This window comes from Podarcis vaucheri (genome assembly GCF_965113315.1).
Source record: "Podarcis vaucheri genome assembly, chromosome: 13".
NCBI lineage: Eukaryota > Metazoa > Chordata > Lepidosauria > Squamata > Lacertidae > Podarcis > Podarcis vaucheri.
In genome coordinates, this window is record NC_138751.1 from 7,686,288 (window position 1) to 7,746,490 (window position 60,203).

Below are 60,203 nucleotides of genomic sequence, written 5' to 3' on the forward strand. Positions count from 1 at the left end.
GACTGAACAGGCTCTCCCAGAATCTACCTGCATTTTGCTTTCTGGTCAGGAAATATTTCTCCTCTCAATGACACATGTTCCCCAAGGAGTTGACCACAAACTTGACATGAGCCAACAGTGTGACGCGGCAGCTAAAAAAGCCAATGCAATTCTGGGCTGCATCAATAGGAGTATAGCATCTAGATCAAGGGAAGTAATAGTGCCACTGTATTCTGCTCTGGTCAGACCTCACCTGGAGTAATGTGTCCGGTTCTGGGCACCACGGTTCAAGAAGGACACTGACAGGGACTTCCGGAGGCGGCGCGAAACGAGTAATGGCGGTCCTCTTTGCGCAGCGAAGAGGGGCTCCGCAGAAAAGGGTCGTTCGCTACGGCAAAGCGACGACCCATTAAGTTAAACCACGAGCAGAGTGAGCTCGTGGCCGTGGGATCCGGCGGGCACCCAGAGCGACCCCCAAAACGAAGAAGGGACCCCGTAAGGGGCTCCGGAAGCGCGGAGGGGAAGCGGTGCTGTGGATTCATCGCTCTTTCTGCGGGAGTGAAGCCGCGCGGCTGTTACGGATGAGCGCCGACCTTTCTTCCTTTACATTGGATTACAAATTAACTACTCGTGAGTAAGATTTATTTGAGATTGGATTACAAATTCGTGAATTCGGCTGAAAGCGGGAGACGAGAAAAAGGAAGTCCGTCTCCCGGTGGTGCTTAGTGATCAAAGGCAAAGGAACTGACAAGCTGGAAGCAGTACAAAAGGGTTTTTAAATGAGAGACAGCATACGTCTGGAGAAGTTGGAAATTGAAGGGAAAGGCAAGTTGTCTTTATTTTCCTGCTATTGTGTTTACTCTGTTTGGGGTTTTTCTCCTCTGCTAGACTTTTAAAAACTTTTAAGACTTGGAAACCCCTAGTCCCGGACTTGCAGTGGGCAAAAGGCTGTTTTGCGGATACACTTACAAAACTGAAACGGATACTTAGAGGCATTACTGGTGGATACAATTAAGCAACTGTATTTTGCACCTTTTAAGAAACTATTGTGGCAAAATTGAGAGGGCTCTGCCAGAGGGAAAAGGTCTTCTCTAAAGACTATGGTTAATTTATTTAACTGCAGGAACTTTAATGGCGACTGAAACTTTGTTTCTTCTTCCATGAACTGAACAATACTCCCTCTAGTGGAGTTTGGGATTTACAATTTCCTGAGAACCGACTTTGTTTTGTCTCTCTGTGGTCTGGTTATTCACTCTGAGGCCTGTCTTTCCCATGGAACTTTTGACAGCTTGACCTTGAATCCAAAGACAGGTGTGGAATGAGCGACCGAGTAAAAACAAGAGCTGCGTCGAAAGCAGGGAAAGGCAAATTGGTACAAACAACTTTGGTTTCCCAGGCTCGCAGATCTTCAGTCCCTGCGGTTCTACAGGCTGTACCATCACCAACAACCCCAGCTGAAGAACCTGAACAGTTAACAAGTGAAGATATGGCAGCTGGGGGATCTAACACTCTCCTAGAGGAAATGTTACAACAATTTGCAATTTTGAATAAAAAAGTGGATGATCAAACTGCAAAAATTGACTTAGCCACATCTTCAATTACCAAACTCTCTGAACAGGTGGCTAAGCATTCACAAGATATTGGAAATCTAAAGGACGTTGTATCTGAAAATCGAAAATTGGCCGAGGCTGCGAATGAAAAAGCAGAAGCAGCAACTAAAGAAGTGGAGGAATTGAAAGGAGAGGTAAGGCCGCTCCATAAACATATTACTGACCAGCAGGCCTATCTGTCTTTGGTGGAACTGCGAAACAGGGAAAATAATTTGAGATTACGCTCTATCCCAGAGATTGAGAAAGAGGACTTGATTGGCTTCTTAACAGCAGAATTTTCTAAATTCTGGGGTATAAACGAAGATACAGACTTTAAAATAACAACTGCATTCAGATTGGGAAGGGCTGCTGGGAAGGACAGACCTAGAGACTGTTTGATTATCTTAAGGACTAAGCAGGAGAGAGACAAACTACTCGACCTACATTTTAACAAAGCACTTGAGATCCAGGACAGAAGAGCACAAATCTACAAGGATATTCCTAAACAATTACTGGATCTCAGATCTAACTACACTGACCTAGCTGGACTTTTGAGAGGTAACGGAATACCATACAGGTGGGAGTTTCCACAAGGCCTCTCATTCAAACACAAAGGAAAGAAGATAAAAATCAAAACGAAAGAGGACAGCCAGAAGTTCCTACACGACCACGGAGAAGACTTGCAGAAAGGAGTGGCAGCTATTTGGCCACCATCAGAGTCTGGAAAAGAGTTACCACCCTCGGATTTGGACAAAAAAGAAGACGCCCAATAAGAGTAACAACAGACTGATACAGGATGTCTCTGCAGCTGTATAGTTGGAACATTAATGGCGCGAACTCCCCAGAAAAACGCAAAAGGATCTTCCATATTCTAAAGAAAGAGAATTTGGACATAATTTGCTTGCAAGAAACCCATGTGACCAGGTTACACAGGAAGGTGTTAATAAATAAAAGATTAGGCCAAGAATTTATCTCATCAGATAGAGTCAAGAAGAGAGGCGTGGTGATCTACGCCAAGGAGAATTTATCACCAAAATTTTTGTTTAAAGATGAACAAGGAAGAATCCTGGCTATTGAAATTTCGACTCAAGGAGAGAAAGTTTTGATATTAGGAATTTATGCACCAAATGAGGGGAAATCAGAATTCTATAAGAAGCTGCATGAGACACTACTGGACTATCTGGACTATTCCAACATCATTATGATGGGAGATATGAATGGGGTCGTCTCTACTTTTATGGATAAGTCACAGAATCAGAATCTGACCAAAGATGGAAGACTACCAAAAACTTTCTTTGAACTAACTGACAATATGGACCTAATTGATTTATGGAGGACGAGAAACCCCCTAGGTAAAGAAGGAACTTTCTTTTCTGAGGCCCACCTGTCATGGACAAGAATCGACCAAATCTGGGCAACTAGAGGGCTGGCACCTAAGACTACAAAAATAGAAATCTGCCCAAAGACTTGCTCCGACCATAACGCTTTGAAAATGGAAATGAGATTTACTACTGCCGATTCCTTCAGATGGAAAATGAATGACAACCTGTTAAGAGATCAAGAGATTGTAAAGAAGGCCCAAAAAGCTTTAAAGGACTATTTTGAAATTAACTTGAATACCTCGGTGGAAAAAAGAATAATCTGGGACGCAAGCAAAGCTGTTATGAGAGGGTTTCTGATACAACAGAATACGATCAAGAAAAAACTTTGGAATGGTAAAAAAGACAAGATATTGGAGAAGATAAGAGTTGGAGAGAAAAAATTAAGATTGAATCCAAAATCAAAAGAGACTTTAAGAGAAATCAAATTTCACCAGTCACAATATGCGAAATTGATTAATCAAGAAGTGGAATGGAAAATCAAACAAATGAAACAAAGATCTTTTGAATCTGCGAACAAATGTGGGAAACTGCTAGCCTGGCAGTTGAAAAAGAGACAAAAATTAAATTATGTCACCAACTTAGAAGTTGAAGGGAAAAACATTCAGAAACCGGGAGAAATTAGAAAGTGTTTCCAGAAATATTTTAAAAAACTCTATACACAAGAACCCGAGGAAGCAACTGAGATAGAACAATTCTTGAAAGACAATGGCCTACCAAAACTATCTCAAGAGAAGAGATCAATCTTGAATTGTAAAATAACACAACAGGAAATCGAGGAGGCCATTCAGAATATGCAACTAGGCAAATCTCCAGGCCCTGATGGACTCACCTCCAAGTACTACAGGATGTTAAAAGACTATTTGACACAACCATTAATGGAGGTTTGCAACCAGATTATGGGGGGAGGGAGGGCACCAGATACGTGGAAAGAAGCATTCATCACACTGATACCTAAAGTGGAAACTGAAAAGACTCAACTTAAGAACTACCGCCCCATCTCACTCCTAAACGTGGATTACAAAATATTTGCGGATGTTTTGGCTAACAGATTTAAAAAAGTATTAAATGAAGTAATCCATAAGGACCAAGCAGGCTTTCTCCCAGGTAGACATTTGTTTGATAACACCAGGAATATTATCGATATTCTGGAACTTTTACAAACAAATATTAACACCAAAGCAGTGTTAATTTTTATTGATGCGGAGAAGGCCTTTGATAACATTTCTTGGAAATTTACGAAGAAAAACTTGGAAGGGATGGGAGTGGGAAGGGGGTTCGAGAATGGAATAGAGGCAATCTATTCAGAACAAAAAGCTAAGTTGATAGTGAACAATGTGGTGACAGAAGAACTTCATATTGAAAAAGGAACACGCCAGGGGTGCCCCCTATCCCCTTTGTTGTTTATTTCAGTCCTGGAGGTTTTGCTGAATATGATAAGGGAGGATCGGCAGGTACAAGGAATACGGGTCGGAGCGAAACAATATAAACTGAAAGCATTTGCAGATGACTTGGTTTTAACATTACAGGAGCCAGAACCTAGTACAAAAAGAGTTTTGGAATTGATTCAGAAATTTGGTCGGGTGGCGGGTTTTAAGCTGAACAAACAAAAAACTAAGGTATTAGGGAAAAACTTGACAGTTACTGAAACAGAGGGGTTTCAGAAGGAAACAGAACTAAACATTGTTAAAAAAGTGAAATACCTGGGGGTCAATCTGTCTTCTAAGAACTTGAATCTATTTAAAGATAACTATGAAAAATGTTGGTCAGAAGTTAAAAAAGATCTAGAAATTTGGTCAAGATTGAAACTATCCTTGTTAGGCCGAATCGCAGCTATAAAAATGAACGTTTTGCCAAAGATGTTGTTTTTGTTTCAAGCCTTGCAGATCGTGGACAGAGTGGAATGTTTTGGAAAGTGGCAGAGGGATATTTCTAGGTTTGTCTGGCAGGGCAAAAAGCCCCGAATAAAGTTTAAAATACTAACCGATGCAAAGGAGAGAGGGGGGTTTGCCCTGCCAGACTTAGGGTTATACTATGAAGCTGCGGCCTTTTGCTGGATGAAAGATTGGATTTTATTGGAAAACACTGATGTCCTAGATCTGGAAGGCTTCAATAATTCGTTAGGTTGGCATGCGTATTTGTGGTATGACAAGGGGAAAACACATGGAATGTTTAAAAACCATATTGTCAGAAAAGCAATATATATGGTCTGGAAAAAATACAAAGACTTATTGGAAAGTAAAACTCCGAGGTGGATTTCACCAATAGAGGCCAAAGCTCGGAAAACATCCAATATGGAGGCATATTGGCCGAAATATTGGGAAATAATAGAAAACATTGGAGGTAATTGGAGGTTGCAGAGCTTTGAAAAATTAAAGGATAAGGTGCAAAATTGGCTACATTATGCCCAAATTAATGAGGTTTTTAAGCTAGATAAAAAAATAGGATTCCAGGTGGAAAAATCGAAACTTGAGACAGAGTTGTTAGAACCAAAGACCAAGGTATTATCGAGAATGTACAACTTGCTGCTTAAATGGAAGACTCAGGATGAGACAGTTAAATCAGCCATGATAAAATGGGCTCAAGACATTGGTTATAATATTATGTCTGAGGACTGGGAAAGGTTATGGACCACCGGTATGAAGTTTACGGCATGTAATGCCTTGAAAGAAAACATTATGAAAATGGTATACAGGTGGTACATGACCCCAGTCAAGCTCGCTAAGATATACCATTTGTCTGATAATAAATGTTGGAAATGCAAGGAGGCTGAAGGGACATTCTTTCACCTCTGGTGGACTTGTCCAAGATTGAAGGCCTTTTGGGAAATGATCTATAACGAGTTAAAAAAGGTGTTCAAGTACACCTTCCCCAAGAAACCAGAGGCCTTCCTTCTGGGCATTGTCGGCCAGAAGGTGTTAAAAAAGGATAGAACCTTTTTCATGTACGCTACAACAGCAGCAAGAATCCTTATCGCTAAGCACTGGAAGACCCAAGATTTGCCCACACTGGAGGATTGGCAGACGCAATTGATGAACTACATGGAACTGGCCGAGATGACTGCAAGGATCCGAGACTTGGGAGAAGAGGCAATGGAGGACTGGAAAAAATTCAAAGACTATTTGCAAAAGTATTATAAGTTGTATGAAACATAAGACACCGTATGATTTGGAACGTTAGCCCCAGCAACGAAACTTAATTATTTATGAAATTGATAATATTCATGAAAGAATCAAAGTTTAAATGGGTAAAAATGACATTATGTTATATCTTTAGAGTAATTGGAGAATAAGAGATTTAAACTTAAATTACAACTGAAAATATAAAGAAACACACGAAATAAGGGTATAATTTGCTGATAACTTTATTATCAAGAATGCATTATGTGGGAGATGTGGGGAAGACCAATGGAAATTTGAAATAAGTTGTTGAAATGGTTATGATTTTCTGCTCTTTTTTCTTTTTTTTCTTCTATTCTGTCTATTCTTTCTTCTTTCTGTAATTTGGAAAAAATGCAATAAAAATTATTATAAAAAAAAAGAAGGACACTGACAAACTGGAACGTGTCCAGAGGAGGGCAACCAAAATGGTCAAAGGCCTGGGGCACAGGACATTGGTCACAACATTTTGTTTGCTGACTGGGAAAGGTTGTGGAACACCGGTATTAAATTTACGGCATGTAATGCCTTAAAGGAAAATATTATGAAAATGATTTACAGGTGGTACATGACCCCAGTCAAGCTAGCAAAAATTTACCATTTGCCCGATAACAAATGTTGGAAATGTAAAGGAACTGAAGGTACTTTTTATCATCTTTGGTGGACATGCCCGAAGATTAAGGCTTTCTGGGAAATGATATATAATGAAATGAAAAAGGTATTTAAGTATACTTTCCTTAAGAAACCAGAGGCCTTTCTCTTGGGCATTGTCGGCCAATTAGTGCCAAAGAAGGATAGAACTTTCTTTATGTATGCAACAACAGCAGCAAGAATATTGATTGCAAAGTATTGGAAGACACAAGACCTACCCACCTTGGAAGAGTGGCAGATGAAAGTGATTGACTATATGACATTGGCGGAGATGACCAGCAGAATTCGTGATCAGGGAAAGGAGACTGCGGAAGAAGAGTGGAAGAAATTCAAGATTTATCTTAAGGACTATTATAAACTTGATGAATGCTAGAATGTCGAGGTTTTCTAGAAAGAAAGGGTTGCAGTAATGTAAGATTTGATTAAGAAAGGACTAAGATGAATTAGAGTGGAAAAAACATTTACAAGTTGCTATAAAAATTTGGACATGAGGATGCAGAAAGGGGAGGTATGGGGGAGTCTGAGAAAAGAAGTTTAAGAAAAGATATTATGAAATTATGCGTGTTTGTTTGTCTTTTTATATGTTTGTTTGTTATAAAAAATTTCTGAAAAACTAATAAAAATTTTATATATAAAAAAAAACAAAATGGTCAAAGGCCTGGAAACAATGCCTTATGAGGAACGGCTAAGGGAGCTGGGCATGTTTAGCCTGGAGAAGAGGAGGTTAAGGGGTGATATGATAGCCATGTTCCAATATATAAAAGGATGTCACATAGAGGAGGGAGAAAGGTTGTTTTCTGCTGCTCCAGAGAAGCGGACACGGAGCAATGGATCCAAACTACAAGAAAGAAGATTCCACCTAAACATTAGGAAGAACTTCTTGACAGTAAGAGCTGTTTGACAGTGGAATTTGCTGCCAAGGAGTGTGGTGGAGTCTCCGACTTTGGAGGTCTTTAAGCAGAGGCTTGACAACCATATGTCAGGAGTGCTCTGATGGTGTTTCCTGCTTGGCAGGGGGTTGGACTCGATGGCCCTTGTGGTCTCTTCCAACTCTATGATTCTATGAGTAGAGGAGCCCCTGTCTTGTAACATTCACATTCATCAGTAGTGGTAGAAAAACTGCTTTAAAAATGAATCTGTAAGCCTCCTCAATAACTCTAACTCCTCTCTCTTTTATATCCAGGTTACAATCCTGCAAAGGTTTAAATGTCATGGTTTCTCCCCGGAGAATCATGGAGGCTTGCAGTTTGGTAGGAGTGATGATTATTATCTGTTAGATTCTCTGACATTTCAAATCTCTACAGAAGACCGAGGGTGGGGCGGTAAATACTCAGTAACTTTAAGGAGTTAAAAGTGCCTTCAGCTGAAGTCATTGTGCATGTGGCCCTGAGTAGGAAAATATGATTAGAGGTATCAGAGCCAAGTCCGCCAATGTAGCCATGAGCTTTTTGTGTCTGTCACACTGGTAGTTGGGAACTAATTCATCTGTTTTAAAGAGCACATCCAAAGTGGTATGATAAGTCATCCTTGCATTGTAGTAGCTGTCATAGATATGGAATCCAAGTGTGACATTGGGTAGGAACTTCGGATTCTCATTGATTTCGTTCACAGCAAATGCCAAAGGAAGGATGTGCTGGTAGAATTCTGTCACCATTCTGCATATAGAGGTAGAATTTGTTCATCCCTTTGTATAATGAGTATGTTTCCTGCTATCATATCACAATATTGATAATTTCTAATAGATTCTATGGGGGGGGTATTTGCCAAACCTACACACACACACAGAGGAAGACACACACACACACACACACACACACACACACACACACACACACACGCACACAGACATTCTAACATTTACAGGAAAAAAAATTGTGATCTGAGCAGCTACAAAAGATGCAGAGCAAACGAAGCCATTTCTTACTCTGGAACATCAAACTGGTTCTGAGAAGGATGCTCACTGAATGAAACTTCATGAGAATGGTAAACTAACTGAGAAGCAATTCCACCAATGAAGAGAGCTCCTGGCTGGAACCACTCATGTGGAACAGGGTGGGGATCATTTCTGGGACACTCCAGAGTATCTACTTTGTACCCCATAGGAAGCAACAAAGGTAGAGCTATCAGAAGCCACAACATCTAATCAGCAAAGCATCCCTCTAGATTGAGAATCTCCTCTGTACAGAAACAGAAACTACCAGACTTAACAGTCTACATAGGTTGGTGGCTAAGTCTGCTAACCCATCTCAAGAGAAATACATCAGCTATGTCTTTGACTGACACACCAATGCATGCCTTAAGTGCTAGCAAGGTTAGCTAATGTAAGGTGGAATAAAAGGGGAAACGTATGAAAGGAAAGTGACAGAGCCCTGCCCGCCTTTTCACCTACTCTCAGGTGTACATTGCTGGGGGGGGGGTATTTATATCAATTTTCAGGTTTACTGGTTGATCATTTTCTAGTATCCTCTGGCAAGTCTTTGGAGCTTTGGGCAGCTGGAACAAATTATAGGGGCTTCCATGATCCTAGGCCAGTGATTAGCCCTTTACCATTTAAGGGCTGTTCCTCAACCCCACCCCAAAAGCAAATCTATTAATTCCTTTTTCGAGAATCTGATAATGACTCTCCACTGTTCCTTGCAGCATTATAATAATAAGTAGCAGGTGGCTAAGAGATCCCCATAGGAACTACACTCCAGGAAGGAACAGAAATCAACATGTTCAATGGCGGCATTTTGCAACTATCGTTTTAATATTATATATGAATGGCCTAAGCTTTCTATCATACTATATCAGATACTATTCCATTTGCTAATCTAAAATGTGACAGGTGGCCCATGCCCCATTCACCAGAAATTTGCCCCTAGATGGGATAGATACAGTAGGATATGCTTCATCTAGTGTTGATTTGTATCCCACTGTTTCTCCAAAGAGCTGAAGTTAGCATGTGGGGGGGGGGGAGATTGGCCAAACCTACACACACACATGGACGGAGACACACACACACACACACACACACACACACACACACACACACACTCTTAACATTCTATCATTTACAGAAAAAAAATATTTGTGATCTGAGCAGCTACAAAAGATGCAGAGCAAATGAACCAATTTCTTACTCTGGAACATCAAACTGGTTCTGAGAAGGATGCTCACTTTATATCAATTTTCAGGTTTACTGGTTGATCATTTTCTAGTAACCTCTGGCAAGTCTTTGGAGCTTTGGGCAGCTGGAACAAATTACAGTGGTGCCTCGCAAGACGAAATTAATTTGTTCCGCAAGTTTTGTCGTCTAGCAAATTTTTCGTCTTGCGATGCACGGTTTCCCATAGGAAACAAAGTCGCGAAAAGTTTTCGTCTTGCGAAGCAAGCCCATAGGGAAATTCGTCTTGCGAGGCAAATCGAAAACGGAAAAACCTTTCGTCTAGCGAGTTTTTTGTCTTGCGAGGCATTCGTCTTGCGAGGTACCACTGTATAGGGGCTTCCATGATCCTAGGAGGCCAGTGCTTAGTCCTTTACCATTTGAGTGCTGTTCCTCAACCCCACCCCAAAAGCAAATCTCTTAATTCCTTTTTCGAGATCTGATAATGACTCTCCACTGTTCCTTGCAGCATTATAATAATAAGTGGCAGGTGGCTAAGAGATCCCCATAGGAACTGCACTCCAGGAAGGAACAGAAATCAACATGTTCAGTGGGGGCATTTTGCAACTACCCTTTTAATATCATATATGAATGGCCTAAGCTTTCTATCATACTATGTCAGAATAAGAAGAATACAGGACATTCCATTTGCTAATCTAAAATGTGACAGGTGGCCCATGCCCCATTCACCAGAAATTTGCCCCCAGATGGGATAGATACAGCAGGATATGCTTCATCTAGTGTTGATTTGTATCCCACTGTTTCTCCAAAGAGCTGAAGTTAGCATACACACTACTACGCCTCTCTATATAATCATTACAGAACCCCTGTGATGTACATTAAGCTGAGAGATATTGAGATGTTATTTATGTATAGATGAAGCATAGAAATCATTGAATCCAGGATAGGCTGAAGAGAAAGATGTAGTATAGGGTGGAGAGCTTGCGATGCTGAGGAAGGGGTGTGCATCATTTTTCACTCTGGGATTTCTCCTCAGGCCTCTTGGTGGGCTCCTCGATGCCTGCTGTGTGGGTAAACGTACAGGAGTATGAAGTGCTGTTGTTCCAGTCAGAGTAGGGGACAACCACCTGGCTGAAGGCCAAGAGGGAATCCTTGATGCTGCCCTTCAAGACTCGGGGATTCACATGGTGACCTTCAAGGAGGGCATTCTTCACCCACTGGACAGAAACTTCACTTGCATTGAGCCCTATGACCATGCCGGTGAGGATTGTCTGTGCTCGCTGAAGGCTGCCTTCTTTATGGTTGGCGCAATAGAGGTTGTCATGGAATCCGTTCCCTTTGTCTTTTTAAGTTTTGGGGTGGGGAAAGTATGAGAGAAAGAGAGAGGCAACAGCTATTAATTTTAGACATACTTGATGGACAACATTTATGACACCATTTAGTGCTGATTATTTTCTGCTGGATTCTCTGACAAACATTTTTAATCTGTAGATAGAGGGTTTAAATCCTTAATGAAAGCTTTAAGGAGCAAATGGGATTTAACTGAAGTTCTTGTGTGTGTGGACCTGAGTAGGAACATCTGTGGCACATACATGGGGCTTCCTCGACCTGGATGAGGACACGGTGGGATAGTGGAGATTCCAAGAATATTTACACAGCTCCTTTCCCCAAAATATTTAAAGAAAGTGCCCAGCACAAAAAGCATCCCAGCCTTCCCAGAGAAGGTATTGTTGTATAGGCTGGGTTTGAAAAAGAAGGATAGATTCCCATATCCAATGATACCATCTCTGCACAGTTGCTCCTGGAAACAATTATCCCGCTCCCAAACCATGCTTTTCAAAGGAAAACTAAGTCCCAACTGTGTCGAGAATTTTTACCTTCAGGTTCATTGACTTTTGTTTCAGACTCAGGGAGGGATACTCGACAGATGAAGAGGTGTAACTGCGAATTGCCTAGTGGTTTAAGGCTGAAATGTGCTGTGTTACCAGTCCTTGCACTTATGATGCTGGAGGTGTTATCTGATTGGCCACCTTCCTCCCAGGTAATTATCATGTCTGCGGGGACAAAGCCAGAGATAGTGCACACCAATATTGGACCTAAGGGAACAAAATAGACAGACAGACAGACAGACAGATGAAATTCCTGGTTTTTTAATGACTTTATATTGCTGTTTTTATGGTTCTTCTGATATTGCTTTACAGTTTTTATGTTGTTTAGTGCACTATTTAAGATTTAAGCAGCATAGAAACCTCTACTTTTCATCTCACTCCTTCCAGTCTTGCTTTTGTCTGCCATCTGTTCTTCTCTACACCCCTGTGATTTTCCTTCTCTCCGACCCTCTTTCCCATGCATATTCTCTTTTCGTGGAATCATAGAATTCCAGAATTGGAAGGGACCCCAGTGCTCATCTAGTCCAACTCCCTGTAATGCTTACTTACTTACTTCATCAAAACTTTTCTAGGCATTACAAATATAGGGCATCCTAAAACATTTAAAATATATACAAATAAACGGCCATGTAAAATATATAATGATGAGGAATTTCATTGGGATTTCTTCCTGCTAAATAATGCCATTTAGCACTCCAAGAGATACTATTAACAAAACCTCAGCCCCCCTTGCAGTTAATTCCAGGTTAATCGGATATTTTCATTGTGCCCAAAAAGGGGGAGTAGCATGCGTTTGCATAGCAGGTTGTAAAATGCACAGCAGAAAAGGATATGTTCTGTAGTGTCTGGCACATTCAAAGAACATCCATGTCTTTCATTTCTGGGGATGTTTAAAAATCTGCCCTTGACAAAAGCTGAAGGAAAAACATTCAGTCGGGCTAAGATAAAGGTCCTGAGTTGGACAGAAATTATTAATTTTGAGATATGTGACCCTGTTATCTTGGGGGAGCAAATTATATTTACACCTGGCTTGATTTTTTTTAAAAAAGATATTTATTGGGATTTTCAAAATATTACAAAAAGGGGAAAAAAATAGAGGCAGAAGAGCATACAAAGGATAAAAATAGTTTTTTTAAAAAAAGAAAAATTCCAAATGAGAGAAAAAAAACAGAAAAAAGAAGAATGCAAAAATCACAAAATTTTAAAAACATTTAAGAACAAATTCATTATTTTCAAATCCTTAACTGTCATTGCCTTCTTTCTTAGACCTCCTCCCTTTCTTTGTATCCTAGTTATTAATTATCCCAGCAAATCCTTGACCTTATCTTTCTATAATAAAATAAACCTTAACACTTAAAACTTAAATCTTATCCTTACCAACTTCTCATAATCATAATATTGTTTCATAATTCTTTAAACATCTTTACTAAAGCCAAGTATTTTCATTCCAACATTTCCCTATCATTCATCCATTTTATAAAACAGTTCTAATAGTAAGAAAAAGAGGCATCTTCATCCAGCGTCCCTTCCTCCTGGTTCCGGGTTTTGTCAGTCCTTATTCCCATCAGTCTAGCCCATTAACCTGACAACCTTATGTCCGAGGCCCTCAAGTCTCTTCCATGACCCTTCCGCGGCTCTTCTTCATATTTGTAACTGTATTTTCCCTTGTCTCTTGCTCGTGATAACTCCAGCTTGACAGTGTTTTTAATCCTTCTCACCAGATCAGCCCCTTTTCCATGTTCAACAATGAATTCCATGTAGTATTTAAGAGCATGTTTCAAAGGCCCTCCAAAATTGAGAGCCCCCACAGTCCCAAACATCTCATGGCCCATTGCCATATTTGAAAAGTCCAAACATCCCAGCATAGGGGGGTCGATCCAGCCCCCCATTTCCAAACCGAACCAAACTTTTCCTTTCCAGATATGGTTTTTTCCACATTCCTTTGTCAAATCCAAAAAATCATATTCCTGTTGGGCCTGTTCTGTCAAAACACACTCCTGATTTAATGTCAAAAACTCCTGTTCTGTCAAGACGCACTCCTGATTTAAATCCTGAGTGGGCTCCACATATACTGGCTTGATGTTGTTATCCCCCCTCCCATGTACCTTAATCTGTTTTGACTATTGCAATAAATATATTGCTCACTCGAATTATACAAGGGTTTCAAGATCTGATTTGAATACCAATAGATCTGATTTTCCTATGTAAGAGTTGGAACTTCTGGATTTATCAGAGTCCGTAAGTAGGTCAGAGAGTAGACTCAAAGGTTGGCAACAAAATGGAAATGCAACCCGTATATTATAGTGCTAGCCCACACCCAATATTCCATCGTGTATATTCCTAGTTCTGCACACATTGTCTCATACATGATTGAACTTGGGAGCCCCAGGAGACGTCTCAAGACAGATGTGAGGGTGATCCGACTGAGACATCTGTCACCCCATTGATCGCCAGGGCTGATCTGGCTGACCTGGCTGGCTAGGCAGGTGTCCCCCTGTTTCATGTGCGTCCCTCCCTAAGCTGCACACTCAGTGGAAGAGGAAGACTATCCCAGGTAGAAGGAGTGTACCGTTCTTAGGTCAAGGTTTGATGATAGCTGCGCTCCCTGTCTAGATAGAACCTCCCTGATAGATTCTCCCTCTGTAATGCAGGAATCTCAGCTAAATAATTTCAGCTGCATAGTTTGTGAGAGCCCTGCCTTCTTTGCCCCTATCAGAAGAATGTCTCTTCTGTCCCCTAAACCTACAAAGGTCTCAGCACACAGAAACAGGCACTTACAAATGTTAATAAAAGGGTATTTGTTTTGGAACCATGGGATCTGTCCCTTTGGAATGACTATCCGGTTTACTGCTGGCAAATAAGCAGAAAAGTTGGAGGAAGAGAATCCAAGGGTTGTTATTGCTCTGTTTCTATGGGTGGTTCCAGATGCCCAGATTTCAGGTACATGCATGAGAAGGCTGCAAAGAGGAAGGAAAGAGAAGCAGACTCACGTGTATCAGCCTGGGAAGAAGTCAGTGGCAGGCTGGCCCCGCAAAGGAGTCCCACAAATGGTAAGAAGATCTTGGCCCACATTTTAGGATTCAGTGTGAATGGCATGTGGGCCACCAGGCCTGCTTATATAGCATCCTGGGAGACTTTGTTTCCCATCAGTAGCTCCACCCAGACAATCCAAGAAGAGGCTATTCTGTGAGGTTCTCAGAAAGTCCTTCCGGAAACTTGAGTGTAATTGGGATTATTTAATTGTTGTTATTTAATTTGTATACCACCCTTCATTAGCAGATCACAGGTGAGGATGTTTCACCCCTCCCATTTCAAGAATCTGCTGACAATGTTTCAGAAAGGAGGGGGTGGATTTTGCTCAACCCTTCTTCTGCTCCAGCCTGTGGGCGTCTGAGTGTTATCTGTATATAGATAAGGTGATTGCTGAAGCAGCTGTAACACTCATGCAGTCCAGCGTCTCCGATTAGTCTTTAATTAGTTTATGCGGTAGCTGTAGAGAATAAAAGAAGTTATACTTCAGAGCTGTCGTTCGTGTGGTTCATACTCTGCTGTGTTCCGCTGACTTTTGGAACTGAGTTTGGTGCTCACAGCTCTAAGTTGTCAGTACACAGCACTTAGATCTGCTCCCTGCAGTGGAAGGTCTCTGGAAGTGCTTTCCCAGCTCGCCTGGCCCAGTCGGGGCTGAAGAGGTTGGGCCCAGTCGTTGGCACTGGCTCAAAGGCGAAGCTGACATCAGTTATGGGCCCAGTGGCTTCTGACACTGATGCCAGATGGCAGAACAGAAGCTGCATGTTGGATTTATTTGCAGTGCCTAGAAGCAGAGTTTCTGGAGCTGTTTTCCACGCTGCTACTGCTGCTTGATTTATGGAGGTATGTTGCTGGCTGCCAAGGAAAGAAGATAGCATCCCTGTTTGCCTGTTAATTGCGCTCTGAGTGGGAGAGAGAGTGGCTGAAGGAGTCCAAGGCTTTATTTTATGTTGCACGTAGGGAAGTGTCTTGCTTTAATTAATAGCAGACATGGCCTGTGCATGAGCCAGATGGCTCTATCATTTCTTCTCCTCATGCCCGAGACCTATCCAACGTGGCAGGTCAAAATGAAAGCGCTTTTACAGAGGGAAAAGCTATTCCACACCATAGAAGATGACCCTCCCCAGGAGGATGCAGATGAATGGCCTGAGTGGCATGTTGCAGACATGAGAGCCCGGGGGACAATTGTTTTGAGTGTTTCAGACCACTTGTTGGTAAACTTAGAGGGTCAAGAGACTGCACGAGCTGTTTGGCATAAACTGAGAGATATGCATTTGAGACAAAATGCCGGTTCCAGTGTGATTTTCTTCCAGAAGCTGTGCAGGCTGCAATTAAAGAAAGATGGTGATTTGCCCAGCCATTTGTCCCAATTAAAACGCCTCAGACAGGTCCTTGTTCAGCGAGACCTGAATATTTTAGAGCTGTGTTTGCAATGTTAATGATAAATAGCCTAGATGATTCTTTCGACAGCTTAGCTGCTCAAATTTTTCCATGCCTTCTGACCGGCTAACAGAAGATTGTCTAGCTCTTGAATGAGTGGGATCGCAGACAGGCTGTTAGAGAAAGCCAGGACAATGCTGTTGAAAATGTGCCTAAGTCTCCAGCAGGGGAAAGTGAAAGTGCTGCTAATGCTCTAAAATTGCGGCGTTGCTTTTCATGTGGAGCTCAAGGCCATATGAGTTTCCAGTGTAAGAAAACTTCAAAGAAGGAGGGCAACTTCAAAGGCAGAGGGGGAGGAGGACGAAATCCCCAAGGACTGGCTACATCAAAGGCTTTGATCTCATGCTGCTCCAATCAACGTGGGCGGAGTTCTTTTGTCTTAGACTCTGGCTGTACCAACTACGTATCTAAAGATCAGAATCTCCTTGTTCATCTTGAGAAGCAAGAGAAAGCAATTCATCAAGCAGATGGAACTGTTCTCAGAAGTTTGGCTCAAGGAACTGTGTTTTTAAAGAGCCTTAATGCAACAATTAAGAATGTCCTGTATGCTCCTCATCTTCAGGACAATCTTTTGAGTGTTTCTCAGCTTGATTATCAAGGGTTCAAGGTGGTTTTTGCTGGATCTGTTGTGAAATTCGTCGAGATGGCAAGCTCATTCTGTATGCCAAATGTGTTAATGGTTTATATCAATTGCCTTTTGTTACAGGTACAGCTGATGAAGCAATTGAGAAAACATGTTGCAACATTTCTGTAGATAAGAATGAGAAGCTGCATGATCAATGTATTCATGAGTACCACTGTCTTTATGGTCATTTACATTTTCAGGCAGTGGCTAAAATGCCAAGCATGGTTGAGGGCATGAAACTGAAAAAATGTCCTTACCATATGAAACATGTTTCTTGCGCTGAAAATAAGGCTAAGCAAGCTCCCAAAGGTGTAAAATCTGGGAGAGAAGCCAAGAAACCTTATGAAATCATACATGCTGACTTGGTGGGACCTCTAGCACTCTCTAGAGGCAACTCACATTTTTTCATGATAGATTCCCATTCAAGATATGTTTGGGTCTATATGCTGCAGAAGAAATCTGAAGCTTTACCTAAGTTTCGACAATTTTGTGCATGGCTCAGGAATGTACACAAGGAGAACTTACATTGTTTGTTTACTGACAGGGGTTGGAGAATTTTGTTCAGAAGAATTTGAGAGTTTTCTTACCGAACAGGGCATAGAGCACATGACTGCCACGCTCAGATCTCCATGGCAAAATGGTTTGTGTGAACGAGTGACCCAAACTTTGCAACAAGGTATAAGAACTCTGTTGTACGATTCAGGCCTACCCAATCCCTTTTGGGCCGAGGCTCTTTCCTGTTTTTCCTTATGTGTACAGTCGTAGATATCAGTCCGCTATTGATTGCACCCCATATGAAATGCTTCACAAAAGGAAACCATACGTAAAACATTTCAAAATTTTTGGTTCAGAGGTATGGGTGCACACTTTGCAGGACAACAAATTGAGCAAACGTGGTGAACATGGTATTTTTCTGGGATATGAAAAGGGTTCCTATTGTGTGTTGATCACTGACACAAAAGCGATTAGGTTGACCAGAAGCATGGATTGTAATCCAAAATGGGACAGAGTTGGCATTTTTCAATGTCATCCCATTTCAGATGATGATGGTACAAAAGCAGTTAAGAAAGAGGCAGATTCTGTTGTTGCTGATGATAATGCTGATGGCAACATAGATTCTGATGATGACACAGATTATCAAAGTCCAAAAGCCTCAGATGAGTCTGACACTGATTCAGACACAGCACCTTCATTTACTTTAGGTCATCATTCTCCCAAGGAGGAGACACCAGACCCAGAGGACCAGAGAGTTTTGCGTAGATCTAAAAGAACTACAAAGGTCATAACACCTAAACGGTTCTCCAAAGAGTTTGCTAAAGCTGCTGTTACTAGCAACTCTGGTGTGGTTTTTGAACCAGCCAACTACAAAGAGGTTCAAAATCTGTCCGCAAAGGATGCTGAACCTTGGCTGAACACCATGAAAGCCGAGTTGAATTCCCTAAAGCAGAATGATACTTGGGAATTGGTTCCAGCAGAACCAGGCATGAAGTGTGTTCATAGTAGGTGGGTCTACAAGACAAAAACTGATCAGAATGGAAAAATAGTCAGGTACAAAGCCAGACTAGTGGCACGAGGTTTTTCTCAAATACCTGATCAGGACTATCCTGAGACGTATTCACCAACAGTAAAGTTTGAGAGTGTTAGGCTGTTGATGAAAATTGCTGCTGGGGAAGGTATGACCATTTCTCATTATGATGTCAATACTGCATTTTTGTATGGAGTTCTCCCTGAGAATATCTACATGTCACTGCCAGATGGTGTGCAGATAAGACGGAATGGTTTGTAAGCTGAAAAAATCCTTGTATGGTTTAAAACAGAGTGCACGATGCTGGCACACCAAACTGACTGAAGTGCTGTTCTCCCTAGGTTTTCAGCAAGGGACGGCTGATTCTTGTGTTTTTGTGAAAGAGTCCAATCAGCACAAGCTCTACTGCATTTGCTCTGTAGATAATATATTATTTTTGTGGAAGAATGAGAATATCTACAAAATATCTACAAAAAAGCACTCTAGCAAAGCTGCAGAAGCATTTTGATATGAAAGATCTTGGAGAAGTCAGCAATTATCTCTCACTAGAGGTAGAGAGAAATGCACAAGGTGATGTTTTGCTGCATCAGACATGTAAAATCAGTGATGGCATTGAAAAGTTGAACCTGAGCGATGCCAATGCTGTAGACACCCCCATGGTCTCAGGTTATCAACATGATGCTGATGCTGATGTTTTTCCTGATACAACACTTTTCAGGAGTGTATTAGGCAAACTCAGTTTTATAGCAGGGTGCACAAGACCAGATATTGCTGTGCGTGTAAGTCTGATCAGCAGACATGCAAACCAACCCACAGTTCAAGATTGGAAAGCGCTGAAACGAATAGCGTTGAGACTTACTAGTCAAAAATCTGGAGGTCTTGAGATCTATGCCAACGCCAGTTTTGGCAGTGACACAATTGATGGCAAAAGAACATCAGGTGTGTGTTCTCTGTACAATCCATGCCTTTTTGATTGGTCTTGTAGAAAGCAGGCAACAGTAAGCTTGAGTTCTTGCGAGGCAGAACTCAACGCTTTAACTCTTTCCCTCATGGACATAGAGCGGTTACAGCAACTGTTTGATGATATAAAAGTAAAGGTCACTTGTCCTGTTCAAGTTTATCAGGACAATAAAGAGTGTATAACGTTGCTCCACTAAGAAGGATGTAAGCAGAGGACGAAGTAGCTTTCTGGTAAGGAAATATTGCTCCTCTCAATGACATGTGTTCCCCAAGGAGTAGAGGAACCCCTGTCTTGTAACATTCACATTCATCAGGAGTGGTAGAAAAACTGCTTTAAAAATGAATCTGTAAGCCTCCTCAATAACTCTTAACTCCTCTCTCTTTTATATCTAGGTTCCAATCCCTACAAAGGTTTAAATGTCATGGTTGCTCCCGAGAATCATGGAGGCTTGCAGTTTGGTAGGAGTGTTGATTATTATCTCTTAGATTCTCTGACATTTCAAATCTCTACAGAAGACCGGGGGCGGGGCGGTAAAAACTCACTAAGTTTAAGGAGTTAAAGTACATTCAGCTGAAGTCATTGTGCATGTGGCCCTGAGTAGGAAAATCTGATTAGAGGTATCAGAGCCAAGTCCGCCAATGATAGCCATGAGCTTTTTGTGTGTGTCACACTGGAGATTGGGAACAAATTTATCTGTTCTGAAGAGCACATCCAAAGTGGCACGATAAGTCATCCTTGCATCGTAGTAGCTGTTATAGATATGGAATCCAAGTGTGACATTGGGTAGGAACTTCGGATTCTCATTGATTTCGTTCACAGCAAATGCCAAAGCAAGGATGTGCTGGTAGAATTTTGTCACCATTCTGCATATAGAGGTAGAATTTGTTCATCCCTTTGTATGATGAGTATGTTTACTGCTATCATATCACAATATTGGTAATTTCTAATAGAATCTATTGTGGGGGGGGGGGGAAGATTGGCCAAACCTACACACACACATGGACGGAGACACACACACACACACACACACACACACACACACACTTAACATTCTATCATTTACAGAAAAAAAATATTTGTGATCTGAGCAGCTACAAAAGATGCAGAGCAAATGAACCAATTTCTTACTCTGGAACATCAAACTGGTTCTGAGAAGGGTGCTCACTGAATGAAACTTCATGAGAATGGTAAACTAACTGAGAAGCAATTTCACCAATGAAGAGAGCTTCTTGCTGGGACCACTCATGTGGAACAGGGTGGGGATCATTTCTGGGACACTCCAGAGTATCTACTTTGTACCCCATAGGAAGCAACAAAGGTGGAGCTATCAGAGGCCACAACATCTAATCAGCAAAGCATCCCTCTAGATTGAGAATCTCCTCTGTACAGAAACAGAAACTACCAGACTTAACAGTCTACATAGGTTGGTGGCTAAGTCTGCTAACCCATCTCAAGAGAAATACATCAGCTATGTCTTTGACTGACACACGAATGCATGCCTTAAGTGCTAGCAAGGTTAGCTAATGTAAGGTGGAATAAAAGGGGAAACGTATGAAAGGAAAGTGACAGAGCCCTGCCCGCCTTTTCACCTACTCTCAGGTGTACATTGCTGGGGGGGGGTATTTATATCAATTTTCAGGTTTACTGGTTGATCATTTTCTAGTATCCTCTGGCAAGTCTTTGGAGCTTTGGGCAGCTGGAACAAATTACAGTGGTGCCTCGCAAGACGAAATTAATTTGTTCCGCAAGTTTTGTCGTCTAGCGAATTTTTCGTCTTGCGATGCACGGTTTCCCATAGGAAACAAAGTCGCGAAAAGTTTTTGTCTTGCGAAGCAAGCCCATAGGGAAATTCGTCTTGCGAGGCAAATCGAAAACGGAAAAACCTTTCGTCTAGCGAGTTTTTTGTCTTGCGAGGCATTCGTCTTGCGAGGTACCACTGTATAGGGGCTTCCATGATCCTAGGAGGCCAGTGCTTAGTCCTTTACCATTTGAGTGCTGTTCCTCAACCCCACCCCAAAAGCAAATCTCTTAATTCCTTTTTCGAGATCTGATAATGACTCTCCACTGTTCCTTGCAGCATTATAATAATAAGTGGCAGGTGGCTAAGAGATCCCCATAGGAACTGCACTCCAGGAAGGAACAGAAATCAACATGTTCAATGGGGGCATTTTGCAACTACCCTTTTAATATCATATATGAATGGCCTAAGCTTTCTATCATACTATGTCAGAATAAGAAGAATACAGGACATTCCATTTGCTAATCTAAAATGTGACATGTGGCCCATGCCCCATTCACCAGAAATTTGCCCCCAGATGGGATAGATACAGCAGGATATGCTTCATCTAGTGTTGATTTGTATCCCACTGTTTCTCCAAAGAGCTGAAGTTAGCATACACACTACTACGCCTCTCTCTATAATCATTACAGAACCCCTGTGATGTACATTAAGCTGAGAGATATTGAGATGTTATTTATGTATAGATGAAGCATAGAAATCATTGAATCCAGGATAGGCTGAAGAGAAAGATGTAGTATAGGGTGGAGAGCTTGCGATGCTGAGGAAGGGGTGTGCATCATTTTTCACTCTGGGATTTCTCCTCAGGCCTCTGGGCGGGCTCCTCGATGCCTGCTGTGCGGGTAAACGTACAGGAGTATGAAGTGCTGTTGTTCCAGTCAGAGTAGGGGACAACCACCTGGCTGAAGGCCAAGAGGGAATCCTTGATGCTGCCCTTCAAGACTCGGGGATTCACATGGCGACCTTCAAGGAGGGCATTCTTCACCCACTGGACAGAAACTTCACTTGCATTGAGCCCTATGACCATGCCGGTGAGGATTGTCTGTGCTCGCTGAAGGCTGCTTTCTTTATGGTTGGCGCGATAGAGGTTCTCATGGAGACCGTTCCCTTTGTCTTTTTAAGTTTTGGGGTGGGGAAAGTATGAGAGAAAGGGAGAGGCAACAGCTATTAATTTTAGACATACTTGATGGACAACATTTATGACACCATTTAGTGCTGATTATTTTCTGCTGGATTCTCTGACAAACATTTTTAATCTGTAGATAGAGGGTTTAAATCCTTAATGAAAGCTTTAAGGAGCAAAGGGGCTTTAACTGAAGTTCTTGTGTGTGTGGACCTGAGTAGGAAGATCTGTGGCACATACATGGGGCTTCCTCGACCTGGATGAGGACACGGTGGGATAGTGGAGATTCCAAGAATATTTACACACCTCCTTTCCCCAACATATTTAAAGAAAGTGCCCAGCACAAAAAGCATCCCAGCCTTCCCAGAGAAGGTACTGGTGTATAGACTGGGTTTGAAAACCAAGGATAGATAAAAACGTCCCATATCAAATGATACCATCTCTGCACAGTTGCTCCTGGAAACAATCATCCCGCTCCCAAACCACGCTTTTCAAAGGAAAACTAAGTCCCAACTGTGTCGAGAGTTTTTACCTTCAGGTTCATTGACTTTTGTTTGGGATTCAGGGACTGATAAGAGATAAGAGGAGAATTACTGTTCAGACCTCCACCAGACTGATTGCAGTTTCAAGTTGTGTCTTTCGTCAATACTAGCACCGATATCATGGCAACTGGTGGGGAAAGTCTTATCTCAACAGGCCATAATGGGAAGCAGAAATAAATTTCTGAATTAAGGAGGAAGCAGTCTTAAAATGGTCAGTCCCTGAGAGGATCTTAAGCAATCAGGAAACAATTATCCCGCTCCCAAACCGTGCTTTTCAAAGGAAAACTAAGTCCCAACTGTGTCGAGAATTTTTACCTTCAGGTTCATTGACTTTTGTTTCAGACTCAGGGAGGGATACTCGACAGACGGTGTCCACCTCCAAATTGTCTAGTGGTTTAAGGCTGAAGTGTGCTGTGTTACCAGTGCTTGCACTTATGATGCCGGAGGTGTTATCTGATTGGCCACCTGCCTCCCACGTAATTAGCATGTCTTCGGGGATAAAGCCAGAGATAGTGCACACTATTATTGTACCTAAGGGAACAAAATAGATAGACAGACAGATGAAATTCCTGGTTTTTTAATGACTTTATATTACTGTTTTTATGGTTCTTCTGATATTGCTTTACAGTTTTTATGTTGTTTAGTGCACTGTTTAAGATTTAAGCAGCTTAGAAACCTCTACTTTTCATCTCAGTCCTTCCAGTCGTGCTTTTGTCTGCCATCTGTTCTTCTCTACACCCCTGTGATTTTCCTTCTCTCTGACCCTCTTTCCCATGCATATTCTCTTTTCGTGGAATCATAGAATTCCAGAATTGGAAGGGACCCCAGTGCTCATCTAGTCCAACTCCCTGTAATGCTTACTTACTTACTTCATCAAAACTTTTCTAGGCATTACAAATATAGGGCATCCTAAAACATTTAAAATATAGGAAGTCATTAGGAAGTCATTAGTTTGCATCAGGCGTCCTACTGGGAAGACCCAGTTTTCTGAGTGCGTGTTCTGGAAGTTGGGCAATAGGGGCAGTACAGGATTCCTTTTGGTGTACCGACCTCCCCGCTGCACCAAGGATTCCCTGTCCGAGCTGCTTCAGGTCGTGGCGGATGTTCTCCTGGAGACACCTAGTTTGGTTGTCCTAGGGGATTTTAACATCCACGCCGACACGACCTTACAAGGGGCTGCTCAGGACTTCGTGGAAAGCATGGCCTCCATGGGGCTGTCCCTGAATAAGTTGGGCCCAACTCATAGTCATGGACATGCCTTAGACCTGGTATTCACCTCTAGTGACGTGGGTGATCTGACACTAAGTAAAAGTGAAACCAAAGAAGTGCCATGGTCAGATCACTTCCTGGTGCAACTGGACTTCTCCGCGACCCTTCCCCTCTGCAGGGAGGTGGGACCAATTCGGATGGTCCGCCCCCGCCACTTAATGGATCCAAATGGTTTCCAGAGAGTGGTAGGGGATGCTTTATCCCATGTTGATGGCCTTTCAGCTGATTCCCTGGTGGCCCGCTGGAATGCGGAGTTAACCAGGGCTATCGACTCTCTGGCTCCGAAGCGCCCTCTCCGATTGCATGGAGCCCGGACAGCCCCGTGGTTTTCTTCGGAGCTGAGGGCGATGAAACAATCGCTGAGACGGCTAGAGCGTCGGTGGCAGAAAACTCACTCCGAATCTGACCGGACACAGGTTAGAGCTGAACGTCGAGCCTACCAAGTGGCGATAGCGACGGCGAAGAAGACTTTCTTCACCGCCTCTATTGCATCTGCAGAAAATAGTAGCAGGAGACTCTTTCAGGTGGTCCGCAATTTAACGGAACCACCTTTACCACCGGGGCCTTGTAAAGACCCCAAGATCTCCTGCAACGATTTTGCAAAGTTTTTTGCAGATAAAATCACTCATATTCGGAAGGAGCTAGACACCACCGTGGGAGCAGGGCTGGGGCGGGAGAGTGCTAGAGCCCTGTCTGGTCAAGTTGCATGGAATCAATTTCAATCCGTTACCCCCGAGGATGTGGACAGGCTGCTTGGATGCGTGAAACCAACCACCTGTCTCCTTGATCCTTGCCCATCCTGGCTAATAAAAGCAAGCCGGGAAGGGCTGGGCGATGGGCTCTGCGGGGTGGTGAATGCTTCCCTCTGTGAGGGAACATTCCCAGATCCGCTGAAAGAGGCGGTCATTAAACCGCTTCTTAAAAAACCATCTTTAGACCCGGCCAGTATGGCCAACTATCGCCCAGTCTCAAATCTTCCATTCTTGGGCAAGGTGATTGAGCGTGTGGTTGCTGAACAACTCCAGGCACGCCTGGAGGATGCGGGCCATTTGGATCCCTTCCAATCAGGGTTCAGGCCTCATCATGGGACTGAAACTGCCTTGGTCGCACTGGTTGATGATCTCCGGCGAGCTAGGGACAAAGGTGAGAGTTGTTTCCTAGTTCTGCTGGATCTCTCAGCAGCCTTTGATACAATCGACCATAACATCCTTCTGGACCGTCTAGAGGGGTTGGGAGCTGGGGGCACTGTCATACAGTGGTTTTGCTCCTTCCTCCTGGGCCGTGTTCAGAAAGTGGTGGTGGGGGATGAGTGTTCAGACCCTTGGGCCCTCACTTGTGGGGTGCCTCAGGGTTCCGTCCTCTCCCCCATGCTTTTTAACATCTATATGAAGCCGCTGGGAGAGATCATCAGGGGGTTTGGACTGGGTGTCCATCAATATGCAGATGATACCCAGCTCTACCTTTCTTTCAAATCAGAACCAGTGAAGGCGGTGAAGGTCCTGTGTGAGTGCCTGGAGGTGGTTGGAGGATGGATGGCGGCTAATGGATTGAAGTTGAATCCTGACAAGACAGAAGTACTGTTTTTGGGGGACAGGGGGCGGGCTGGTGTGGAGGACTCCCTGGTCCTGAATAGGGTAACTGTGCCCCTGAAGGACCAGGTGTGTAGCCTGGGAGTCATTTTGGACTCACAGCTGTCCATGGAGGCGCAGGTCAATTCTGTATCCAGGGCAGCTGTCTACCAACTCCACCTGGTACGCAGGCTGAGACCCTACCTGCCCGCGGAATGTCTGGCCAGAGTGGTGCATGCTCTAGTTATCTCCCGCTTGGACTACTGGAATGCGCTCTACGTGGGGCTACCTTTGAAGGTGACTCGGAAACTACAGCTAATCCAGAATGTGGCAGCTAGATTGGTGACTGGGGGCGGCCGCCGAGACCACATAACACCGGTCTTGAAAGACCTACATTGGCTCCCAGTACGTTTCCGAGCACAATTCAAGGTGCTGGTGTTGACCTTTAAAGCTCTAAATGGCTTCGGCCCAGTATACCTGAAGGAGCGTCTCCACCCCCATTGTTCTGCCCGGACACTGAGGTCCAGTGCCGAGGGCCTTCTGGCGGTTCCCTCATTGCGAGAAGCGAAGCTACAGGGAACCAGACAGAGGGCCTTTTCTGTGGTGGTGCCCGCCCTGTGGAATGCCCTCCCATTGGATGTCAAGGTGATGGACAACTACCTGACATTCAGAAGACATCTTAAGGGAAACTTTTAATGTATGATATTTTAGTGTTTTTTGGTGTCTGTGGAAGCCGCCCAGAGTGGCTGGGGAAACCCAGCCAGATGGGCGGGGTACAAATAATAAATTATTATTATTATTATTATTATTATTATTATTATTATTATTATATATACAAATAAACAGCCATGTAAAATATATAATGATGACGAATTTCATTGGGATTTCTTCCTGCTAAATAGTGCCATTTAGCACTCCAAGAGATACTATTAACAAAACCTCAGCCCCCCCCTTGCAGTTAATTCCAGGTTAATCAAATATTTTCATTGTGCCCAAAAAGGGGGAGTAGCATGCGTTTGCATAGCAGGTTGTAAAATGGACTGTAGAAAAGGATATGTTCTACAGTGTCTGGCACATTCAAAGAACATCCATGTCTTTCATTTCTGGGGATGTTTAAAAATCTGCCCTTGACAAAAGTTGAAGGAAAAACATTCAGTCGGGCTAAGATAAAGGTCGTGAGTTGGACAGAAATTATTATTTTTGAGAAATGTGACCCTGTTATCTCGGGAGAGCAAATTATATTTACACCTGGCTTGATGTTGTTTTTCCCCAATGTACCTTAATCTGTTTTGACTATTGCAATAAATATAATGCTCACTCAAATTATACAAGGGTTTCAAAATCTGATTTGAATACCAATAGATCTGATTTTCCTATGTAAGAGTTGGAACCATGTAGATTTATGAGAGTCCGTAAGTAGGTCAGAGAGTAGACTCAAAGGTTGGCAACAAAATGGAAATGCAACCCGTATTTTATAGTGCTAGCCCACACCCAATATTCCATCGTGTGTATACCTAGTCCTGTACACATTGTCTCATACATGATTGAACTTGGGAGCCCCAGGAGACGTCTCAAGACAGATGTGAGGGTGATCCGACTGATACATCTGTCACCCCATTGATCGCCAGGGCTGATCTGGCTGACCTGGCTGGCTAGGCAGGTGTCCCCCTGTTTCATGTGCGTCCCTCCCTAAGCTGCACGCTCGGTGGAAGAAGAAGACCATACCAGGTAGAAGGAGTGTACCGTTCATCGGTCAAGGCTTGATGATAGCTGCGCTCCCTGTCTAGACAGAACCTCCCTGATAGAACCTTCCCCTGTAATGCAGGAATCTCAGCTAAATAATTTCAGCTACATAGTTTGTGAGAGCCCTGCCTTCTTTGCCCCTATCAGAAGAATGTCTCTTCTGTCCCCTAAACCTACAAAGACCTCAGCACACAGAAACAGGCACTTACAAATGTTAATAAAAGGGTATTTGTTTTGGAACCAATGGGATCTGTCTCTTTGGAATGACTATCCCGTTTACTGCTGGCAAATAAGCAGAAAAGTTGTAGGGCGAGAATCCAAGGGTTGTTATTGCTCTGTTTCTAAGGGTGGTTCCAGATGCCCAGATTTCAGGTACATGCATGAGAAGGCTGCAAAGAGGAAGGAAAGAGAAGCAGACTCACGTGTATCAGCCTGGGAAGAAGTCAGTGGCAGGCTGGCCCCGCAAAGGAGTCCCACAAATGGTAAGAAGATCTTGGCCCACATTTTAGGATTCAGTGTGAATGGCATGTGGGCCACCAGGCCTGCTTATATAGCATCCTGGGAGACTTTGTTTCTCATCAGTAGCTCCACCCAGACAATCCAAGAAGAGGCTTTCTGTGAGGTTCTCAGAAAGTCCTTCCAGACTTTGAGTGTAATTGGGATTTGTGGGACATCCTAATAGCTATGGGGAAGTTCTCCTTTCGTTATTATTTGTTAATTGTTATTGTTATTATTATTTGTATACCACCCTTCATTAGTAGATCACAGGCAGTTCAGAACATAAAAGTACAACATGAGAACACAATATATATAATCATCTTCTTTAGAGGACAAGATGCAGAATTAGCAAAATGGTGAAGGAACACTGTGACCTTAATTCTCTGCTGCCTTGTGACTATTCTCTTTAGTGAGAGGGGTTTTCACGGTAAACCTCAAGGAGTAACATACACCTCAACTGCCTTTAATTTTCTGGGACTGCCAGGGAAGCCATTAACCCACCACAGATTCTTCATATGTCTGGAAATTTCCAGATTTAAGCTGATGTTAAAGGGTCAATTGGCTTGCAGCTACCTTTCACTTTTAGCATAGCAGCAATATTGCCCATGTCCCTTGTAAAAGTCCCTTGGCTCCCCATCTTCCATATGCACCAACCAGTCATTGAGATGGGGGGGGGAGGGGGTCTGGCTTGCATCACGAGTCAATTGTGGTCACCCCTTGCCACCCTCAAGGGGAGCGAGGAGGTTCGGGCAGGGGAAAACCAGGATTTATGAGGCAAAGATTCTGGCAATGTTCCCCATTAGGGTCTGTGGAGTTCACTGCATCCCGCTGTGCCACTCAAGTCTATGTCTGCTAACTTGAAGGGCAGAATGTGTGTGTCCTGGGAGTGTGTCCCTGGCATGGACGTGTCTCAGTCTCTGGCATGATTTGTGCTGGGTTCCTCAATCTGTGTCAGGTTTCCGTGAATTCTGACCCTCCCTCCTCTGATAGGAGACAGCCAAGGTTGAATGGACTTTATTTCAAATTATTTTTGGACCAGACGAGGAGTGTGATGGAGCAATACAGAGCAAGAAGAATGAACGGCTGCCGAAGAGATCTGGCAAGAAGCTGAATTTGAGAAAAGACTTTGTGTGCCGAGGAAGAACTCCAGAGTGGAATTTTAATGGCGGAGACTGGACATGTACTCTGTGAGTTACTTATGGTTGCAGTTTGTACGCTAGTCAGTAAATAGTGGAAGGAATGGAATGTGACCTTGTACCATCCAGATAAACACTGCAAAGAACTGAACAATGGAAGATAGCTATGAAATGCAATACATGTGAAATGCAACAGAGACGCTGTTTGTAAGGAGGAAACGTGGTCAGCTGCAAGAATGATGTAATGACTCAGTGGATTTGTAACTGGCTGACTGACCGAACCCAAAGGGTGCTCATCAATGGTTCCTCTTCATTCTGGAGAAGAGTGACTAGTGGGGTGCCACAGGGTTCTGTCTTGGGCCCGGTCTTATTCAACATATTTATCAACGATAAAGATGGCCCTTGTGGTCTCTTCCAACTCTATGATTCTATGATTCTAACCAAATGTCTGGTTAAAGAGGGACATTTTTGCCAGGCGCATAAATGTGTATTATGATGACGCCAGGCGAACCTCTCTGGGGAGAGCATCCCTCAAACAGGAAGCTGCTGCAGAAAAGGCCCGTTCTGATGTTGCCACAAAGAAGTGCCTCAAAAGATGATTTCAGGGTCCATGTAGTTTCATATGGAAAGAGGTGGTGCTTGAGATCCTGGTCCTGAGCAATTTGAGGCTTTATAGGTCAAAACCAACAGTTTGAATTGGGCCCAGAAACTAATTGGTAGCCAGTGCCGTCAAACCAGGTCCACTGTAATATGCTCAAATTGTCGTGCCCTGGTGAGCAACCTGGCCTCTGAATTCTGCTCTAGCTGAAGTTTCTGAACCATCTTCAGAGGCAACCCTACATGTAATGTATTGCAGTAATCTAACCTTGAAGTTACCAGAGCATAGGCAACAGTAGTTAGGCTATCCCTGTCCCGCTAAGCACGTAGCTGGTACATCAGCCGAAGCTTGATGGAAGGCACTTTGCGCCACTGAGGCCACCTGAGTAACAGGCACACATTTCCCCTATCTCTCCTGACAGAGGTCATCGTACAGGGCGACCAAAGCAGTTTCTGTGCCAAAATCGGACCTAAACCCTGACTGAAATGGATCTAGAAAAACAGTTTCCTCCAAGAGTGCCTGGATCAGGTCTGCGACCACCTGCTCCACAACGTTGCTCAGGAAAGGGAGATTAACAACTGGCTGGAAGTTGGTTAGATTTTCTTCAGCCTCTTGGAGTTGTCACCCATGGCAGAGGTGAAGACCAGGAGTGTTTTCCGAGGCTGCAGAACCTGGCAGGACAGGAGAGGGGAGAGAGCACTTTCAAAATATGACTCTACCCTGCTGTGAGGCTGGAAGTGGTGTGGCTCTCTGCCCTTCCCTTCATCTTCCCTCTCCAAATTCCTCCCCATACTGCATTTTTGTACCTCCTGGCAAACGGGGAATATCCCCTCATGGATGCAGTTTAGGACATTCCATGCCTTTGCTCAGCAGAGTTTCTTTTTCAATGAGAAAAAAACAAGTGGCTCACGTAAACAACAACAACAACTTAACAACAACAACATATTATTTATACCCCCCCCCCCAATCTGGCTGGGCTTCTGCCCTCGCCTCTCTGTCCTGCATTTCCGACTTTACTTTTTCTGCCTCTTCTGCTGGTGCAGATTTTTCAATTGTTGCTCACAAATCCTTTTTCACCAGCTCATTCTTCATCGAAATCTCCATAAAGGATAGTTGCTTGAAGTGAGTGTCATGAGACAAAGGTTCCTGAGAGCAGAAGCAGGCAAGGCCTAGGCAGTGCGGCCTACGAGGCCTACACAAGCCTAACTGTTAGCAGTAAAATGCTGTGTCGCTGTGACTCATGACTCATTTCCCCTATAAATGTAACCAGCCATCTCTGTGGGCCGCAGGGTAGTGTGTGTGTGTCTCAGGCAGTATGTTGTGTTGTTGCAGACAGAGTGGCTCCAGGACTACAGTTAATCAGTAATCAAGATCTGTTCCTCTTTGAAGACTAAGCTAGCTTTTATGAGCACTCTGTGTATGCTTTTTGACTATGCTGTTTATGAGCAAGTTTATTTTCTTCAGTAAAGTTTTATTCTGCTTATGAAGCAGGCTCAAGGGCTTTCACAGCTTTTATATACGTGGCCATAATTTTCTCTCTCTCTATGTCAGACTGTGCTCATAACCCAATTGTTTTGGAGGTGGGGGATGTTTTACAAAATGAATCCTCCTGGCACCCTGGGAATATCCCCTCACACAGTTTAGGACATTCAACACTTTTCCTCAGCAGAGTTTCCTTTGCTATGAGAAAAAAATTAGTGGCTCACAGGAATGTAAACTAAGCTTTAATGATGAAGAAAACTGTCATAATGAGAGAAACTAGATACAACAACATGAGGCATGTCTGAGGCAAGAAAACAAGAAGAGGCAGTTGGTTCCTTTAGCTGACACTCTTAACTGAACAATAATGAAACCCACTAAATCCAAGGAATGAATAAATGCTAGGGTTTTGATTAATTGGGATATGAAGGCTTCTGGGAGAAGATTTATAATGAATTGGAAAAAAAAATGTTGAAATATACATTTATTAAGAAACCAGAGGCCTTTCTTCTTGGAATAATAGGTTTGGAATTGCCCAAGAAAGATGTTAAATTATTTTTGTATGCCACAACCGCTGCTCGAATTCTACTAGCTAAGAATTGGAAAACACAAGAATTTCCAACAGTGGAAGATTGGCAGATGAAGATGATGGACTTTCTGGAGCTAGCCAACCTGACTGGAAGAGTCTGTGACCAGAAGGAGGAGGATTACCAGGAAGAATGGATGAAATTTAAAGACTATTTAGTTAACGATGTTAAGTTAATTTAACTGGAAAAGCTTGCCAATACCAGATAGGCTTAGGATTTAAATATGTAATGTGATGAATTAATATGTTTAATGCTGAACTGGAAAGAAAGAAAGATGTTAAGTGATTAAGTTAATTTTCTAAGAATTTAGGTTTTAGAAACCCGTTAAAATGATGTACACTGAAATTCAACCAGGGGCATACGAAGAAGTCACTTAACAATGTTACTAAGTTTGGTTTAAATACAGTTGAGATTTATGTTTCTTTGTTTCTTTGCTTGTTTGTTTAAAAAAATTATGGAAAATTATTATTATTTTTTGAAAAAAAATAAAATAAAGTACAAGATGCAGAGCTGTGCCAGACTGTGAATTCCTGGGCTGGCTTATGCAAACCAACCTGTCTGAGCTATGGCTATAAAAAGAACAATGGAGGGCCATTAACAATGCAAGAGGACTGCTTCCCCTTGCCCTAAGGTGTGTACAGAGACCAGTTTCAGGTGATGAGAGTTGTTTGAGGAGACAGGAAAAGGCAGTTTTTGAACAAGGTTTGCTGGGAAGAAGCAGCAGGAGAGGAGCTGAGCTCCATCTTGGGCAGGCAGGCTGAAGGATGCCTGCGCTGCTGCCTTGTGAAATGACCATGCCGTAAGATCTGGACTCCCACTATGCAGACTGAAGGTGTAAATAGGTGAATAAAGCATATTTCTTAAAGCTACAACAGTCTCCACTGTGTTTTCTATTCTCCAGAGGGACACAGACCCTTTTTTACAGCTGCCACAGACTAGGTTGACATCTTAACTGAGATATCTACCACAACCTCAGGGTCTCATTCTACGTCAGTCACCACCAGTTCATACCTTACAAGTATCTATGGGAAATTAAGCTTTCTTGCTCAGTCATGCCTCTTGTTACTCTTGTTTACACAGAATTGCATTTGCCATTTTACTGCTCATTTGCTCACTTTGGAAAGGTGAATTTAGAAGTCAGTGGTATGTGTGTGCATGTAATATTATGCAGAGGATCCTTTTCTTCTGTTGTCATTGAAAACTATGCAAGAGGGATTTTGGAATGCACTAGACTCCTGCCACGTTTTTGCCTGTAATACTGCTCGTTCACTCACTTTGCAAAGGTCCTTTTGGAACTGTTCGTGATCGCTTTTAGTTTAACTGACCTTGAACAATTTAGTGTCATCTGCAGACTTGGTCATCTCGCAGGAGACCCCCAACTGCAGGTCTCACAAGCTGAAGCCGGGCAGTTAGGAGTCTGACTTTTGATGGTTCTGCCTCCATTTCCAAGTTTCTGTGGCTTGGGAGACACGGCCATTTCACAGTCTCAAACCTGCTTACAAAACAATATGTTATTTGTCATTGCCATTTCATCCACTTTGTTCTTTACTTTGATTGAATTTCTGATTGGAACGTTTCCTTCCTTTTCACATTCTCATTCGAGCACCATGCCCTGCAGAGACTCTGGGAAGCACTGCATGTGGCTGCAGGGATCTGTTTTAAATGAAGGGGTTCCCATAAGTCTCTCTTCGTAACCCCAATCTGGTTTTTCCAGCTCATTGAATGGGCTGATTGAACACCTGGTTGGCCATCTGCCAGCCACTCAACTGTCATATTTTTAGGGTAAGAGTCAGAGGCAGTGCACAACAATATTGCATCTAAGGGAACATAAAAATACACCTCTATATATCTTTATATATCTATATATAATCTGTCTATCTCTGTAATTCCCAGTTTTCACATTACTTCATATACTCGGCCCTCCAGATGTTTTGGGACTACAGTGGTACCTCGGGTTAAGTACTTAATTCATTCCGGAGGTCTGTATTTAACCTGAAACTGTTCTTAACCTGAAGCACCACTTTAGCTAATGGGGCCTCCTGCTGCTGCCGCGCTGCCGGAGCACGATTTCTGTTCTCATCCTGAAGCAAAGTTCTTAACCTGAAGCACTATTTCTGGGTTAGCGGAGTCTGTAACCTGAAGCGTATGTAACCCAAGGAACCACTGTACAACTCCCATCATCCCTAGCTAACAGGGCCAGTGTTCAGGGATGATGGAAACTGTAGTCCCAAAACAGCTGGAGGGCTGAGTTTGCCCAAGCACCCACAGCCCCCTGGAGTTGGCTTCTATCGTTGTATATCTCCTTATCATTTATGATCTTGTGTCTTGCAGGTGCTATTAATAATAATATATAATTGACCATTGTAGCTGTCCATAGTCTTTAAATGAGGATTATACATGAAGTGTTCCAAATGCAGGAAGGACCACTGGGCAATTGATGGTAGGTGTTTGTACTTCCAATCTTACAGTATAAATCTGTTAGCCATCAGTATTAGATAGATAGATAGATAGATTCTTTATTGTCATTACACTAGTGCAACATTGCACAAGTGCAACGAAATTGGATGCCAACCCTTAAAAACAACAAAAACAAAACAACAGCAACAACCAAACAAACCACCTTCCAACCACACCCACACCCACACCCATCAAACTCCCAGGTCTCACTATCGAGTTACAGCATTCAAAAAGGCCACAGCTCTTGGATAGAAACTGTTTTTCAGTCTATTTGTCCTAGACTTGATGTTTCTATACCTCCTGCCAGAAGGCAGTAGCGCAAACAGACTGTATCCCGGGTGAGATGGATCCTGCAGGATGTTGTTTGCTTTCCTAAGGCAACGGGAACCGTACAGTTCTTCCAAAGGTGGGAGAGGGTGACCAATAATCCTTTGGGCTGTGGTTATGACCTTCTGGAGCACCTTCCTCTCCCTAGCTGTACAACTGGAGAACCAAGCACAAATACAGTATGTAAGTATGCTCTCTATGGAGCCTCGGTAGAAGGACACCAGCAGTCTCTCACTCAGATTGTTCTTTTTTAAAAGTCTGAGGAAATAAATTCTCTGCTGGGCCTTCTTCACCAGAGCAGTGGTATTTGCGCTCCAAGTCATGCCCTGATCCATAGTCACTCCCAAAAACCTGAATTCCGCCACCCTCTCCACCCGTTCCCCGTTGATATACAAGGGCTGAAAGTCCGCCTTTTCCCCCCTGTAATCCACCACCAATTCCTTGGTCTTAGCCGTATTGAGAGCCAGATTGTTCTCTCCACACCAAACACAGAGCCGCTCCACCTCGTCCCGATAGGCGGACTCATCCCCTCCTGAAATGAGCCCCACCACCGTAGTATCATCAGCAAACTTGATGATTTTGTTGCTGGAGTATTACTTAATGGCAAAGCATTACATAGCATAGTAGCACTAATATTCTGCATTTCACCGGACATCTTGCCTAATGGAGAATTCTGTGAGACTTTGCAAACTGCACCCGGTGCTTTGAAAATGTTGATGCAATAATAATGCATTCAAGGACAACCCTCGGCACAAAATGCTGGCATAACTAAAGCCCAGTAAATTAAGCTGGTGTAAAGTTAAACCAAATCCAAACCCAACCAGCTACCACTTCCTTGACTTCTTCCTTACAAGTGCAGAGTGTGGACCTGCTGATTAGCTTCCTCCTCTTCCATCTTCTGCTGGACTAGTTTTAACCAGCCATGTCATTTATTTAAAACATTTTTATACTACTTTAACAGTCATAGCTGCCCCCCTCCCTTGAAGGAATTCTGGGAACTGTTGCGTGTGGAGCAAAGCAGGTGGAAAAAGCCATTGCCTGATTAACATTTTTGCAGATGATGGCACTGGCAGACCAGGAGATGCGGACAAGCAGAGCAAGCCCACACTCAATATTCCACTGTGTGTATACCTAGTTCTGCACACATTGTCTCATACATGATTGAACTTGGGAGCCCCAGAGACCTCTCAAGAGGGATGTGAGGGTGATCCGACTGAGACATCTGTCACCCCATTGATCGCCAGGGCTGATCTGGCTGACTTGGCTGACCTGGCTGGCTAGGCAGGTGTCCCCGTTTCATGTGCGTCCCTCCCTAAGCTGAACGCTTGGTGGAAGAAGACGACCATCCCAGGTAGGAGTGTGCCATTCTTTGGTCAAGACTTGATGATAGCTGCGCTCCCTGTCTAGACAGAACCTCCCTGATAGAATCTCCCTCTGTAATGCAGGAATCTCAGCTAAATAATTTCAGCTGCATAGTTTGTGAGAGCCCTGCCTTCGTTGCCACTATCAGAAGAATGTCTCTTCTGTCCCCTAAACCTACAAAGATCGCGACTTCCGGTCAGCGCCACCGATTAATGGCGGATTCCCCTCCGAGCTCCGGAGGGAGTCTGCTTCACGAGTTCGGGTCCTGCCCCTACGGCGAAGCGGGGACCCCTAAAAATCACAGGCATGGAAGCCTGTGAACAAGGAGATTCGGCAGGCACCTTTGCGCCCCCCCAAACTGCGAAGGAGCCCTTTTAAAGGCTCCAAAGCGGTAGCGGGTGTGTGGCACGGTGCTGAGAGTCGTCATTCAAGCCTGTGGAGCGAAGCCGCGTCGCCATTGTCGGAGAGCGCTGATTCCTTCCTAAAATTTGGATTGAAAATAACTACCCGTGAGTAGGATTTAAAGATCTATTGGGATTTACAAATTATTTAAAGACAATTTGGCTGGAAACGGGAAAGGCATAAAATAAGGAAGTCTGCCTTTCCGGACTGCAGAAAGTTTAAAGCAAAGGAAGTGTAAAGCTGCAATTTGAGAAGATTATTTGGGAACAAGCAAACGACATTGAAATTGAAATCCCCCTCTTGCAGGCAGGAGCAGAGGGGGAAGAAGGTGGACTTTTGAGTACCTGTATGAAAGGAACTATTGAGAAATTTTGTCAGCTGTCTTAAAACCCTGGGAACGGACTGTCTGGATAGTGGAAACAGAGCTGTCACTTTGTTAAAAGAAATTCCTTTGGTTGGATACTTAACTTGACTTTATGAAAGTTACAAATCCCTGGACTGTTAAATGAAACAAATTTGGAAACTGTTATAGTAAACTTTTTCTTTTGATGATGTTGGGACTTTATTAAAGGGACAGTTTGTTGCAAGAGCCTTGGATACTTCTCCCTCTAGAGGAGGCTATTGAAACAGTTGCAACTTGGACTATAATAACTAAGTATTGGAAATTTCCACTGGAAAACAATCTACAAGTGGGGAACGACCTTGGCTGGATGTGAGAGTGTTATGGCTACTACTAGATCTGGTAAACAATATACGACTAGCACTTCACACCAGCGAAGGGCTTCGGTTTCAGGCACAGTAACAGTTGCAGCTGGACAGACAAAAGCAAAAATAATGTCATCTGACCCTGTGGCACAAGCTTTATGTAAGATAAATGAATCTTTGGAATTCCTGACAAAACAAGGTGCGGAAAATAGTAGACAATTGGCAGAGGTCTCAGCAAAGCTTTATTTGAATACGCAAAGTGTTAATGAACTGGGGAAGAGGGTGACCTCAAATACAGAGACCATTAATAAACTTTTAGAGGACTCTGCCACAACTCGAAAGATTGCAGAAGAAGCTAAGGCTACTGCAGATGCTACTCAGGAAAAGATAACACCAGTCTGTAAAAAGTTAGAAGACTATGAGTTGGCTTTGTCTATGCTCGAATTGCAAAGAAAGGAGAGAAATTTGAGATTAAGAGCAGTGCCCGAAAGTGAGAAAGATAACTTGGTGGACTTCCTTACAAAAGAATTTTCTGATTTTTGGCAGCAGGAGTTAGAGAAGAATTCAAGATAGTGGCTGCTTTTAGATTGGGCAGAAGACAAAATAGAAAAAAGCCAAGGGACTGTTTGATAACTTTAAGATCTAAAGAAGAAAGAGACAAAATATTGAATTTGCACTTTCAAAGAACCTTGGAAATTGAAAATTCCTTTGTGGAGATTTTTAAGGACATACCTAAGCATATCTTGGATGCAAGAACTCACTACAAAGACCTGGTTGATCTACTGAGAAAGAACAGAATACCCTTCAGGTGGGAATTTCCTCAAGGCCAATCTTTCAAATATAAGGGAAGGAAAACAAAAATAAGATCCGTGCAAGACAAAAAGCAATTTTTAAGAGATAACGAGGAAGATCTCCTGAAAGAGGTGGTTGAAGTGGAACCAACCCTAGCAGTAAAGGAAGTAACAGACATCTTAAATTTAACATTTGGACTGAAATCACTGACGGAAGACGAACAACTACTTGGAGCAGTTGGAGGGGAAAGTAAATAACGGCAGGATGGCTCTGCAACTTCTAAGCTGGAATTGTAATGGTTTGAACCTTCCCCGAAAAAGGAAAAATGTTTTTCATATATTGAAAAAAGAGCAATTGGACTTGATTTGTTTACAAGAAACACATGTGACAAGGTTGCATAGGAAACTATTCATCAATAAAAGATTAGGACAGGAATTTATTTCATCTGATAAAGTTAAGAAAAGAGGAGTGGTAATCTATGCAAAGGAGAAACTATCTCCGAAATTGATGTTTAAAGATGAACAACGAAGATTTTTGGCAATTGAAATTCAAGTTCAAGGAGAAAAAATTTTGATATTAGGAATTTACGCACCAAATGAAGGGAAGTCGGAATTCTTTAAGAAGTTGCATGAGATCTTACTGGACTATTTGGATTACAATTTAATCTTGATGGGAGACATGAATGGAGTAGTATCTACAAATATGGACAAAGCACAAAGACAGGTAGTTTCCAAATATGGGAGACTACCAAAGACTTTCTTTGAAATGACTGAAAACATGGACTTGATTGACATCTGGAGAACAAAGAACCCTCTCTCGAGAGAGGGAACTTTCTTTTCTGAAGCTATGATGACATGGACTAGAATTGACCAAATATGGGTTACTAGTGGGATGGCTCCAAAGATAAAGAAAGTGGAAATCTGCCCAAAAACCTGCTCCGACCATAATGCCGTAAAGATGGAGATGAAGTTAACAACAGCTGGCTCCTTCAGATGGAGGATGAATAACACCTTATTTAGAGATGAAGAGGTCTACAAAAAGGCCCAAAAAACTTTGAGAGACTATTTTGAAATAAATTTAAAAACGGATGTGGAAAAAAGAGTAATCTGGGACGCAAGTAAAGCTGTTATGCGAGGATTTTTAATACAACAAAATTCAATAAAGAAGAGAAACCAAAATGAGAAGAAGGATAAGATTTTGGAAAAGATAAAAGAAGGAGAAAAGAAATTGAGATCCAAACCAAAGTCCCAAGAGATTTTGAGAGAAATTAAGTTATTTCAGACGCAATATATGGAATTGATGAACCAAGAAATAGAATGGAAGATTAAACAAATGAGACAAAGGACATTTGAATCTGCAGATAAATGTGGTAAACTTCTGGCTTGGCAATTGAAGAAAAGACAAAAATTAAATATGGTCACAAGTCTAGAGATTGAAGGAAAGAACATTTATAAGCCAAATGAGATTAGAAACTGCTTCCAGAGTTACTTCAAAAAACTATACTCACAAGGGCCGGAGAATGAAGGGGACATAGATGAGTTTCTTAAGAAATATGGATTACAAAAAAATCTCTCAGCAAAGTAAAATAGATCTGCATCAGAAAATAACTGAACAAGAGATAGAAGGTGCCATTCAAAACATGCAACTGGGCAAATCTCCAGGACCAGATGGGTTGACTTCCAGATACTATAAAGCTTTGAAGGAGTGGTTGTTACAACCTTTGAAGGAAGTCTGTAATGAAATTTTAGAGGGGAAAAAGGCGCCAGAATCGTGGAAAGAAGCTTATATTACACTCATACCGAAAACAGAGACTGAAAAGACTCAGCTCAAGAACTACCGCCCTATATCATTACTCAATGTGGATTACAAAATCCTGGAGGTGCTTTTGAATATGATTAGAGGGGACCGGTTGGTTGAAGGGATACAGGTCGGAGCCAAACAGTATAAACTTAAAGCTTATGCAGATGACTTGGTTTTGACACTACAGGGGCCAGAATCTAGTACAAAAAGGGTTTTAGAACTGATTCATGAGTTTGGTCGGGTGGCGGGATTTAAATTAAACAAGCAAAAAACAAAGGTTTTAGAAAAAAATTGACACCTTTGGAATCAGAAAGGTTTCAGAAAGAGACAGATCTAAATGTGGTTAAAAAGGTGAAATACCTAGGGGTTAATATGACTGCTAAAAATCTGAATTTATTCAAGGATAATTATGAAAAATGTTGGACAGAAATCAAAAAGGATCTAGAAAGTTGGTCAAGGCTGAAACTTTCCTTGTTGGGCCGAATTGCTGCTATAAAGATGAATGTATTGCCAAAAATGCTGTTTCTGTTTCAGACCCTACAGATTATGGACAAGGTGGAATGTTTTAGAAAGTGGCAGAGAGATATTTCTAAGTTTGTCTGGCAGGGCAAAAAGCCCAGAATAAAATTTAAAATATTAACCGACGCTAAGGAGAGAGGGGGGTTTGCCCTGCCAGACTTAAGGCTGTATTATGAATCTGCAGCTCTCTGCTGGCTGAAAGAGTGGTTTCTTTTAGAGAACACTGATGTCCTGGATCTGGAAGGGTTTAACAACGCTTTTGGATGGCATGCTTATTTGTGGTACGACAAGGTAAAAGTCCATAAGGCTTTCAAGAACCATATTGTCAGGAAAGCAATATTTAATGTCTGGATAAAATACAAAGACTTATTAGAAAATAAGACCCCAAGGTGGCTGTCACCTATGGAAGCTAAGGCTCAGAAAAGACTCAATATGGAGGCCAAATGGCCGAAGTATTGGGAAATACTAGAAAAAGATGGAGACAACTGGAGGTTGCAGAGTTTTGAGAAACTGAAGGATAAAGTGCGTGATTGGTTACATTATGCTCAGATTAGGGAGGTCTTCAATATGGATAAAAAAATAGGCTTCCAGGTGGAAAAATCGAAATTAGAAACAGAATTGTTAGAACCTAAAACTAATGTACTTTCCAAAATGTATAACTTGCTGTTAAAATGGAACACTGTTCCATTGCTGTTAAAATGAAACGGTTAAATCAGCTATGATAAAATGGGCACAGGACATTGGCTATAACATTATGTTTGCTGACTGGGAAAGGTTATGGACCACCGGTGTGAGATTCACGGCATGTAGTGAATATATCATTATGAAAATGATATATAGGTGGTACATGACCCCAGTCAAGCTAGCAAAAATATACCATTTGCATGACAATAAATGTTGGAAATGTAAGGAGACTGAAGGAACATTCTTTCACCTGTGGTGGACTTGCCCGAGGGTTAAGGCCTTTTGGGAAATGATATATAATGAGTTAAAAAAGGTATTTAAGTATACCTTTCCTAAGAAACCAGAGGCCTTCCTTTTGGGCATTGTTGGCCAGAGGGTGTTAAAGAAGGATCGAACTTTTTTTATGTATGCAACAACAGCAGCAAGAATACTCATCGCAAAACATTGGAAGACACAAGATTTGCCCACGCTGGAAGAATGGCAGACGCAATTGATAGACTACATGGAGCTGGCTGAAATGACTGGCAGAATGTGAGACTTGGGAGAAGAAGCAGTGGAAGAGGACTGGAAAAAGTTTAAGGACTATTTACAAAAATACTATAAGTTGTATGAATGTTAAGAAAATGCATGATAGAAACTAACATGGCATCAGCAATTTTAGTTGAAAGAAACTATGAGAATAAGTGATATTTAAGTAAAAGACGAACTAGGAAACAATATTATGTTTAAACTAAGCTGTTAAGCACATGACAAAAATATATAAAGTCTGAGATATAATATTTGAGAATTACAAAATAAGAATTGAAATAAGGTGATAAATTGCTGTTTATAACTTTATTATTGAGAATGCAGGAAAGGGAGATGTGAGGAAGTCCAAAAGCTATGGAAACATGATTTATGGATAGTGGTTTTTGTTGTATTTTTTCTGTTTTATGTGTATCTTTTTGTTTGTTGTTTTCTTTTGATTGTTACTTTTTGGTGATGGTATTTTATATGTTTGGTGATTTCTTGTTTGTTAAAAAATCTGCAATAAAAAAATTATATAAAAAAAACAAACAAATTTTTTGCAGACATTTTGGCAAAAAGATTGAAGAAAGTATTGGTGGAAGAGATTCATAAGGACCAAGCAGGCTTTCTCCCAGGAAGACATTTGTCAGACAATGTGAGGAATATAATAGACATTATGGAATTATTAGAAGTGAACATAAACACTAAAGCAGTATTGATATTTGTGGATGCAGAGAAAGCTTTTGACAACATTTCTTGGAATTTTATGAAGAAGAATCTACATGGGATGGGGGTAGGCCAAGGTTTTGAGAATGGTATGGGTGCAATATTTTCAGAACAAAAGGGTAAGTTAATTGTAAATAATGTGGTTACGGAAGAATTTAAGATAGAAAAAGGGACACGACAGGGGTGCCCAATTTCCCCATTACTTTTTATATCAGTCCTGGAGGTTTTGCTAAATATGATTAGAAGGGACCAGCTTTTTAAAGGGGTACAGGTCAGAGCTAAACAGTGCAAATTGAGGGCCTTTGCAGATGACTTGGTACTTACTTTACAAGAGCCAGACACTAGTACGAAAAGGGTTTTAGAACTAATTCAAGCATTTGGTCAAGTTGCAGGATTTAAGTTGAACAAACATAAAACTAAGGTATTGGAGAAAGACTTAACAGTTACTGAAAGGGAGCGGTTCCAGAATGAAACAGGATTAACTGTGGCAAAGAAGGTGAAATACTTGGGGATTAATATGACATCCAAGAATGTGAATTTATTTAAAGATAATTATGAGAAATGCTGGACAGAAGTAAAAAAAGATCTAGAAATATGGTCAAATTTGAAGCTTTCCTTGTTAGGCCGAATTGCTGTTATTAAGATGAATGTTTTGCCTAGAATGTTGTTTTTATTCCAAACATTGCAAATTGTGGACAAGATGGATTGTTTCAAGAGGTGGCAGAAAGATATTTCGAGGTTTGTCTGGCAGGGCAAAAAACCCAGAATAAAATTTAAGATTTTAACTGATGCAAAGGAAAGAGGGGGATTTGCCCTGCCGAACTTAAAACTGTACTATGAATCAGCAGCTTTCTGCTGGTTGAAAGACTGGCTACTTCTTGAGAACACAGATATTTTAGATTTGGAAGGGTTTAACAATGTTTTCGGATGGCATGCATATATATGGTATGACAAGGTGAAAGCTCATAAAGCTTTTAAAAATCACATTGTTAGGAAAGCATTATATAATGTTTGGATTAGATATAAAGATTTGTTGGAAAATAAAACCCCAAGGTGGTTGTCGCCAATGGAGGCTAAAGCAGTGAAAAAGCTTAACATGGAGGCCAAATGGCCAAAATATTGGGAAATTATGGAACAAGAGGGTGATAAACTGAAATTACAGAGTTATGAGAAATTGAAGCCTAAAGTACGAGATTGGCTCCATTATTATCAAATAATGGAGGTGTTTAAACAGGACAGGAAAATTGGCTTCCAGGTGGAGAAATCAAAACTAGAAACAGAACTGTTAGAACCCAATACTAAGAATTTGTCAAGAATGTAAAACTTGTTGCTGAAATGGAATACACAAGATGAAACAGGTAAATCAGCCATGATTAAGTGGGCACAGGACATTGGTCATAATATTATGTTTGCTGACTGGGAACAGTTGTGGACCACCAGTATAAAATTTACGGCATGTAATGCCTTAAGAGAGAATATCATGAAAATGATTTACAGGTTGTACATGACCCCAGTCAAGCTAGCAAAAATCTACCATTTGCCTGATAATAAGTGTTGGAAATGTAAAGAAACTGAAGGTACTTTTTATCACCTTTGGTGGACGTGCCCGAAGATTAAGGCTTTCTGGGAAATGATATATAATGAAATGAAAAAGGTACTTAAATGTACTTTTCCCAAGAAACCAGAAGCCTTTCTCCTGGGCATTGTTGGCCAATTGGTGCCAAAGAAAGACAGGACTTTTTTATGTATGCTACTACAGCAGCAAGAATTCTCATCGCAAACTATTGGAAGACACAGGATCTACCCACTCTGGAAGAATGGCAGATGAAGGTGATAGACTATATGGGACTGGCTGAAATGACTGGCAGAATCCGAGACCAGGGGAAAGAGACGGCGGAAGAAGATTGGAAGAAATTCAAAATTTATCTTAAGAAATATTGTAAAATTAATGAGTGCTAAAATGTTGAGGTTATAGAAAAAAGGGGATTACAGCTGTAAAAGATTAAGTAAAAGAAAAGAACAAGGGAAAACTAGATAAAATCAAGGGGGAGGATTTGCTGAAACAAATTTGGAAATTGGGATGCAGAAAGGGGAGGTATGGGGAAGTCGGTGAAGTAAGGTTTAAGAAAAAAGGATTTGAAATTATACATGTTTGTTTATGTGTTTGTTTGTTTGCATTGTGTATTGTTTGTGTTTGTATAAATTGTGAAAAACCAATAATTTTTTTTATAAAAAAATAATAATAAACCTACAAAGATTGCAGCACACAGAAACAGGCACTTACAAATGTTAATAAAAGGGTATTTGTTTTGGAACCATGGGATCCGTCCCTTTGGAATGACTATCCCGTTTACTGCTGGCAAATAAGAAGACAAGTTGGAGGAAGAGAATCCAAGGATTGTTATTGCTCTGTTTCTAAGGGTGGTTCCAGATGCCCAGATTTCAGGTACATGCATGAGAAGGCTGCAAAGAGGAAGGAAAGAGAAGCAAACTCACCTGTATCAGCCTGAGAAGAAGAAGAAGAAGAAGAGTTTGGATTTGATATCCCGCCTTTCACTCCCCTTCAGGAGTCTCAAAGCGGCTAACATTCTCCTTTCCCTTCCTCCCCCATAACAAACACTCTGTGAGGTGAGTGGGGCTGAGAGACTTCACAGAAGTGTGACTGGCCCAAGGTCACCCAGCAGCTGCATGTGGAGGAGCGGAGACACGAACCCGGTTTCCCAGATTACGAGACTACCGCTCTTAACCACTACACCACACTGGCTCTCGTGAGAAGAAGTCAGTGGCAGGCTGGCCCCGCAAAGGAGTCCCACAAATGGTAAGAAGATCTTGGCCCACATTTTAGGACTCAGTGTGAATGGCATGTGGGCTACCAGGCCTCCTTATATAGCATCCTGGGAGACATTGGTGAGACATGTTTCCCATCAGTAGCTCCACCCAGACAATCCAAGAAGAGGCTATTCTGTGAGGTTCTCAGAAAGTCCTTCCAGAAACTTGAGTGTAATTGGGATAATTTAATTGTTGTTATTTAATTTGTATACCACCCTTCATTAGCAGATCACAGGTGAGGATGTTTCACCCCTCCCATTTCAAGAATCTGCTGACAATGTTTCAGAAAGGAGGGGGTGGATTTTGCTCAACCCTTCTTCTGCTCCAGCCTGTGGGCGTCTGAGTGTTATCTGTATATAGATAAGGTGATTGCTGAAGCAGCTGTAACACTCATGCAGTCCAGCGTCTCCGATTAGTCTTTAATTAGTTTATGCAGTAGCTGTAGAGAATAAAAGAAGTTATACTTCAGAGCGGTCGTTCGTGTGGTTTATACTCTGCTGTGCTCTGCTGACTTTTGGAACTGAGTTTGGTGCTCACAGCTCTAAGTTGACTATCCCGTTTACTGCTGGCAAAGAAGCAAACAAGTCGGAGTAAGAGAATCCAAAGGTTGTTATTGCTCTGTTTCTAAGGGTGTTTCCAGATGCCCAGATTTCAGGTACATGTATGAGAAGGGTACAAAGAGGAACGAAAGAGAAGCAGGCTCACGTGTAGCAGCCTGTGAAGAAGGCAGTGGCAGGCTGGCCCCAGAAAGGAGTCCCACAAATGGTAAGAAGATCTTGGCCCACATTTTAGGATTCAGTGTGAATGGCATGTGGGCTTTTGGAACTGAGTTTGGTGCTGACAGCTCTAAGTTGTGAGTCCACAGCACTTAGACCTGCTCCCTGCAGTGGATGTTCTCTGGAAGTGCTTTCCCAGCTCCCCTGGCCCAGTCGGGGCTGAAGAGGTTGGGCCCAATCCTTGGCACTGGCTCAAAGGCGAAGCTGACATCGGTTATGGGCCCAGTGGCTTCTGACGCTGATGCCGGACGGCAGAACAGAAGCTGCATGTTGGATTTATTTGCGGTGCCTAGAAGCAGAGCTGTTTTCCACGCTGCTACTGCTGCTTGATTTATGGAGGTATGTTGCTGGCTGCCAAGGAAAGAAGATAGCATCCCTGTTTGCCTGTTAATTGCGCTCTGAGTGGGAGAGAGAGTGGCTGAAGGAGTCCAAGGCTTTATTTTATGTTGCACGTAGGGAAGTGTCTTGCTTTAATTAATAGCAGACATGGCCTGTGCACATTCCGGCCCGATGGCTCTACCCTTTCCTCTCCTCACGCCTGAGACCCATCAAACGTGGCAGGTCAAAATGAAAGTGCCTTTACACAGGGAAAAGCTATTCCACACCATAGAAGATGACCCTCCCCAGGAGGATGCAGATGAATGGCCTGAGTGGCATGTTGCAGACATGAGAGCCCGGGGGACAATTGTTTTGAGTGTTTCAGACCACTTGTTGGTAAACTTAGAGGGTCAAGAGACTGCACGAGCTGTTTGGCATAAACTGAGAGATATGCATTTGAGACAAAATGCCGGTTCCAGTGTGATTTTCTTCCAGAAGCTGTGCAGGCTGCAATTAAAGAAAGATGGTGATTTGCCCAGCCATTTGTCCCAATTAAAATGCCTCAGACAGGTCCTTGTTCAGCGAGACCTGAATATTTTAGAGCTGTGTTTGCAATGTTAATGATAAATAGCCTAGATGATTCATTCGACAGCTTAGCTGCTCAAATTTCTACCATGCCTTCTGACCGGCTAACAGAAGATTATGTGTCTAGCGTGCTCTTGAATGAGTGGGATTGCAGACCGGCTGTTAGAGAAAGCCGGGACAATGCTGTTGAAAATGTGCCTAAGTCTCCAGCAAGGGAAAGTGAAAGTGCTGCTAAAGCTCTAAAATTGCGGTGTTGCTTTTCATGTGGATCTCAAGGCCATATGAGTTTCCAGTGTAAGAAAACTTCAAAGAAGGAGGGCAACTTCAAAGGCAGAGGGGGAGGAGGACAAAATCCCCAAGGACTGGCTACATCAAAGGCTTTGATCTCATGCTGCTCCAATCAACGTGGGCGGAGTTCTTTTATCTTAGACTCTGGCTGTACCAATCACGTATCTAAAGATCAGAATCTCTTTGTTCATCTTGAGAAGCAAGAGAAAGCAATTCATCAAGCAGATGGAACTGTTCTCAGAAGTTTGGCTCAAGGAACTGTGTTTTTAAAGAGCCTTAATGCAATAATTAAGAATGTCCTGTATGCTCCTCATCTTCAGGACAATCTTTTGAGTGTTTCTGAGCTTGATTATCAAGGGTTCAAGGTGGTTTTTGCTGGATCTCGTTGTGAAATTCGTCGAGATGGCAAGCTCATTCTGTATGCCAAATGTGTTAATGGTTTATATCAATTGCCTTTTGTTACAGGTACAGCTGATGAAGCAATTGAGAAAACATGTTGTAACATTTCTGTAGATAAGAATGAGAAGCTGCATGATCAATGTATTCATGAGTACCACCGTCTTTATGGTCATTTACATTTTCAGGCAGTGGCTAAAATGCCAAGCATGGTTGAGGGCATGAAACTGAAAAAATGTCCTTACCATATGAAATGTGTTTCTTGCGCTGAAAATAAGGCTAAGCAAGCTCCCAAAGGTGTAAAATCTGGGAGAGAAACCAAGAAACCTTATGAAGTCATACATGCTGACTTGGTGGGACCTCTAGCACTCTCTAGAGGCAACTCACATTTTTTCATGATAGATTCCCATTCAAGATATGTTTGGGTCTATATGCTGCAGAAGAAATCTGAAGCTTTCCCTAAGTTTCGACAATTTTGTGCATGGCTCAGGAATGTACACAATGAGAACTTACATTGTTTGTTTACTGACAGGGGTTGGAGAATTTTGTTCAGAAGAATTTGAGTGTTTTCTTACTGAACAGGGCATAGAGCACATGACTGCCACGCTCAGATCTCCATGGCAAAATGGTTTGTGTGAACGAGTGACCCAAACTTTGCAACAAGGTATAAGAACTCTGTTGCACGATTCAGGCCTACCCAATCCCTTTTGGGCCGAGGCTCTTTCCTGTTTTTCCTTATGTGTACAGTCGTAGATATCAGTCCGCTATTGATTGCACCCCATATGAAATGCTTTACAAAAGGAAGCCATACGTAAAACATTTCAAAATTTTTGGTTCAGAGGTATGGGTGCACACTTTGCAGGACAACAAATTGAGCAAACGTGGTGAACATGGTATTTTTCTGGGATATGAAAAGGGTTCCTATTGTGTGTTGATCACTGACACAAAAGCGATTAGGTTGACCAGAAGCATGGATTGTAATCCAAAATGGGACAGAGTTGGCATTTTTCAATGTCATCCCATTTCAGATGATGATGGTGCAAAAGCAGTTAAGAAAGAGGCAGAATCTGTTGTTGCTGATGATAATGCTGATGGCAACATAGATTCTGATGATGACACAGATTATCAAAGTCCAAAAGCCTCAGATGAGTCTGACACTGATTCAGACACAGCACCTTCATTTACTTTAGGTCATCATTCTCCCAAGGAGGAGGAGACACCAGACCCAGAGGACCAGAGAGTTTTGCGTAGATCTAAAAGAACTACAAAGGCCATACCACCTAAACGGTTCTCCAAAGAGTTTACTAAAGCTGCTGTTACTAGCAACTCTGGTGCGGTTTTTGAACCAGCCAACTACAAAGAGGTTCAAAATCTGTCCGCAAAGGATGCTGAACCTTGGCTGAACACCATGAAAGCCGAGTTGAATTCCCTAAAGCAGAATGATACTTAGGAATTGGTTCCAGCAGAACCAGGCATGAAGTGTGTTGATAGTAGGTGGGTCTACAAGACAAAAACTGATCAGAATGGAAAAATAGTCAGGTACAAAGCCAGACTAGTGGCATGAGGTTTTTCTCAAATACCTGATCAGGACTATCCTGAGACGTATTCACCAACAGTAAAGTTTGAGAGTGTTAGGCTGTTGATGAAAATTGCTGCTGGGGAAGGTATGACCATTTCTCATTATGATGTCAATACTGCATTTTTGTATGGAGTTCTCCCTGAGAATATCTACATGTCACTGCCAGATGGTGTGGAGATAAGACGGAATGGTTTGTAAGCTGAAAAAATCCTTGTATGGTTTAAAACAGAGTGCACGATGCTGGCACACCAAACTGACTGAAGTGCTGTTCTCCCTAGGTTTTCAGCAAGGGAAGGCTGATTCTTGTGTTTTTGTGAAAGAGTCCAATCAGCACAAGCTCTACTGCATTTGCTCTGTAGATAATATATTATTTTTGTGGAAGAATGAGAATATCTACAAAATATCTACAAAAAAGCACTCTAGCAAAGCCTCAGAACCATTTTGATATGAAAGATCTTGGAGAAGTCAGCAATTATCTCTCACTAGAGGTAGAGAGAAATGCACAAGGTGATGTTTTGCTGCATCAGACATGTAAAATCAGTGATGGCATTGAAAAATTGAACCTGAGCGATGCCAATGCTGTAGACACCCCCATGGTCTCAGGTTATCAGCATGATGCTGATGCTGATGTTTTTCCTGATACAACACTTTTCAGGAGTGTATTAGGCAAACCCAGTTTTATAGCAGGGTGCACAAGACCAGATATTGCTGTGCGTGTAAGTCTGATCAGCAGACATGCAAACCAACCCACAGTTCAAGATTGGAAAGCGCTGAAACGAATAGCGTTGAGACTTACTAGTCCAAAATCTGGAGGTCTTGAGATCTATGCCAACGCCAGTTTTGGCAGTGACACAATTGATGGCAAAAGAACATCAGGTGTGTGCTCTCTGTACAATCCATGCCTTTTTGATTGGTCTTGTAGAAAGCAGGCAACAGTAAGCTTGAGTTCTTGCGAGGCAGAACTTAACGCTTTAACTCTTTCCCTCATGGACATAGAGCGGTTACAGCAACTGTTTGATGATATAAAAGTAAAGGTCACTTGTCCTGTTCAAGTTTATCAGGACAATAAAGAGTGTATAACGTTGCTCCACTAAGAAGGATGTAAGCAGAGGACGAAGTAGCTTTCTGGTAAGGAAATATTGCTCCTCTCAATGACATGTGTTCCCCAAGGAGTAGAGGAACCCCTGTCTTGTAACATTCACATTCATCAGGAGTGGTAGAAAAACTGCTTTAAAAATGAATCTGTAAGCCTCCTCAATAACTCTTAACTCCTCTCTCTTTTATATCTAGGTTCCAATCCCTACAAAGGTTTAAATGTCATGGTTGCTCCCTGGAGAATCATGGAGGCTTGCAGTTTGGTAGGAGTGCTGAATATTATCTCTTAGATTCTCTGACATTTCAAATCTCTACAGAAGACCGGGGGCGGGGCGGTAAAAACTCAGTAAGTTTAAGGAGTTAAAGTACATTCAGCTGAAGTCATTGTGCATGTGGCCCTGAGTAGGAAAATCTGATTAAAGGTATCAGAGCCAAGTCCGCCAATGATAGCCATGAGCTTTTTGTGTGTGTCACACTGGTGATTGGGAACAAATTTATCTGTTCTGAAGAGCACATCCAAAGTGGTGCGATAATAATAATAATAATAATAATAATAATAATAATAATAATAATAATAATATCTTTATTGTCATTGCCCCCTCTCGGGGACAACGAAATTACTTGGCTGCTCCATCCACCCAGGTAGGGCACTCCACACAAAATCAAATCAACTATAAAAACACTAATTAAAACAATACAGTATAAAACAGCAAGGAAGATTAGATGACTTTCAAAGTCCAGGCTTCCCATTCAGGGCCGAGATCGCTCTGGGGAAGAAGCTGTTCTTAAGACGGCTTGTTCTTGTCTTCATCGTCCTGTATCTCCGTCCCGACGGCAGGAGCTCGAAGAGACAGTGACCAGGATGCGATGGATCATCCTTGCATCGTAGTAGCTATCATAGATATGGAATCCAAGTGTGACATTGGGTAGAAACTTAGGATTCTCATTGATTTTGTTCACAGCAAATGCCAAAGCAAGGATGTGCTGGTAGAATTTTGTCACCATTCTGCATAAAGAGGTAGAATTTGTTCATCCCTTTGTATAATGAGTATGTTTACTGCTATCATATCACAATATTGGTAATTTCTAATCGATTCTATTGTGTGTGTGTGGGGAGATTGGCCAAACCTACACACACACATGGACGGACACACACACACACACACACACTTAACATTCTATCATTTACAGAAAAAAATATTTGTGATCTGAGCAGCTACAAAAGATGCAGAGCAAACGAAGCCATTTCTTACTCTGGAACATCAAACTGGTTCTGAGAAGGATGTTCACTGAATGAAACTACATGAGAATGGTAAACTAACTGAGAAGCAATTTCACCAATAAAGAGAGCTTCTTGCTGGGACCACTCATGTGGAACAGGGTGGGGATCATTTCTGGGACACTCCAGAGTATCTACTTTGTACCCCATAGGAAGCAACAAAGGTAGAGCTATCAGAAGCCACAACATCTAATCAGCAAAGCATCCCTCTAGATTGAGAATCTCCTCTGTACAGAAACAGAAAATACCAGACTTAACAGTCTACATAGGTTGGTGGCTAAGTCTGCTAACCCATCTCAAGAGAAATACATCAGCTATGTCTTTGACTGAGACACCAATCCATGCCTTAAGTGCTAGCAAGGTTAGCTGATGTAAGGTGGAATAAAAGGGGAAACGTATGAAAGGAAAGTGACAGAGCCCTGCCCGCCTTTTCACCTACTCTCAGGTGTACATTGCTGGGGGGGGTATTTATATCAATTTTCAGGTTTACTGGTTGATCATTTTCTAGTAACCTCTGGCAAGTCTTTGGAGCTTTGGGCAGTTGGAACAAATTATAGGGGCTTCCATGATCCTAGGAGTGCTTAGTCCTTTACCATTTGAGTGCTGTTCCTCAACCTCACCCCAAAAGCAAATCTGTTAATTCCTTTTTTGAGATTTGATAATGACTCTCCACTGTTCCTTGCAGCATTATAATAATAAGTAGCAGGTGGCTAAGAGATCCCCATAGGAACTACACTCCAGGAAGGAACAGAAATCAACATGTTCAATGGCGGCATTTTGCAACTACCGTTTTAATATTATATATGAATGGCCTAAGCTTTCTATCATACTATGTCAGAATAAGAAGAATACAGGACATTCCATTTGCTAATCTAAAATGTGACAGGTGGCCCATGTCCCATTCACCAGAAATTTGCCCCCAAATGGGATAGATACAGCAGGATATGCTTCATCTAGTGTTGATTTGTATCCCACTGTTTCTCCAAAGAGCTGAAGTTAGCATACACACTACTACGCCTCTCTATATAATCATTACAGAACCCCTGTGATGTACATTAAGCTGAGAGATATTGAGATGTTATTTATGTATAGATGAAGCATGGAAATCATTGAATCCAGGATAGGCTGAAGAGAAAGATGTAGTATAGGGTGGAGAGCTTGCAATGCTGAGGAAGGGGTGTGCATCATTTTTCACTCTGGGATTTCTCCTCAGGCCTCTTGGTGGGCTCCTCGATGCCTGCTGTGTGGGTAAACGTACAGGAGTATGAAGTGCCGTTGTTCCAGTCAGAGTAGGGGACTACCACCTGGCTGAAGGCCAAGAGGGAATCCTTGATGCTGCCCTTCAAGACTCGGGGATTCACATGGTGACCTTCAAGGAGGGCATTCTTCACCCACTGGACAGAAACTTCACTTGCATTGAGCCCTATGACCATGCCGGTGAGGATTGTCTGTGCTCGCTGAAGGCTGCCTTCTTTATGGTTGGCACAATAGAGGTTGTCATGGAATCCGTTCCCTTTGTCTTTTTAAGTTTTGGGGTGGGGAAAGTATGAGAGAAAGGGAGAGGCAACAGCTATTAATTTTAGACATACTTGATGGACAACATTTATGACACCATTTAGTGCTGATTACTTTCTGCTGGATTCTCTGACAAACATTTTTAATCTGTAGATAGAGGGTGTAAATCCTTAATGAAAGCTTTAAGGAGCAAAGGGGCTTTAACTGACGTTCTTGTGTGTGTGGACCTGAGTAGGAAGATCTGTGGCACATACATGGGGCTTCCTTGAGCTGGATGAGGTGGGATAGTGGAGAGTCCAGGAATTTTTACACAGCTCCTTTCCCCAACATATTTAAAGAAAGCGCCCAGCACAAAAAGCATCCCAGCCTTCCCAGAGAAGGTACTGGTGTATAGACTGGGTTTGAAAACCAAGGATAGCTAAAAACATCCCATATCCAATGATACCATCTCTGCACAGTTGCTCCTGGAAACAATCATCTCGCTCCCAAACCATGCTTTTCAAAGGAAAACTAAGTCCCAACTGTGTCGAGAGTTTTTACCTTCAGGTTCATTGACTTTTGTTTGGGATTCAGGGACTGATAAGAGATAAGAGGAGAATTACTGTTCAGACCTCCACCAGACTGATTGCAGTTTCAAGTTGTGTCTTTCGTCAATACTAGCACCAATATCATGGCAACTGGTGGGGAAAGTCTTATCTCAACAGGCCATAATGGAAAGCAGAAATAAATTTCTGAATTAAGGAGGAAGCAGTCATAAAATGGTCAGTCCCTGAGAGGATCTTAAGCAATCAGGAAACAATTATCCCACTCCCAAACCGTGCTTTTCAAAGGAAAACTAAGTCCCAACTGTGTCGAGAATTTTTACCTTCAGGTTCATTGACTTTTGTTTCAGACTCAGGGAGGGATACTCGACAGACGTAGGTGCCCACCTCCAAATTGTCTAGTGGTTTAAGGCTGAAGTGTGCTGTGTTACCAGTGCTTGCACTTATGATGCCGGAGGTGTTATCTGATTGGTCACCTGCCTCCCATGTAATTAGCATGTCTGCGGGGAAAAAGCCAGAGATAGTGCACACCACTATTGTACCTAAGGGAACAAAATAGATAGACAGACAGATGAAATTCCTGGTTTTTTAATGACTTTATATTACTGTTTTTATGGTTCTTCTGATATTGCTTTACAGTTTTTATGTTGTTTAGTGCACTATTTAAGATTTAAGCAGCATAGAAACCTCTACTTTTCATCTCAGTCTTTCCAGTCTTGCTTTTGTCTGCCATCTGTTCTTCTCTACACCCCTGTGATTTTCCTTCTCTCTGACCCTCTTTCCCATGCATATTCTCTTTTCATGGAATCATAGAATTGCAGAATTGGAAGGGACCCCAGTGCTCATCTAGTCCAACTCCCTGTAATGCTTACTTACTTACTTCCTCAAAACGTTTCTAGGCATTACAAATATAGGGCATCCTAAAACATTTAAAATATATACAAATAAACAGCCATGTAAAATATATAATGATGAGGAATTTCATTGGGATTTCTTCCTGCTAAATAGTGCCATTTAGCACTCCAAGAGATACTATTAACAAAACCTCAGCCCCCCTTGCAGTTAATTCCAGGTTAATCAAATATTTTCATTGTGCCCAAAAAGGGGGAGTAGCATGCGTTTGCATAGCCGATTTTAAAATGGACAGTAGAAAAGGATATGTTCTACAGTGTCTGGCACATTCAAAGAACATCCACGATGTGTATCATTTCTGGGGATGTTTAAAAATCTGCCCTTGACAAAAGTTGAAGGAAAAACTTTCAGTTGGGCTAAGATAAAGGTCCTGAGTTGGACAGAAATTATTATTTTTGAGAAATGTGACCCTGTTATCTTGGGAGAGCAGATTATATTTACACCTGGCTTGATGTTGCCCCCCCAATGTACCTTAATCTGTTTTGACTATTGCAATAAATATATTGCACACTCAAATTATACAAGGGTTTCAAAATCTGATTTGAATACCAATAGATCTGATTTTCCTATGTAATAGTTGGAACCTCTGGATTTATCAGAGTCCGTAAGTGTGGGAAAATGATTGCTTGTACATGAGAGCATGAGCAAAGTTCTTATTGTTGCAGGGTGATTTCATAGCTAGAAGCATCCTTGGAGCATGAACAGCGCGTGAACAGCTCGTGCTGTCCTATATGATTGGTTAACGTAGCATGGCCTGATGCTCGCATGAAGGTCCTTATCTGCTGGCTAGAACAAATTGCTTGGCTTGTATTTTGTATCTTTCTGATTTCACACAATAAAAGCTGTGCTGCATTAGCCCTAGGAGCAGCCATATTTCGGAACCTATCATGGTGTGAGACTGATTTTTCTTTGGATGCCGAGCTGCAACTCGACAATTGGTGCCCCGTGTGACTGCCTTCGGACTTCACGTTGTTTTTCATTATTCAGCACTCACCAACACGTCGTTCATCCACGTAGTGGATCCCTGGTGAGTGCTCCCGTGTGATTTCTTTTGGATTTCATGCTGTTTTACAACGTTCAGCCTCACCTCGCCTGGCAAGGGCTGCAGACGCGTCGTTCATCCACGTAGTGGATCCCTGGTGAGAGCTCCCGTGTGAATGTGATTCTGGACTACGTTACGGACCTATCAGCACTTATCTCCGCCCGGACAGGGCAAAAGGCGCCTCCCTCATCCTCCTAAGGATCCCTCCGGTAAGTGCTCCCTGCTCTTTTTGCAACTCTTGCAATCATGGGAAAGTCTCTCTCTGCACCACAGAAAAAATTTTTTAAAGACCTTAAATTCCTTTTGGCCAGTAACAACCTTGCTGTTCGGAAAGCTGACCTTAAGTCCCTTATAAAAGCCCTGGACACTCACTGCCCCTGGTTCCCCCAGGACGGAAATTGGGAGTTAGACGATTGGAAAAAAATTGGACGCTTCTTTCAAAATCATCCTCAGATTGATGTCAAGGTTTTGCATGCCTGGAGTAACGTCTACAAAGCTATGTCGTGCTTAACTCCTTCAAACATTCTTCTGGCTGCTGCAACAGCTTCTTCGCCCGCCCTCCCGGCTCCCGCTTTGCCTGCCTCAAACCTACCTCCTAAACCGCCGGACATTTTCCCTTCGGCTCCTCCTGTCACTCCCCTGCATTCTTCAAATTCTGCAGCACCCCCCGCTCTCCCACTTCCTCCGCCCAAGGCATCTGGCACCGCTTCTACTACTCCTCTCCAAGAATCTCTCCACGCCGCTGCCCCATTGTTGGGTTTTGATTGTACAACTCCTAATCTCTTTCCTGTGATTGCTCCTGCACCCTCAGCCCCCGTCATGCTGACCCAAACCGATGTTCTCGATGGGCTGACGGGAGGAGGAAATTTTCTTCCTATTGCCCAACAGTTGGCCCTTGATCCTATGTATTGGGCAGCCACCACAGCCTCAGCCCAAGAGGCTCTGGCCTCTGTCCCTGATGACAGGAATGAGCGCAATGGCCAAATGGGCAGCATCAGACAGGGCCCTGCAAAGCTCTATGGACAATTTGTTGATCGCTTGTATAATACCTTCAAGCGGCAAGTTCAGGACCTGGCAGCACAAGAACCGATTGTACGCCAGCTTGTGTTTGATAATTCAAATGAGCACTGTAAGCAAGAGCTGCGCCTTCTAATGGCAACATCAAATATAGCCATTGCTGATATGCTTAAAGCCTGCCAGTCAGTGGGCACTGCTAGCCACAGCCTGCTAGCCACGGCCTTGTCCTCCGCCGTGTCCCAAAATCCTGCAAAGGCTACAACCTGTTGGATTGACAGTGGCTAAAGAAAAAATCCAGCGGACTTTACCTATTACGTACCTGGGACACAAGCTGACAGCATCTGCAGCCATTCCAGTTACGCCTCAACTACAGTTTCCTGATCATCTTAAACTGGTGGATTTACAACAAATTCTTGGACAGCTGAATTGGATAAAGAGTTATTTGGACCTGCCCACCTCTATTTTGTCTCCACTATTTTCTGCCCTTAAAGGACATAAGGATCCAGCAGACAAGATCACAATCACCTCTGCAATGGAAGAGGCTCTTCCACAGCTGTTCCAGTGTTTCCTGGCACGTTGAAAGGCCATCTTCATCCCTACTGCATTGGCCCCCCTTTTTCTTGGGAAGCCACTTCAACCACCAAACATCATTACAGTTTTGCTGCCTCCTAATAGCAACCATCCCATCTGTGTCATCACGCTTCATTGGGCTTGGACTTTTGACTCAGCAGTACAAGGAGCAATACATCAGACTTATTTACAGCAAATGGGCTCCTGTATCTGAAGAAATGGTTGTGTGACTTCTCCTGGATTGTGGTTTTTACATGCCAATAATCGAGCTACGAAATATCACACAGGTTACTCAGAAACAGCCATTGGACTAATTTACCATCCTCATCCTTATTGACATCACTTGGATTTTACCCCCCAGATATTTTTTTCTCCTCCCTCAGGAGTCCTGCCTTATGATGTGTTCCCCTGAGCATGTACAGAGGGCTGTCTTGGAACTATTGTGGACTCTTGGCAAGGGAGGGGGTGAGGGGTTTTTAGTGTGTTCCAGTTGTTTCATTCTTGTGCTTTGGCATGGTTCCCGGACAGAAAGTTGCAATATGGTTCTTTAGCAAGGCCTGCGACAATGGGCTCTGTTCTCGACCTTGTTGCAATCTTTTTGGCTACAGCAAGCGGAATATGCTTGGCTAGTGCCTTTTAGCTACTGAGAAAAATGATTTTAAAAAAGCTTCTCAAAGCTTTGAACCTTTTTTTTTTTTTTTTGGTGGTGGTATTCTAGCATTCCTATAAATGCTTCATATAAGATTAGCAATAATATGAAGGATAATCGCATAAGTTTACCTCCTGTATTTCTATTGCTTGTAGAATTAGCTCCTTATTGTTTTCATTTTAATCACAATAGCAAAAAATTTTTAGGTCATTATCCATATTGTAATTGGACATATGAATACATTAATGGATCTTCTTGTTTTCTTAATGTTACAACCATGAGTGGCAGACCAAAGGTTTTAGTTAATAATGTCACAACTTACATGACCTATGAACAACAAGCTGCGTGTAGAGACTTTTATGTTTGGTTCGACTGGATGAGAAAGAGCAGCAGAACTACATGTTTGCTTCAATCTGATTTATGGTTACTTTGTGGCACACGTGCCTACAAAGAAATCCCCTCTGCCTTTTCTGGTACCTGCACGTTAGGTATAGTAGTACCCTTGATATATAAAGTAGATAAGCTCCCAGCGGTCCGTTTGCGTAACAGAAGGGAAGTACAATCACCTATTTCTCAATATACAGGGACAGCTATCTCTAGGTCCCTTCTGCCTTCTTTAGGTGCAGCCATGAATTACCGTGATTTGCATAAATTGGCAAACTGGACAGAAAATTTGTTCAATTCCACCATCTTGGCTTTAAAAATGATTAACAAAGAAATGTCAGAAATAAGAGAAGTTGTTTTATAAACTTTTTTATGCTTTAAATGTAATCTTTGCATCTAAAGGTGAAATTTGTGCCTTAATTCATTCTCATTGCTGTATGTATATATAACTGATCAATCGACCAATATCTCTGCTACTATTGATTATATGGAACAAATGATAGCCCATAATCCTTTGAATCCACCTGAAGGTTTTGATCCATGGGATTGCTTATTTTCTTGGTTGCTGTCAGGGGTTCAGGAGCAGAGACGCAGAGAAGGGAGGAAACAGAGAGCGAGGGGGAGGAATACGAAGGAGGGATGAGTGGGGATGACGACCTGAGATCCCCGAGCCTGTCCAGTGAGTCCGGGGATTCCCAGAAGGGAGCGCCAGCGGTCAGAGCAAGGGGGGAGAGCAGGGGGAAACCCCAGGCAGAAGGACCCAGAGACGTTAAGGAGAGGCGCAGGAGGTGGAGCAAGGCTAGGGTATTAAGCTGGTGTGCTAGAGGCGGAAACTCAGACGGATCTTCGCCGGCCTGACATAGAAGACGTAGGGCTGCACATTGCAGTTTGAAAATGGAACCTGTATAACGTGAACGCTGGTAGTGTGGTCCTATGTGAGCTGGGACTGGGTAGCAGCCCTGACAGTTGCCTAATGGATTATGGTTAAGAAAAATATTATTGATTGTAATTGCATGTATTGCTGGCTTCATTATGGTGTGTTGTTGCATTCAATGTATACCCTCTTTGATTTCCCAATGCACTGCATGGTGGTACCGACCACGGCCCACCACAGGGGTTACAAGAGGAGTTTATGTTGCAAAGTGTAGACGCTTAGGCAATGAAGTGTACGATTTGGACTAATGGTCCCTCTTTTCCTCTAATAATATAAACAAGAAAAGGGGACATGTGGGAAAATGATTGCTTGTACATGAGAGCATGAGCAAAGTTCTTATTGTTGCAGGGTGATTTCATAGCTAGAAGCATCCTTGGAGCATGAACAGCGCGTGAACAGCTCGTGCTGTCCTATATGATTGGTTAACATAGCATGGCCTGATGCTCGCATGAAGGTCCTTATCTGCTGGCTAGAACAAATTGCTTGGCTTGTATTTTGTATCTTTCTGATTTCACACAATAAAAGCTGTGCTGCATTAGCCCTAGGAGCAGCCATATTTCGGAACCTATCATGGTGTGAGACTGATTTTTCTTTGGATGCCGAGCTGCAACTCGACAGAGTAGGTCAGAGAGTAGACTCAAGGGTTGGCAAGAAAATGGAAATGCAACCAGTATTTTATAGTGCTAGCCCACACCCAATATTCCATCGTGTGTATACCTAGTTCTGTACACATTGTCTCATACATGATTGAACTTGGGAGCCCCAGGAGACGTCTCAAGACGGATGTGAGGGTGATCCAACTGAGACATCTGTCACCTCATTGATCGCCAGGGCTGATCTGGCTGACCTGGCTGGCTAGGCAGGTGTCCCCCTGTTTCATGTGCGTCCCTCCCTAAGCTGCACGCTCGGTGGAAGAGGAAGACCATCCCAGGTAGAAGGAGTGTATCATTCTTCGTTCAAGGCTTGATGATAGCTGCGCTCCCTGTATAGATAGAACCTCCCTGATGTCACCTCCCGCTGTAATGCACGAATCTCAGCTGAATAATATCAGCTACTCAGTTTGTGAGAGCCCTGCCTTCTTTGCCCCTATCAGAAGAATGTCTCTTCTGTCCCTTAAACCTACAAAGATCTCAGCACAAAGAAGCTGGCACTTACAAATGTTAATGAAAGGGTATTTGTTTTGGAACCATGGGATCCATCCCTTTGGAATGACTATCCCGTTTACTGCTGGCAAAGAAGCAAACAAGTCGGAGTAAGAGAATCCAAGGGTTGTTATTGCTCTGTTTCTAAGGGTGTTTCCAGATGCCCAGATTTCAGGTACATGTATGAGAAGGCTACAAAGAGGAACGAAAGAGAAGCAGACTCACGTGTATCAGCCTGGGAAGAAGTCAGTGGCAGGCTGGCCCCGCAAAGGAGTCCCACAAATGGTAAGAAGATCTTGGCCCACATTTTAGGATTCAGTGTGAATGGCATGTGGGCCACCAGGCCTGCTTATATAGCATCCTTCCGGAAACTTGTGTGTAATTGCTATGGGGCAATTTT

General features: G+C 42.5%; 2 gene segments (V, D, J or C); both read right to left on the reverse strand.

Moving 5' to 3' along the window:
• Nucleotides 1–10,529: 10,529 nt before the first annotated feature.
• On the reverse strand, nt 10,530–27,965 carry LOC309516116 (Ig gamma chain C region-like). The segment is given in 4 exons: nt 27,795–27,965; nt 23,108–23,323; nt 11,740–11,958; nt 10,530–11,204 (listed from the first exon to the last, which is right to left on the reverse strand).
• A 24,117-nt stretch (nt 27,966–52,082) lies between these two features.
• On the reverse strand, nt 52,083–60,147 carry LOC309516118 (Ig gamma-1 chain C region-like). The segment is given in 3 exons: nt 60,029–60,147; nt 53,477–53,695; nt 52,083–52,615 (listed from the first exon to the last, which is right to left on the reverse strand).
• Between the last annotated feature and the right edge of the window lie 56 nt (nt 60,148–60,203).